This window comes from Erigeron canadensis, chromosome 7 (assembly GCF_010389155.1).
Source record: "Erigeron canadensis isolate Cc75 chromosome 7, C_canadensis_v1, whole genome shotgun sequence".
In the NCBI taxonomy this organism is placed as follows: Eukaryota; Viridiplantae; Streptophyta; class Magnoliopsida; order Asterales; family Asteraceae; genus Erigeron; species Erigeron canadensis.
The window spans coordinates 761,070-816,566 of NC_057767.1; the positions used below are offsets into that span (position 1 = coordinate 761,070).

Genomic DNA, 55,497 nt, shown 5'->3' on the forward strand with positions numbered 1-55,497 from the left:
TAACCACAGAACAGTCAAAAGAGTTGCTCCTTACAGAAGTTGATCGCAGCATATATTGTCATCTTCTATATATTTATACAGATAAAGGGTTGGTTAAAGCGTCACAGTTGTAAACTTCTGCTAATTCAGTCAAAACAGGCCGGGATGTGCATGTTGACCCGCCATACCTTTTGGTTATAGCAATTTAGTAGGCTGTATGGATCTCAAATGAAATTTTTAAAATTAATTTTACCCTGGAAAAACTTGTTAGTAAACGAGTTGAAATATCTTTATACTTTTATCAATAATCAGTTCATGCCGTGATTATGGAAAAGGTAAACAACAAATTCAATTAAAGAATTTTGTTAGTAAAGCGGATTTAGTTGGAAGTAAGGGTCAAAAATACATTATGGGCCGGGAGTTCTTCAACCTGTCTGACTTTCCTTTTCTGATATTATTCTTAATTTGCTTTTACAGATAACCCATTAGAAATATATAAAATAATAACTAATTTAACATTTTCATAAGCAAACGGATCGTTATTATTACACTTGGTAACATCTAATTACTAGTTAGAAAAACAGACAAGGGAAACAAGCTGGCAAACTTTTGATAAAGAGAAGCAAATATTGTACCAGTTTGACATACTTTTGTGTTGAACCAATGAATAGGTGAAGTTAATAAGATCATCTTTATCTTATGGGAAGTGATATCCGTACCACAAGTAATGATAAGTCTACCACATATAAGCATTATCGGCTTATACTGTACGCTGTAAAACTTGTACACTATGATAAATAAATCAAAAATAATGGTACTATTATCATTTCTCTTATCTTATACCCAAACTCAAAATCGAATCCTTCAAAGAAAGCAATCCCATTTTTAGTAGTGATGACCAAATGCACTTTTGAACTATGTTGACACATTTCTTTTTGGTTGATTGTCACATATTGAGTACTCTCATTACATTATAGACATGATAGTATTAGATAAATGATCATTAGGGTGAAATTAAGTTTTCTTTTATTAAACTTTATTCGTCGCGTTGTTTTGTGCAAATATAATGTTAATTAGTTGTATAAATATCGTTATAAAACACGTGTGTAAGCATGCGCTTGCATATATGTGAAAGAGTTCTTTAAAAATGATTTTCATATATGGGTAAGGAACTTTCTACCTTGAAAAGCATTGCATGGTGACAAACCTCCCTTGCTAAGTAAAGTAATTGATAAATATTATATTACGGTATTGGCTATTGCATAGTTGTTTTTAACTTAAAATAGTATCTCATTTCTTTAGAATATTAGTTTAACACACCTTAATTATATTGTAATCTATTTTATTCACACTAAAAAAATGATTTCTAACAATGATTAGTTGTAAAGAAACAAAAGTTTTAACTTTTAAAAAGAGGAGGTAAAATTTAAAAACCACTCTAATAACTTCATAGAATCCAACCCAACCCAACCAAACCAAGATTTTATTATTATTATACAATTTATACTATGTGCCTTGTATATGTGGGAAAGAAACCACCTATTTCCCAACAAGATTGTACCTATAAATAAGCCTCACTACCTCCTCATTTTAACTGCAATTAATCATCAAAAAAAAAAAAGAACTCTATATCATATCTTTCTCTCTCAAACTAATCAAAACCTTATAATTAATTTAGAGAGAAAATGGAACAAAATTTTCCAATAATGGCCAAAAAAGTATGGAACATAATGCGTGTTATATTCTTCTTGTTAAAGAGAGGCATTTCCAAATCTAAATTTTTTGTTGATCTTAACATGATGAAATGTGGCAAAATCGCAGGAAAAGCCTTAAACAATCTTCTTTTTCACCACCATCACAATTGGGCTGCCAATACCTTCCACCATCGCGACTCGAACTCTCACCACCTTTCTTTCCCTAATAGTCCTCCCTCAACCGAATACGATCAGTTTAGTTGCACTACCACCCCTAAATACCCACTCTCCCTCTTTTCGACAAACAAGAAGAAACAAAAACATGTAATAGAGGGCATTGATGATATGGTTCTTGATCTTGAAGTTATTAAGGCATTGGAGATGCTAACAAGTGTGACTTCCTCACCTTTAGTACTCCCCGGATTCCGAAAGAGTCCAATGGTTAGACAATTGAGGATAACGGACTCGCCCTTTCCGTTAAGCAATGGTGATCAAGAAGATGGTAATAAGGTTGATGAGGATGCTGAGAAGTTTATTATTAGGTTCTATAATGGTTTGAGTAGGCAAAACTAGTGGAAGGGCTAGAGTGACATTAGATAATTCTTTAGGGGGTTTCATGAGACTATTTTTATGTTTCCATGTCTTGTATGTCCCTAAAATATTTGTACTCCGTCTTCTACGATAAATAATGTTATTGATAATTGATGATAAATAAATGAATTCGCATCTAAATGTGTTTTTCCCTTTTTATTTTTAGAGTACGTAAGTTTTATTAAGATTTTTATTTTGTCATCCTCTTTAAATGGATTATGCAAGTTCCCTTTCGACGTTTTGTCAATCATTTTGTGGACAAGAATTCTAATGATATGGATTGTATGCATACAATGTCGTCTTGCTTTTATTCCTTTTGCAATTATAATTTTGGTTTGTTTGATACTTTGAATCATTTTAAAGGTAGAAAAACAACTGTTTAAGTATTGACAAATTGATTTTTCTTTTTGTAAATTAAACTAAAAAGAACCATTGTCTTTGAGCTTTAACTCAATAATTGAAAAGATCATTCCTTTTTATATGAGATCTTGTGTTCAAGCTTTAGGGAGGACATATAAATTAAGTCCCTTTATGATATATGGCTTGACTTGAGTATACACAGGTTCAAGTCTGAAAAGGGCAGAGTAACAACCCACAATTTACACACTTATATTTTAATTATCTAGACAAGAAAGTAAAAAACAAGAACAAGAGTAATATTTAAGTACACAAATCTATGCAAGTCTAATCATATGTATCATTGATTAAACAATGAATACACTGTCGATGTTACAACTTGACTTACAAGAAAATACATGAACATACAATTGCTAAGTTTTAGACTAACTAGAAAACTTAAACAATTACAAGAGAAAATAAGTGACACACACTTTATGGTGACAATCACAATGTTTTTGGTGCGGCTGTGTTGCTTAACATAAGGAAGGAATTAAGGCAACACAGCCTTACATTGATAGCGATTGATGGTGGTTGTTGAGATCTCATTCGTTCAAAGTACTTGAATCTAAGAGTCTTTGTCTTCTTTACCAAAACGAGTATGAATGAGAAAACCCTTTTTTTGGTCACAACTCACAACTGTACCTTTGCCATACAAGGTAAATTACAGTTTGAGGAACCACCATCTGACTCTTATCTTCTTTTGATTTGAATTCTTCCCGCTTTGACTTACAATTTGGAAAGGAAACCACCAACTGACAAGAGTCACTGGACTCCCTGATGACTTGCTGACAACATACGTCAGCGACCAAGTCTGGTCAGCGAATCCCTGACTCAACACAGGGTTTACCCCTATTAATCGTCGTGACTTCGGGGGGATTAGTAGGGGGATTTCCCCCATCGGGTATTTGAAATAGATATTTCTAATTCAAGAGAGCTCTCTAGCGCGGACCTGGTTAAGACAATGTATGTTAAACCTCTCGCTATCGAATCGCGACACGAAATTTCCAAAAAATTCACCTTTCAAAAAAAATAAATTTAAAAGATCTACTCGTTGAGACCTACTTAATAATTTACAAATTACACCTTCACAATGTACTCACACTTTTCAAAAAAAAAAAAATTATATTAAAGGAAAGACCAAGTATTATTAATGTAAATATTTGTTTTTATCGAGAGCCTTATGATAAGTTTAATTTCTAAGGGAAGTGATATATTTACAACTACTTGTTGTCATTACAACAATATATGCATTGTATAGTTGTACATTGTATTATAAAATATATATCATTGTTATAGATGGTTAAAAGGTAATGTAGATATATCACTCCCTATTTTCTAATAGTAGTTTTCAATAAATATGTGTTGAACAAGATACGGATCGAATCTAGCTAGTTTAGTTTAAAGAGGAGTTATTGGACAACAGAAAAAGAAAAAAAAAAAAAAAAAAAGAAAAAATGCATAAACCAGTTCCATCGATAAAAAAATTACTAAAAAACTTAGTGTTCATAAAGATTAATGGTTAACAGAAAACCGGTATTTATTTATTGAAAAGTTAATGCTTGAGTATAACATGTTAGTTTTAAGTTTCGATTGATTTATTTCCACTTGGCATCCGTAACACTTTGAAAAGACAATGAAAAAGTTATCGAATTAGCACAATAATAAAACCACGGTTAACTCAATTTTTCAATGCATCAATTACTAAAAAAATTCACATTACAAACGGGATACCACTTTTTTTTTTCTATCTTTAAATAAAAACTAACATAAAGTATCTAACTAATAAAAATTTCACTGATAATAGAATCAAATACACTATAACTAAACAAATAATAATACTTTCAAATATTTTTTGGTCTAAATACGTGGTTTTAGAAATTAAAATAATTACATAGTAAACATATCAGTAGACTAATATACGAAAGATGATGATAACATGAAGATGCTATATCAATGGACAATCTAGGTTCTTTATGTGGTTTTCGAAATCCTGTTGAGCTTCATATATTTAAACGAATTACATATAAAACTCATAGAGCTAAAAAAAAAAAAAAAAGCTTCGTCACTGAACTAATAATTTTCTAAAAATCAGCCTAATAATAACAAATAGGCAAATACATTCATGTTAGATATATTTTCATAAGTAAATTAATAACTTTTTAAAAATTAGCCTAATAATTTTTTGAAAATAATTACAATGACAAATGTAATCTATTGATTCCGTCTCCTAATTTCATCTTTTGATTTTACTAAATGTCATTATTTTAAAAGAATTATTAGTCTAGTTTTTTAGAAGCATGCATCATTTTCTTATTTTATATCTAATGCGCTGATTATACCATGGACTAGTAGTAGATGTTGAATACTTCTTTTTATGGCTCGATGGATCCTTGCTCAAAAAAGTTTAATTAGTTATGTACATTTGAGTTGAAGCTTCTTTAAAGGTTCGTCATGCAACACTAATAATTTATCACATGATTCATGTATGAATTTAAAAAGATAAAGAAAGAAAGCGAATGAAGCCAGAACACTTTTATAAAAGAGAAAGACCAAGAAGTACTGGTTTGACAGATTCTTTTGCTTTCAACCAAAATACTCCGTATCAATTATGTCACATATATAAACCCTTTTCTTTTTGGTACCGTAAAGTCACTCAAAAAGACACCAATTGATATCAAAATAAGCAGACAAACAAACCTATTTTAGTAATGATTACGATATACACTTTTGAAAATTGAGATCGCTTTTTTGTTAAGTTAGAAATTGAGTTGCAAACAGCTGTGTCCTTGCAGCCTGGTGTATAGCTAGTAGCCTTGTACTATAGTAGTATCTTTTTCATTTTTTTATTTACCACAAATTTGAATTGAGATCGATACCCCTGAGGCCCTGATTCTATGGTTAAACTAGGATAGTGAGTTGTTTTAATCCGTTTCTTTTACATTCAACGCTAAATATAGACATTTGAATAAAAAACCAATGGATGAAAGAAGTAATAGAATATTAAATGATAGAGATTAATCACGGGAATATAAATGTATTTTCTTATTTGTACATGGTTGCCCATTATACTTTTTTATTGATGAGGTTTACCCACAAATTTTTTTTTATACACGGTTGACCTATATTACCAGTAATCACCCTTTTTAATGACGTGACAACCACGTAGACGTTTAATAAAGCTGATATGGATTCTCAAGGACAGGTTTAATCACTTGATAACTAATGTATTTTTTCTTTTGTACATGGTTGCTTATTGAACTTATTTTTATTGATGTGTATTACTAACAAACTCTTAAAATTTGTACATGGTTGACCCAAATATTAAAAGCTGGTTCTCTCTCATACTCAAATATTCAAAATTGCTTCTGTCTCTAAAAAGAAAATCCATAAATTTTAATTAAAAAAAAACAAAAGATTTTTCTAAAATAAATTCCAACCGCTAACCGCTCAGTCACCGAAAAATTGTAATTCGTATTTCTGTTGGTTAGGGTTTGTGCGCATTTTAATTTCGAGTGTTTTGGTACAAATTTCGAGTTTCAATTCGAATAAACAAGGAAGAAAATGTCGATTTTGAGTTTTCCGGCGAGATGTTTGAATTCTTACAGGCTAACAAAGGTGAGTGTATAAGATAATTTTTATCTGACTTAGGAATGTGAGTTTGAAATTGATAATGTAAATGCTCAATTAGTCAACTATTCGCTTAGAAAAATCTTTCATTTTTTTATTAAAATTTCTAAGTTTTCTTTTTGGATAGAAAAACAGTTTTAAAGATTTGAGTATGAGAAAGAACCAGTTTTGAAGATTTTGGTCAACCATGTATAAATTTTAAGAGTTTCTTGGTAATTAATACACAACAATTAAAAAAGTTCAATGGCCAACCATGTACAAAAGGAAAAGTACATTAGTCATCCAAATATTAAATCTGTCGTTATGAATCCATGTCAGCTTTGTTAACCGACTATAACCGGTAAACCGATCAACTATGGGTCAACCGTGTACACAAAAAAAAGTTTGTGGGTAAACCTCATCAATAAAAAAGTATAATGGGCAACCGTGTACACGAAAAAAAGTTTGTGGGTAAACCTCATCAATAAAAAAGTATAATGGGCAACCGTGTACACGAAAAAAAGTTTGTGGGTAAACCTCATCAATAAAAAAGTATAATGAGAAACCGTGTACAATTGCGAAAGTACATTTATCTTCCCGTGATTAATCCTTAAATGATATATACAGTATTGAACTAATTGGGTATGGGAAAGAAAATATATGTGTGTTCAGAAAATAGCTATATTGTGAAAATTGAGGGCGGGCGTACGTTAAAATGAGAAAAAGAAAATCAAAAAAGTAGTTGGATGGGTTCGGTCGAGAGGCTTTGCATATCACTAGCTTTCTCCCACCAAATAGTAGTATGGTTGATTGAAGTTACAAATTAACCACTCTTGTTAAGTGTAGTTTGCTAGTCAATGACGGATATAGAAAATTTTCTCACAAGGGGCACCAAACATTAACAATGACAATACTTATACACTTGAATGAATTGTAAAAATATATCAAAATAAACTGTGACACACTATATATAAATTATAAAGTGTTGTGTTAGTGATTTATCTTACATTAAAATCAAACACTAAAAGGTGTAGCAAAAGAAAAGGGGCTAAAGCCGCTAAACCTCTAAAACACCTCAAATTGCATACTTAGAATGGGATGTATTTCATATATACGTGTAAATTTAATGAGAATTGGCCAATTTGGGGAGGTGCCTTGGACCACACTTTGAATCTTAGGTGCCTGATCTATGGATCACAGATGCACCTGAAGCTTTATCGGCCCTTCGTTCTTATTCATTCGGTTCACTTACCACATTTAGTAATTATATATAATCATAATATTAATTAGGTGATAATAAGTAGTTCATTTCATAGAGAATTATACTATGTCGTAACCTTATACTCCGTAATAAAAAATAAATATGCATTGCATAACATATTTAATTTAGTGGCACATGTAAAATCGTCCACCAAGTCTCCATCATAAACTTTTTATTGTTTTGGCAGTCAAACTTGCCTTGTATATATAATTAATGAAAGTGCCTTTTTTCTTTCTCGCGCGGTTCATGTCATGCGTGTTTTTTTTTTTTTCTTTATTTACTTAGTTAGCTTGAATCCATGACCTTTAAGATGGTGTGTATTTTAAGAAAAGTCCAAAAGAAAAAAAAAAATTGATTGAATTGAAACATCAACATTTGTATACATGTAGATCGATTCAGGTTGATCGTAGAAAGTGATCAATAGAAATAGAGAACTCTTTTTGGAGATTTATATCATCTATAATTGTCGATATGATTGCTGGTTTTTCTATTGGCATGTTAATTTCTTGTGTATTTGCTGCATGCTTGTCGGCGTTCCAAAGATCATGTACAACAACAAATTAAACAAGTAGGCCTCATAGTACGTATGTTACGTATTGCTACTCTTACCGATCGGGGCCTTAAAATGTACGCACATTTGATAAATTTTAGGGGCAAAATAGATTTTTTTCTTTATATATCTTTGTAGCACTTATTATTTCCCCTTAATTTTATTTTAAACTCAATGGGTATGAGTGTATGACTAAAGGGCCTTTGAAATATGGGAAATTATTATTAAGGATGATAATGATGCAAGTATTTTTGGAAATCTCAATCTCTATCCTCATATTCGGTTTTCAATTAATGTAATCCCTATATATTTCTGTCCGGGAATTAAATTAAATCCTTGTATCTCTCCCCGTCGAATATCGGGATACCTTTTTTGAATAAACAAAAATTCACCGTAGCAGAAGATAAGTAAAAGAATGTGTAGGTTGACATTTGTTTCTATGTATAAATCAATATCTATGTTATTATGTTAAATTAATAAGTATACATAGTTTTGTCGAGTTTGGGTATGGGATCGGAAATTAATGTTTTTCTATCCTCATCCTTATTCCATCGAATATATTTATATATATTTAGTCCTCCATACGTGAAAGTACCAATACATAATAACATACGTATCATCATAGTTTTTAGACTTTTACGAGTGACGAGTCGACTCTTACGAGTCGAGTCGATTTAGACCGAAAACGAGGCGACTCGTGGTGTGACTCTTTTTTCTCCTGACTCTTACGAGTTGCGGTGTGAATTTGAAATGAGTCACTACGAGTTGTAAACTTATAATTGTTGTAGTTTGATAATATGGTTTATATATTATATATCATATTAATAGTTACATTATTTTGTATGTTATATATGTATTTTTGATCATTTTAATACGAATTTGGAGATAAACCGTAAGATTATGACTTAAAAGTATCGAATATGTGATATTTTGGAAATGTATTAAGATAATCGACTTATACTTTGTTTATAAATACGTCACATATATATAATTATACAATATTATATATGTAGTATATACAAATATCCTGACTCTTACGAGTCGAGTCACGTTTCAAGTCACGAGTCAAAAATCAGATTTTTAAGTTGAGTCAAAAGTTACGAGTCGATAACTGAGGGTAACATTACCTATGTTTTCTCCAAAACTTAATGGGCCCTGCATAGTTATTCATCGTGAACTGTGAACATGTTCAAAGCTATCTTGGCCAATTTTGGGCATTTTGCAAAGGGTGTACGAGTATTTTTTTTATTTGAACGATAAAGTTTATTAAGTGAACAAACATTTGTATTTGTAAGTTGACTGTGGCGAAGTCAGGATTTTCAGTCTGGAGTTGTTGAACAGTTTTAATGATATTAATATGCGTAAAATTAAACTACAGAATTAAATTACATCAGTCCGGGATTGACAATTATCTTTAAAGTAAGTAAATACATAAAAATAGTATTAATAATATAGAGTTTTATAAATATTATGAGGTTTTCATGGCCACCTATGTTCACCACATAGCTCCGCCACCAATTATCAACCCTGAAATATTTATGTCTATGTTTAAAGTTGAGATCTTTAATTAGAACCTCTTAAATTGAGGAGCAAAGCAGTTACGGCACGATTTGAACATGTAAAATAGTCCACCAAGTCTTGATCACGAACTCTAGCTTTAGTTATTTACTTTTAACAAAGCATATATAACTTTTAAAATAGCTAGTGTGTTTTACTTGTATTTACCTTCAACAAAGCATATCTTTTAATTTAGTGTGTTTTACGCGTGACAAGCAAACTTTTAATGGTTGTTTAACTAAGCTTAATCTTAAGGTCTTTATAAATATACATTCATAACCTAACTAATTCAACCTGAGAAAAAAAATTTAATTTTGAAAAATAATTAAAGGTTGCTTAAATTAAAGTTAATGTGATATCTTGTAAACCAAACAATTCTCTTTTCTTTCTTGTAAGCTATCTTTTAAATACTCCTTCCCTCCTCACCCTTTTAACTTCAATCAAACATTTAACATTTCAATAGAATCTATATATCAAGGTAACAAATAGAGAAAGATATGGAGAAAAAATCACCATTAATCACCAAGAGAATATGGAAATTGGTACATGTGATGTTCTTCATGGTGAAAAAAAGAATTGCCAAAACAAACATCTTGGCTGATCTTAACATGATGATTTCAAAGCGTGGCAAGATTGCGGGTAAGGCCTTACAAAACCTTAACAATATGTTCCATCACAATAACCACAATAATGCGAATATTGCTCCATCCGGCGACTATGAGTTCAGCTGTCGCAACACCCCTCCTTATCCGCTTTCTCTCTTTTCAAATCACAAGAAATATCACAGCAAACGCGACCACGACCTTTCTACTACTAGCCCGCCATTGGCTCTAGACGAAGACGATTGTAATGACAATATGGTTATCAATGCCGCGGTTCTTAATGTTCTTAATCATATGCGTACAAACGGCGCCACATCAACACCACCCAGGATAACTGACTCACCATTTCCTGAAACTAATGGTCGCGAAGATAATGGCCGTGTGGATGAGGCTGCTCAGATGTTCATAAACAGATTCTATAATGACCGGAGACGTGAAAGTTGATTGATGGATCGACTAGATTGTTATTTAGTTAATTACTTCACTAGGGGTTATACGAAATTATACTTGATCCCTTTTCTTTGTTTCAAGCTTTTGCATTGTTTGTGACTTGTGTAACCTTAACAATTTTAGAATAATATCTTCATGTCATTTTCATTGAGAATAAGTTTCATCAATAAATTGGTAATATTGATTGTACGTGAAGATACATTTATGATTTTTAAGATGCATTTCTATTTTCTTATCCAACGAACTTTGTAAACCGTGAATGGGCTGAGCTATTAGTCTATTAGTTCAACCTCATGGTTGAATTATTAACTTGAAGATAATTAACAGCTAAAAATTATCATCTACCGTTAAGAAAAAAACTAACTTTGTAAATTACGAAGCAACTCATTACAAAAATCCAATTTTTGTCATCTACAACAAACGTACATATTATACTGCACAGTGTATAACTTTATAAAGCGTGCATTGTCGTGGATGACAAAAACTTGTTGTAGATTTATCACTCCCCATAAACATTATTATTCCTTAATCACAAATCATACCCACGTCGCGCTGCCATCCCATCTATCACCATCACTACTGGCCGATCGCCACCATCGCCCAGTCTATCACCACCACCATTGGCCGCTGACCACCATCCTCCGTTGTATTGTGCAAGCAACTTGTTTCAACTTATCATTTGATTATTAATTTAATTAATTATATAATTTAAAAGTGTAAAATAGATCTAGCCAACTTTAGAAAAGGAGAAGCCGAAATAGTTTCCAATTAATGGCACACTGTTTTGTTTTCTACCCGTCATTACATACCAAAATATCTACTTTACCAAACCTAAAATCGAACGGCCGTCTAAAGTCCATCCGGGTATTTAACTAACATAATTAAGCTGACGAACATACTTTTGTAATCATAACAAACGTTAATAAACGTTAAATGTACCCCAAAGCCACTTGCTTTAATTGCGTCTTTCCATGAACCTTCACCTACTTATTAATATGGGCCCACGCTCACAAACCTCCCCTCCTAAGTAAATAATTTCTGAGGTAAATTATAGCTAGAGCCTAGAGATGATATACTATACGTGGCTTTGTTCAAATTGTTGGTTTCTTATAATATCTGTAGTTACCCTGGTCTTGGTCCAGTACAGCCGTCACCAGTGGTTGTGATTTTCTACTAGCTAGTGATTTATTTGTGGATTATTGAAAATTCATATTCGATCAAATGCAAAGTTGGTGATGGGCCCTTAGCTACATTATACTCATTAAAACTCGAAGAGTAAACCCTTTAGAATGTAGCCAGTATTTGATCCTCAGTTGAGTAAACCAAATTGAAAGTATTAGTCAGTTATCTTTTATCTCTTTTGCGCTTTAAAAAAATATCCATATCTTTTATTAAAATGGACAAGCATATCCAACTTTGGAGTTAAGGTTCCGAAGCTATGCACAAGCTTTAGCTTCAGTCTCGAGCAGTGCCGGCCCCAAAATATTGAGGTTAGGCATATATGAGCCTAAAGTCCCAAAATACAAAGCCTTCATTTTTATATTTTGGATTTAATGTTTTAGATTTTAGACTTTTGTTTCAGATGTTATTATATACAAGGGTAAAAAAAACATACAAGACTGTTCAAAAAAACATATAGGCAAATAAACTTCATGGCCATATGACTAACCTTAAAAAAGAAATAAAACTAACCATTGAGAAACTGAAAAGTTCGACAACCGATTTTCACTTTCAAAAAAATTTTCCCACAACGAGTTAGTGATTAAATCTTGATTATATGAAAGTCTTTCTTCTAAAAATGATAAAAAGAATTTTGTTTCTTGCGTTCTTTTCAAATAGCAACCTAGTATAGCTAGTACAAAAAAAAACTATAGAGACCGGTTATAGAGGTTATAGAGACCGGTTTTACAACTGGTATCTATGCATATTGGTTTGCCACATAGAGACCGGTTAACAAGTGGTCTCTATACTTTACATAGAGACCTATTTTTTAGATACAAGTTGGTCTCTATGTTAACATGTTGAAATAATGCCTCATACCCTTTAGTCTAACCTTTCATTATTTTTGTAATTAACCCAGCGTGCGCGCGCATATTATTGATAAAAAACGAGCATGGTACTCGCCGCATTGCGCGGGGATGGGCACGGTGGTCTAGTGTTATCGGTGACGATATTATTGGTGGTGGTCGCAGTGTCAAATAGTGTAGGTTGGTGTAAAGGTGACGGTGAAATATTTAAAATGATAAAGGTTTAAAGTGTTAATTATTAAAATAAGGGTTTAGGTGTAAATTAATTTTTTAAAGACAAATTTGGTAATTTATAAAAATTCTTTCTATAATAGGTTTTTATTAAGGGCAATTTAATACTTTCGTATGTAACATTTGAGTAACACTTTCTATTTGTAAGGGGTTGGATAATTTTTATAAAGGAGTAAAATATTATAAATTAATAAATAATCTATACGCTCATTATTACCATATGCATACGTACGTACATAATAAGAAACTATGTAAGAAACTATGAACTAAATTAAAAATAGATATTACTTGTAAAAAAAGCATTTCATATTTGCATATGTCTAATAGTTTATATTCAACATGCAAAACGTTCCCTCAATGACCAAACTTTTTGTGGGAGTCAACACTGCTTAATTGCTTTTGTGAAGTGGCTTCTTTTTTGTTTTTTCTCTTTAGTTGCAAACTTAAGTTTTTGGTCTTTAAATACCCCTATTCTCTTCTTTCTTTTTAACTTCATAACACATCAAGTTCAATTCATCCTATCTCTCTAGCTAGCACTTGAACAACAATAAAATTCAATATTGAGCTAGAACTAATGGAGCAAAATTTTGTTGTAATCACCAAGAAAGCATGGAGGTTGGTGCGTGTGATGTTCTTCATGTTAAAGAAAGGAATTGCCAAAAGAAAATTCTTACTTGACCTTAGCATGATGTTGAAGCGTGGCAAGATCACTAGCAAGGCCTCAACGATCCCCAAAGAATACGAGTTTAGTTGCCGCGACACCCCTCCTTACCCACTCTCCCTCTTTTCCTCCCACAAGAAACACGAAAACAAACATAGCCGCCTTGCTAGGTCTAACACACCATTGGTTGTGGATGATTGTGATGATATTATCATAAATCCTGCGGTTTTGAAGGCTCTTGATATGATGACAAGTAGGGCGTCTCCCAAGGATGAGCAACTAATGAGAATGGACTCACCGGCGGCATACAATGAGGATAAAGATGATTGTGTAGACGAGGCTGCTGAAAACTTCATAAGGAGGTTCTATAATGATCGGATACGTACTGAAAACTAAATTAATGAGGGACTACGACTATATATACAATGACTAATTTTCATTAGAGGGTTATATGAAACTACACTTGATACCTTAGATGTTTTCAAGTTTTTCGATTTTGTCATTCGTATAACCTCATCAATTTTGATATTATTTTAGATTGTGTTAACGAAAACAAATAGCAATAAATTTGGGCAGTGGAAACACGAATTTACGTTTTCGACTATTGATTTAATTTAGTTTTATCCTTTATAAATTTAATTACTATACCCAATTGTTCGAAATTTAGCTAGTTACGAACTTGTTTTCGTTATCTTAAATAGCATTTGATTGTATACAATGAAACAGGAATTGAAGCTAGAGTGCTAGCGAGTAAAAAACTACTACTATATAATCACATATATTAGGATGAAGGGCTAAAAAGCCATTTAGCCCAACTAAATGACTTTTTTCGATGATGCCAATACAAGCATACAACCGGCTGAAATATTTATGTTTTATTCATGATGCGAGGACTTGATTTTTGGGGACTTTTGTGAGGTTTAATCTTTGATGTTACTCAGTCTAAGACTAATCCATCTTATTTCAATAAACAGTTACCGTTCTTAAAAAGAAAGAAAAAAGTATGAGTTTCTCATTTACCAATTTTGATGAATTTAAAATTAGGTCTGACTGCCACTTTGAATTTTTCTTCTTTAAATGCAATGGGACTTCACATTTGGTGTACATGTAAGCATATATATTTTTCCTTGTCCTTGGTCATATATGAGGTATTTTGTTAGATGTTATTAGAAAAAGACTCTTAAAAAATTACATGTCGAATAAGTGAATAACATAACAATTGGGACAACGGAACGAATACTCATTTGATGCACTTTTTTTTATATAAATCTTTATTTTAGCACATTCTAAAATTCAACCCTTCAAATTAAAGAAACCCCTAAACCCACCCATTTTAATTTGTAATGATTAGGAAGTGCGATTAATTACAAAAAGCTTGGTAAGTGTGGCGCAGCCTTGAATTCTAATTCATATTGCATTGTTACATTCACCCACCAAAAGCGTCCGTCCTACCAAACCTCTTCTACTAAGTAAACTATAAATGTTGGTTCAAAATAATTATGTAGGTGTTCAAAATGATCACAAACTATTTTACATCACGTAATTATGTAACGAAATTATTAGCCCCTGTCCAGACCGGTAAAGCTTAGTTGGTTCAACCAGCAGGTTAACTAGTCAAACTTGTATATATACATAAAATTCAAAACCAGTCTTTTAAAAATGGTACGATCTACTCATAAATAATATGGGTGTAAAATCTTAATCTTAATCTTATCTTATCTTAATCTTAATATATACTATAAAACAGTTGAACTAATGACTTACTAACCAATCAAATCGCTCAATTTTATCAAATTGATTATCGCTTATGTCATCATTTAGATTCCCTATAAATTAAAAATTCTAATAATAATTATCCAAATATATTATTATATTAGTATTTATTCTAATTTGTAGAAAAAGTCTCATCAATTTACATTATTTTTGTTTTCCATCAATAATTTACACTTTTTAGCTCTGAATACTTAATTAATACTTATTTTTAACCATCAACTTAAGAAGTTTTTTTTTATATTTATTTTTAACTATTAATTTTAGAATATACTTTTTTGTAGAACAACATTTATATACTTAATTTTTTTAAATTACAATTGTCACTCAAATCAAGAAACCTAATTATTATCAAAGAATATGAAAACAATCACAGTTCTTATCTAATTATCATAAGACAAGTGATTGAAAATAAACATATTCGTGTTATGGTCTACATCATGTTTGTTTCTGTTATATGTTAGTCGATGAAAGTTATATCAATGAAAAATATATATATAACTCAATCAATTCATATATGTTCTATCAACTGTTATATAACACAAAAAAAAATATTTACAGTCAAAGTTGAAAGAAAAAGACTCATAAAGTCAAACTAGGACAATTAATATGAGACGGAGGGAGTATTAGATTAGATTTTTATACAACATCCTTATCCTAAACACTTTATGAATCATAAAACATAGGTCCATCACAGAACAAAACACAATTTACAAGAGAGAGTTACTTGAATACTAAATCGAAAACAATATGAACTCCATTCAAGATTCATTTTATCTCTCAATCAAAAAGGTACATAGGATTAACCATTTTTATTTATTAGGTTTGCGTATTAATGTTTAAAGTTACAATTGTTATTCAAATTAAGAGTCTTAATTGTTATCAAAGAATATGAAAAAAAAATCTTAATCTTATCTAATTATCATAAGACAACTGATTGAAAATAAACTTATTCGTGTTATGGTCCGCATCATGATCAAATACATATACTTGAATGTCAAGTACATAATCACAAGTATTTTTATATTTTAATTATTAATTATCTTTCATAATAATATCACATTATGAGTACTACTGGTTTCAAAAAAATTTATAATAAAGAAATTATTGTATCATGTGCCTTGTGCAATGACTACGACAAACAATCCATTAATATGTATTAGCTAATAATGACAGTGACGAACCTGTGATTATCGTACTACAACTTGCAAAGTATAACATTTATAACCGTATATCTTCAAAATTATAAGGTTTTATGAATTAAATGTATGAAGATCTAATATTGATAATATCGTAAACCCCGTGTCCAGTGTTGGACACGGGTCTAAAATCTAGTAGGCTATTAAAAGTGTTACAATCTACTCATAAATAATACTCCCTCCGTCCCACTAGAAGTGTCCTACTTTGAATATTCAAAGTCTTTATTTTTAAACTTTGACCATAAATATATTTTGTTGTGTTATATAAAAGTTGATAAAAGTTATACCCTTAAAAAACACGTCTAGAACACAATCAATTCATATAACTTTTATCAAATATTATGTAACACAAATAAAATTATTTGTGGTCAAAGTTACAAATGTTAGACTTTAAAAATTCAAAACATGACAATTCTAATGGGAGGGGGGAGTATCAAATATATACAATCTATTTAAGTTTTAAGCTTCATAAAACAATTTGAAGAAAATATAAACAATGCAAATTAATCATGAAATGTAATATTAAAAATATATAGAGTTTCATAAAAATCATATAGTTACCGTGATCACTTTTGACCACTATATAGCTCCTCGATCCACCGTATATCCCATCCACTAAACAAGTGAACGTACAATAATAACATATATTCAACTTTAACAATATAAACAAGAAAAGTGACAAGATTAAAAAGGAAAAACTCACTTATCTTTGAATAAGTTTTTACTTATTTTAATTTACTATGTATTTTTTTAAAAAAAAAATTGGTATATTACCGATCCATCTAACCAGTTTAACCCAAAAATACCACTAAAACCAATTAATCCGGTTATTTTCCAGTTATACTAAAAGGCCCTCCAAAGTCTACTCGTACGGCTACGGCTAACGGGGTAACGGTTTAACCGGCTAACCGTCATTTCCGGTCAATCCAATTTAAAAAACATTAATCGTGGTTTCCCAGTACTATTGCTTCCTTAAAAAAAAAAAAGAATTTATCAATTCGGCCGTTTGGCAAATTAGTAAAATAAACACGACAAATATTCAATTAACCATGTGCATTATAAGAAATACGTACAAAAGACTTCTTTCAAAAGGAAATATATATGAACTAATTAAAGGTGATATGGTACAAAAGCATTGCGTTTCTTTTAATTGTTTGTTTTCAACATGAAAAACGCTTCCACAATGACCAAACGTTTTGTGGTAGTCAACACTGCTTGCTTTTGTTAAGTGGCTTCTTTTTAGTTTAATTTGCTTTAGTTACAACTTTTAAATTTTTTTTGTCTTTAAATATCCCTCCCTTGTTCTCCCATTTTAACTACAAACCTCGATCGAGCTCAATATCCTTCGATATCTCTTCGTCCTTGTTCTTCAAAATAATAATAATAAAAAAAAGAGATTGAAAATGGAACAAAATTTACCAATAATCACTAAGAAAGTATGGAGGTTGGTGCGTGTGATGTTCTTCATGTTGAAGAAGGGAATTGCCAAACGAAAATTTTTACTTGACCTTAACACGATGATGAAGCGCGGCAAGATCACTGGCAAGGCCTCAACGATCCCCAGAGAATACGAATTTAGTTGTCGTGACACCCCTCCTTACCCGCTCTCTCTTTTTTCTACTAACAAGAAACACCAAAACAAACGCACCCCCTTTGCTACTTATTGTAATCCACCTTTGGTTGTGGACGATTGTGATGACATAATTATAAATTCTGCTGTACTTAAAGCACTCGGTAGGGAGGCTCCCGTGGTTGATGAACAACTGATGAAAATGGACTCACCAGCAGCATACGATAATGAAGATGATTGTGTAGACGAGGCCGCTGAGAACTTCATTAGGAGGTTCTATAATGATCGGATACGTACTGAAAACTAAATGAGCTAGGGACTATATATATGTATAATTGCTTTAGCTATCATTAGGGGATTATACACTTGATCCATATGTTAATGTGTTTCAAGCATTAGATTTTTTGTTAACTGTGTAACCCCGACAATTTTGATTTATTTTTATAGTTTTAATGAAATATCAATAAACCAGGATTCGAACTCACGTCATATTTTTTTATTTTTATTTTTTTCTAAAGTTAGTTTCGATTCAGACGTGCTGGAGTAAATTTTAACCAACAAATCGCTGGACCTCCAACCCTCTGCTCATGGAAAATACCTTGAGATGAGAAACCCAAGACTCGAACCCAAGACCTTGGGAAAAACTCACCTCCGGAGCCCACATAGTGGATTTAGAATATCCCCTAGCCAACCCACCTATAATATTGTTTTATAGTGAATGAAGTTTAGTAAAAATATCTATTTATTATATTAAATATTAATAAAGAAAGATTGTGGTGACATAAGATTTTTTAAAATTTGTATTAACACACATCCTTTTAATTTAATAATGACATCATCATACTTTTTTTATATAAAATTCAGAATATCTTTTTTTTCAAATATGTATTATTAATGTAGATTTTTATTAAATGTCCATATTATTATGTAAAATTTTAAAGGGATTCATATCCCAACCAAGCTTTTTTGGTATCTATACCACACATACTATTTACAGCGATAGTCGCTGCAAATAGTGCGGACCCCCTGTTTGTAATGGTAAATCTGGAAAAAAAAAATAACGGGCCCCCTATCAGTAATCACTGCAAATAGTTGGATATGGACAAAAACACCACTATTTTAATTACCAAAAAAGTGGTCGGGATACCAGCCGTCAATTTTAATCACCTTCTTTTTTTGTTATAGTAGGCCAAAAACTATGATTTTTTTTTATAACGTTTTTTTTTTTTTTCGCCAACCGAATGTGTTTTATTGTGTATCCACAACTACACAACTTTTGTTTCCGTTTAGTTTTGTTTTTCACATAACAATTTATCACAACTTTTTAACTTATTTAATTAACGCTGTTATTATACATTTTAATATGACAACATATTTTAAAGCTATCGAGTATCATTCAGTTTTTTTGTAAAATGTCTATCAGTTAACCTGGGTTGAACCCGGGTTGATTAGCTAATATACTTATATATTACCGTGTTAGTTACAAGAAGATTAACGAACTTTTTTATAGTAAAGTGAATTATTAAATAAATACAAATGAATAAACTTTATGAATTTAAATTTAAAAAATAGAAGTGAAAAAAATTGTTAATTCAAATGTAAGTAATGTAAATAAGAAATTAAATTAAAATAATGTAATTATGAAACGTACATCATATATTTTATCTCATTCTTTTGTAAATGAAATTTGTTTTAGTATCTTTTTCATCTTTTATCTTTGATATATATGAACACGTTGAAATCTTTGGATCTAATTTGAAAAACTAAAAAAATACAAATGTTCTTGTCAGGTCTCTAATTAGTCAATACTTTAAAATACTGATCAGGTTTAGTTTTGTGTGAAATACATTGATAATTAAATATACATGGGTAATTAATCAATTTTTATATTTTTTTTTAACATTCGGTCGTTTACAACATTAGGAAAATCTCACCGTATAATTATGAAGTATTGCACGTATCCTAGATAATAAAATATTAACTAGGTGTCGTTACAAATATTCATATGGAAACCTTAAGATTTGTCATGCTTATGGAAGAACTTAATTTAAGCGTTTTTATAGGTAAATCACATATATGTTTCATAAAAATAGTTTTTAAGTAAAATAAAACAAATATTAAAGTAAAACAAATGAAACAATAGATTTCTTTTCATTGAAAATCATCGTGCATCATAAAAATCATCGTGCATCAATTTAATCATAATTTAAGGGTAAAGATTTTGTTTTATTTATTTTACTTTAATATTTGCTGTATTTTACAATACCTGACTCTAAAAAAAAATTGTATACCGAAATTATAAACTTTGTTTTATAATTTTGCTTTGGAAGCATAGCTAAGTCCTTCCTCCAGGTTCAGTCTAACCATTAACCAACCTCCCCATATATTTCAATCAAATTTCCCTCTTGCAAATCTCAGGTATCATTCCTCGATGATGTTCTTTTTCTTTTTTTTTTTTTTGGTTTTCTTCAACTAAGGTAAATTTCTTAGTAATATTTATCTTTCTTATCTACCAATAAACTAAAATAGGAGTGAGACATCTTTTGATCGACACATGACGTGTTTCTTAAGCGACACGTGTCAACTTAAATCTTTATTTATATATTTTTTTAGATTTTAGATTTCATATACAACTAAAACTTCTAATTATTTAATTGATATATAGATATAGATTCCTAATAAAATTATGACTTTTATATTCAAAATTATATTTATTCATTATTACCATAAATAAGAGATTTCCATCATCAACCTTATTTTTTGACAATAAATTTAATAATTTAATATATTTATTATTAAACTAAAACATGATTGAAATAATCTTGAAATAATACGTGGCATAATCTTTAATGATATATGTCCTTTTAATTAATTAATTTATATTAAATTAGTTTTTTTAATAGTATATACATTCGATTTCTTTATTAGACTTAGAATTAAACTCTAAATCTTGACATATAGATACAAAACACATTATAAACATATTTGATTCATCGTTTTCTCATTAATAAAATTGTCTCTCTTTCTTTCTTAATTCTTCATCTCCTATCAATTATATTACTTATAATAAGTTATTAGCATAAATACTTCAAAAATTGAAGTTTATGATCCGAAATTACAAGACTATTTGTCGTCATCCACTATATTTACAAGTTCCGATTTTGATGCGATTGTAAAAATTAAATGTAAATCCAAAACTTTAACTAAACATATATTATATTTATCAATACTGTTTATTATAACTTACTTTCGATCATCGGATTATTTTAACCACACTTTATTTCGTACTCACGAATCATGTATGAGGCATATTCATATTTCTTTATGATACAATCTATATAACTACCGTACATCGTACGAGTATTAGGACTAGTATTATACTAAACTAACTCGTATCGACACAGATTGATTACTCTTCGTTTAATATTTCAGGTATCTTCCCATCTTTTTTAAAGTTTTTAATTTTATCATTTTCCATGGTTGATTATAGTTTTTTGATTTTAGGGTTTTCTTTAAAAAAAATTTATATTTGGGGTTTTTTCTTTTTAATTTTTCAATTTTTAAAGGCACTTGCAGGGGAATTTTATACCAACTTAAATGTACTATATCCAAATTCAGTAAAAGATCTTCAAAATTCCTCTTATTCCATAACTATATTCCGAATATTTGTCATTAAATTAAGACTACTTTTACAATCAAATAATTCACTTTTTAAACTACTTGGGTATATCAGATTCTGCAGAGTATGTGTTGCTGATAATTTTTAGACTTTTAGTATGAACTTTTGAAGAGCAATTTGTAGCATTTGCTAACATTTATCTGGATAACTCCTTTAGCTTTTTTTATGTGCTAACAAGAAATGTAGTTGTAAATATATATATATATATATATATATAAAATTAAGATAGGCAATTTTAACAAGTATGACAATGGGTGATTTAGGGTTTTTTTTTGTCATTAAGTGCTGAGTTTATTAACTCGGTTTCAAAAGTATGGAAGTCTTTGATCGATAGCAAGGACATTATCACTGCTCACACCACCCGCCTCATCAGTCAACCCGAAAGTCAACATCATCGTCTACTTGTAAGGTACGGAGATTTAGATGATTCCAAAATCAAATATATTTCATTTGTCGATGATGACAGTTTCCGACATCACCAAAAGATTACCGACTTTCCTCCTAATTCGGTTACCAGATATAGTCTCAAATCACAATTAGCCGATAGCTCTGAGCTCTCATTGTTTGTTCTGCATTTACGACAATAAAACGGCTGTTATTTGGAATCCTTCGATAAAAAAATCTGTTCCTGTTACTTTCCGTAAAGTTAGCCCGTATATGACTCATGTTGGTTTTGGCGTTTGTCCTCACACTCTTGACCCTAAGTTAGTGATGATTAATGATATTTCTTATTGGATGGATTTAGAATATACAAGTTGTCATCAAGTTGAGGTTTTTACATTAAGTTCAGGGTCTTGGAGAAGTCCTTTAAGCACCAATCTTCCTCATAAGTCGATTGATTTTAGAAGTTCTCGGGCAGTTATAGATGGGTTCATTTATTGGGACGCTTCTGTCACAGTTAACTTGTATGGTGAATTCATTACTTGCAATTTTAAAAAGGCGCTCCATCCTGACATTGACTCGCAGCTTTTGAAGTAGGCAAAGCGGCCTTTTAGTGGCAATTAGTTTAAGCTAGTGAGTATGCTTGCAGATTTGACTTTTAAGGTCAACTCTATAATTGTTCTAAAACCTTATGTTAGTAATCAAACATCCTTTTAGTATGGTAAATTTGGTGTTTTTGTGGATTTGCTCTTTAGATATCAATCCATCAACTGTAGCCCGTTTGTTTTCTGCTACAAACAACATGATTTCGTAATTGAATACATTGTGTAGAAACACAAACTTAGTAATTATATATAGCATCTCCGCTATTGATTTGCAAACAAGTGATGTTTGTTATATATTACTCCCTCTAATTAGTATGATCAAGAATGTATTTTAGAATATTATTAGTTCTATTTTATTTTTCAAAAGGTTTTTCAGGATTACCCAAAAAGACGAGCTGATTTATTGTAGCAGTCTAGTCAAATTTGCCTCTTCAGATTTGACTTTTAAGGTCAACTGTATAGTTCTAAATCTAAAACCGATGTTAGTACGGTAAATTTGGTGTTTTTGTGGATTTGGTCTTTAGAAATCATACCATCAACTGTAGTCTGCTGATTTTCTCCTACAAACAAACGTGATTTTGGATACGTTGCGTAGAAAGTAGAAACACATATTTGGTAATGATATATAGCCTCCCCGCTATTGATTTGTAGTACTAGTAAGTAGTAAAATCAAGATTATATTCTAGAATACTTTAATTTTTTTTATTATTATTTTTTTTCAAAACGCTTTTCTTTGATTAAGGATTACCCTGAAAGACGAGCCATTTTTACTCATTGTAGCGGTCTACTCAAATTTTCATGTGGCCGATTCTAGACATTTTCTTAACCACCCTCAAATAAACTAAGGACGGATTTTAAATCTGAGATCTCTTGTAATTAAACTAATTGGCTGAAGGTTAAGATTATATTCGGTTAAACTGCATGCATAATATTTTTATCTAAAACACGTTACAAAGGGAGGGGATTCCTTAAAGTTATCTCAATTTGAGTAGTCAATTTGGAAAAATCTTGACCATTGGATTAAAATTAAGGGTCAAGATTTAAAACATATCTTTAAATCTTTTGACCTTAGTTTTAAATCTTGACCGTTACAAATGGTTAAGAAATTCATATCTTACAAACATAATGGATGTAAACCTAATCAATCAAATCAGAGGTGAAGCTATAGTAGGGTGTTTAACATTTTACAATTGACACAAACCCGTAATGTAGTAGGCTCATCTTAATCGAACAACCGACCCTCTTAATATCAAATCTTAGCTTGGCCAAATATCAAACCCTTTAAGCTAATATAAAACTAAGATAGCCGACCTTCATTTTCCCTATAAATACTCCCCTGCCTCCTTCCTCCCTTAACCACAAAACATCATACACCTTTCCTTCAATTCCCTCTCTAAAACTAAGCAAATCCTTAGAGAGATGGAACAAAACTTAAAAGTAATCTCCAAAAAAATAAGAAGCTTGATGCATGTCATGTTCTTCATGTTAAAAAAAGGCATTTCCAAAACTAAAGTCTTTGTTGATCTTAACATGATGATCATGAAACGTGGCAAAATCGTCGGAAAAGCCTTTAACAACCTTCTTTTTCACCACCACCACAACTGGGCTGCCAATTCCTTCCACCATCACCCACACTGCCTCTCCTCCCCCACACCATCATCCGACGAATACGAGTTTAGTTGCACCACCACTCCTCAATACCCACTTTCTCTTTTTTCCCCAAACAAACAACACAAAAAGAAAAATGACCATGGCGAGTACACCACAAATATTGATATGAATCATCATGATGATATGATTATCAATAATGCTTCTGTAATAAAGGCATTAGAGATGCTAACAAGTACCAATGCATCACCGGCTCTCCCGAAATTTGGGAAGAGTCCGACGGTTAAGCAGTTGAGGATAACGGATTCGCCATTTCCATTAAGTAATGGTGAAGGAGATGGTTATAAAGTGGATGAGGCTGCTGAGAAGTTTATTATGAGGTTCTATAATGATTTGAGACGTCAAAACTAAATGAAGGTGTAGAGTGTAATTAGCTAGCTAATAATTCTTCAAAGGGTTTACACTTGATATATTCTCATTTGTATCTCTTCTCATACATTTTAATAGTATGACATAATAAATCAACACTTTAGGTGGAAATTAACGAATCGAAACATGTTTGAGTCAAAGTAAAGATATATGTGATGTATAAAATGTATCAATTATATAAAATGTATCAATTATATACTTTGGTTTAAACGGTTTAGTTGGTTTCGACCATATCATACATTGCTAATACAGTTGTCTGTGTACTTATAAAGTTTTGAATATTTTACTCAACTTTTGCTGCATATATAGTTGTTTAGGTATTTATTTTAAAATATAATGATTAATGTTTATATTTTTTTAACGGCTATTAATTTTACTCCGACTATAAAGTATAATGATTAATGTTTTCGTTTGGTAGTGGTCACTTTGAAAGCATAAGAATCAAGTCTTTCATCGGGCTAGTGAGAAAACGTGTGTAGGGATAAGAAAGCTATTATATCTTGGCCAATGTGGTCATTGAGTCCGTCTTTTTTTTTATAATTGCATTTACGCCTTTTGTTTTTCTTCGTTTTGGCGTCTTGCCGAAGTATAGTATTAATAAAATCTCAGTCGTTCCAAAAAAAAAAAAAATATCAAAGTTGGAATAACTAATACTCAAGTTTCTATTGAGAAAAATAAAATACTTACTTAATCTTTTTTGTATTTAATTATTTTCTTAGAAACGGTTTTCATGAAATTGAAGTTTAAGTATTTGAAAGGCAATATCATTGAACGGTTTGAGCCCCCAATTTACTGTTAAAAAAAAGGAAGAAAAAAAAAAGAAAGAAAGAAAGAAAAAGGATAAACGTGATGTTCAAGATCTTCGGGGGTTGGTTAGTGGAATTAAAAAGTGGTCTATGAGATATGAAATGAAGACAATAACATAATCAATAATCACTCCAAAATGGTCATTACATTCCTTTTACATAGTGTGTCCTTAATAATTTAGTTAACATATTGTGTTTAGACAATTATAACTTTAATCTGATATTTAGGCACTAAATGATTAAAAATTTGGACAGTAATCAACTAATCATCATGTTCTTTTATTGTTAGTCATCAGAATATTATATTTTAAATTTGGTAAGGGGAAAGTTATAAAGAATTTTTATGAGACAAGTTTCAACCTTTAATAACGTTATAGAACTTAACATTGGTCCCGCCTTTGGAACTTTATGTTGGAGGAAATCGTAGGGGTTTATACATGTTGATTCCTTAGTCATTAAGCATACAAACCTAAAATGAGTTTGAGTCAATGAGACGGCTAATGACGCAAAGGTCAAAATTTGGTGTCAACGTTTTTAACGGGTAACCAAATTGTTGACACCACCTAATCTGTTGCGACAAGGGCATAAGCAAGATTCAAAGTTAACCGTAACACAATTTTTTTAAATCATTAATAGTCTTGTATATTATTGGCGTTAAAAAATGTTAATGACCAGATGGCTACAGTTTTAAACACTTTTTAAGATTTTTTGGTGTGGCTATTTTAGCTGTTATAAATTAAGGTTTTTGTCATTTTGAGAGTTTCTATTTCTCGTTGCACAATACGTCTCTATAAGTTTTATTAGCAAAATCTCTTAAAAGTTTAAACTTTACTACATTGATCAGTATCACACATTACTTTATTGTCACAACAAAATCATATTTCAAAAAATAAATAAACTACATCAATTTAATGAATTCGTAACCTGGGCTACTCCTAATTATATAGTAGGTCTGTCTATGGGTTGCAATCTCCGGCTAAGCACGATACAGTCATGAAGATATGGGAGGGTCCTGTTTTACAATTATAACTAAACTACTGAATATTGATACCATCAATTCCTTTGTTGTGGATACTTATACTTATTCTAGTACTACTCTATAGATTCTAAAAAGTTAAAATAATTACGTCTAAAATGCAAATAAAAACACTTCCAAAATATCGTGACGAAAACAACTTTGTAGTGTTGTCAAGATGCAACACTTTATTAGTGTTATAAAGTACTTAAAAGCGGTAGTCGGCGTCGCGACATTTCAAAGTCAATAAACAATCATTTCTGGAATGTTATTGATTGTCAAAAGAAAATTTGAATTACTTGAGTTGAACTTTTATGAAGAGCAGCATCCTAGCTTGTTCTAAAAATCTTTATGAAGACAATACTATGGGATATTAAAATTTGTAACGTACATTTCACTATCATTAGAACTCAGAAGATGAGTAGATTTTTTTAAAGAAAATCTTACAGATTTGTTAGGAAGTTGAACCCAATACTTACGGGTAAAACCAAAAATACATCAATTAGTTGGTCAATAAAAGTAAATTAATGATAAGTACAATGTTTAGAGATATTAGTTAATAATAATGGTTTAAAGATAATAGTATAATTACTCATGAAGCTAAGGTTAATTTACGAAAATAACGATTAATTGAAACAGTAATTACTGACTCGAAGTTTAAAGATCAATATATAAATCAGTGGTTAGAGCACCAATTTTATATATGCTGGAGGTCTTGTGTTCGATACATGGAAAAGACATTTCAAGGAATTTCACCAAAAAAAGTTTTTCAGTAAAGCAAGTTTGAGTTCTACAGCATGGTTTTATTCCAATTGTACGTCTTGCCTTCGGACGGTTTAGTTGAGGATTTCTCCTCCTACTAACTAGGTATTGGAGGTGAAAGGTCTCTCTAACGCAAACCGGGTAATTAAGACAACGTATGCTAGGCCCTCTGCTGCGAGTAATTAACACTTTTAAACAAAAAATTACGTAAAACTTATAATTGTGAGGTGTTTCTCCATCTTTTTAGAGCATAATATAAAATTATTTTTAATATACAGCTGGAATTTGAAATTTGATATCTTTAAATACAAATTTTAGCCGTGAGACAAAAAGTTGAGCTTTAGGCCAATGTGTATAACAACATGTTGAGAAATATAATTCTATTCTCAAATAACATTATTACTTATTGTATGATTAGCCTATTTTCAGGTTATAAAAAGATCAAGTAAGCATGGATTATGGTTTGAACTTCAAGACTACATCTGCTGAATTATGAGTACAACACATTGCATTTCTGGAGGACTAAAGATGTACAAGAAGGAAAGAAGAGAAGTACAGGGGTAATTTATGACATTAGTTGAAAGTTTCCTTGTATAAATAGATTGTTATAACCCGATTAGGGTTAATAACAAATCTCTCATTTTTGTCTGTATAATTCTATATCACTTTCTCTAATAAGTTTGATTAGATTAAAGAGATTACAATCGAGATTGTAATAATAGTTTCATCTATATAGTTGAGTGATTTACATCTGTTTAGAAGGTGTAGTTCTCTGTATTGTTTAATCAATTTAGATTGATTAGATTCTGGGTGATTGCTGAATTAATTGAAGTTAATTCAGAAATATAAGTTTTTGTTCATGGTATCAGAGCCAGGTTTAGGAGATTAATCAAAATAATTTTGATAAATAATAATTTTTTGGATTCTGGATCTCCGATTAGGGTTTCTTTATTATTTGGGGTTTTTTGTTCTTAAAACTGATATTATTAACGGCGTATGATCCTTTGATCACCGTTATAATTTCCAGATCCGATTATCGCTGAAAACCCTAATTTTTTCGAATTAGGGTTTGGAGTTCTTCTGTTCAAAGAAAATCGATTTAATTCTCCGGCTTCTTCTTGATTCTGTTATTCATCGACTAAGTGAATCGATCGAATAATAGAATTGTCACTTTATTCATCCGATAGCACTGTTTGTCTTCTCTTCCTTATCTCTTTTTATTTGTTGTTTGTAAGAAACTGGTTTTTCATCTTATTCTCATTCAAAACATTGGTGTTAAACTTGACCTACCTTTTGAAAGGCCAGGAATCCTGTCCCTGACACCTCTGGGAGAATAAGTTTTATTTTCAAATATATATATATATATATATATTTTTTACTTTTCTTGCTGTTTAAATTGTCTGTTCTTATTAATTGAGTCTAAGTGTTGCTTCTGGTTATTATTGATTAATTGTTGTGTGTTTTTTATTTGCTTACAATGGATGATGATAATGTGAATCCTAATTTTGAATATGAATATGAGGAATCTGAAATGAGTGATGGTAATATTACTAAAATAAGTAAATTAGACTTGAGTAGTCCTTTACATTTGCATCCTAATGATTCTTCTACTCTCTCTATTGTGTCAATAAAACTTAAAGGTACTGAAAATTATCAAATCTGGAGTTGTGCTATGATTTTGGCTTTAGAAGCAAAAAATAAAATTGGATTTGTTGATGGTACTTGTAGAAGATCTAATACTGATGAGGTGCTAGGTAAACAGTGGGATAGATGTAATGCTGTTGTTTTGTCTTGGATTTTGAATTCTATTAATGAAGAACTGTATTTAGGACAAATTTTTAGTAGAAAAGCTAGTCTTGTTTGGAAAGAATTAAAAGAAACCTATGACAAAGTTGATGGTTCTGTGATTTTTAACTTGCATCATAAAATCAATTCTTTATGTCAAAATGGTATGCCATTGTCTGATTATTATCATAAGTTGAATGCTCTTTGGAAACAGTTTGATGCTTTAGTTCAGTTACCTAGATGTACTTGTCATGTTGCTTCTGATTTTGTTAAACATACTCAATTGATGAAACTGATGCAGTTTTTAATGGGTCTTGATGATATGTATATGAATGTAAGAAGTACAATTTTAACTAAAGAACCAATACCTGATCTTAAAACTGCTTATTCTATTTTGTCTAGAGATGAGTCACATAGAGGTTTAACTTCTAATTCTGGTTCTCAAAAGTCTAATTCTTCTGCATTTATGTCTAAAGTTGGTTCTGGTAATTCTTTTCCTTCTGTGAATAATTTTTCAAAAAATAGAATCAATAATTCTCAAAACTCTTATAGAGGTTCTTCTGTTGTGTGTGAGAACTGTGGTTTTAATGGTCACACAATGGATAAATGTTTTAAGATAATAGGTTATCCTCCTAATTTTGGAAAGAAAAAGTTTAATTCTCAAAGAGGTCAAAAGAAGTTTGCTAATAATGCTTCTACTTCAAATTCTGCAAGTTCTTCTACTAATCTTTCTGATGAGCAGCTAGCTAGAATAATCAATTTGTTAAAAGATAATCCAGATTCTACTCAAGGTGTTAATGCCAATATGGCAGGTGTGTTGTTTAATTCTAGTAAAATTTTTCACAACAATTTTAAGAAATTTTTTTGTTCAAATACAAATTTTAGACCTATTTATTCTAAGAAAGGATGGATTAATGATTCTGGAGGAAATCATCATATTACTTTTTCTGACAAAAACATGGTTGATATAATTGATGTTTCGCATTAAAAATTAAAGTTGGTCACCCTAATGGTACTTATGCTTATGTTCAGAAGATTGGTAATTTACAGTTAACAAGTTATTTGACTTTGTATGATGTCCTAATTGTTCCAGAATACTGTGTTAGTTTACTGTCTGTTCATAAAGTTGCTAAACATAGTAAGTATCTAATTGCTTTTGATGATAATTTTTGTTATGTGATGACCCAGGATTTGAATACAATGAAAATTCTAGGAACTGGTAAACAAATTGGTGGTCTGTATTACATTGTTGAGAATTTGCAAGGTATTGATAGGTTAATTACTTGCAATGTGTCTAAAACTGTTTGGCATAGTAGGTTAGGTCATCCTGCTGAAAATGTGTTAAATAAACTTCAAACTGATTTACATTTTAGAACAGACAACAATCTGAATTGTGAAACTTGTTTATATGCTAAACAAACTAGAGATTCTTTTCCTATAAGCAATCATAAATCTGAATTTTTAGGTCAACTTATACATTTAGATGTATGGGGTCCATATAAAGTTACTGGGAGAGGTGGTTTTAGATATTTTTTAACTATTGTTGATGATTTTACAAGGGCAGTGTGGGTATACTTGTTAAAATCTAAGGATGAAGTTTTAGAAAATGTAATTATGTTCTTTAATTTGATTAAGAATCATTTCAAAACTACCATTAAAACTTTGAGAAGTGATAATGGAACTGAATTTTTGAATTCTAAGTTTAGTACATTTGTTGAAACAAATGGGATTATTCATCAAACTTCAAATGTTTATACACCACAACAAAATGGGGTAGTAGAAAGGAAACATAGACATCTATTAAATGTGGCTAGGTCTCTGTTATTTCAAGGGGGTCTTCCTCTTAATCTGTGGACTGAATGTGTACTAACTGCTTGTTATTTGATTAACAGATTGCCTTCTTCTGTTCTTAATGGAAAGTCACCTTATGAAATGATGTTTAACAAAAAACCTAATCTCTCTCACTTAAGATCCTTTGGGTGCTTATGTTTTTCAAAAAATTTAAATGTCTTTGATAAATTTGCTAAAAGATCTACTAAATGTATTCTTTTAGGTTATTCTAATGTAAAAAAAGGTTATAAATTACTTTCTATTGAAGAAAATAACATTTTCTTTGCCAGAGATGTCAAATTTTTTGAACACATTTTTCCATTAAAAGATAAACATCATACTAAAACTTCTGATCCTCTTATGGTAAGTCTTGAAGATCAGATGAATTTTTTTGATTCTCATGAGTGCCCTTCATCTCCCATTGATGAAGAGAGAGATAGCAGTAGTAATAGTGATGGCAGCACCTCTCACTTAGGCAGTACTTCTAGTTCTACCAGTGATGATGGTGCAGCAACTCATGACTTGAATAATAATGAATCTGAGGGTATTGATCATCTTGATGATCAAGTCAATGAAGAAGTTCTTGTTGAGAATCAATCTTTAAATGAAAATATACCCTCAAATGTTACTGATCAGCCTTTAAAAAGGTCTGAAAGATCATCTGTTTTTCCTTCCAGTAAATATAATGATTATGTGGTTTATAGTAGTAACAAATATGGTTTAGAAAACTATGTTAACTATTCTGCTTTGTCTGCCTACTGCTTATCTTTTGTTACTGAGCTTAATAAAAGTACTGAACCACATTCTTTTATGCAAGCTAGTAAAGAAAAACATTGGTTAGATGCTATGAATAATGAAATGGAGGCTTTGTATAGGAATAACACTTGGGAGGTTACTGATCTTCCTAAAGATAGAAAGTCCATAGGCTGTAAATGGATCTATAAGATAAAATATAAGGCTAATGGGGAGATAGAAAGATACAAGGCTAGACTTGTTGCTAAAGGGTATAGTCAAAAGGCTGGGGTTGATTTTGATGAGACTTTTTCTCCTGTTGTGAAAATTGTTACTATTAGATGCTTAATTTCTTTAGCTATTAACAAAGGATGGACCTTGTATCAACTTGATATTAACAATGCATTCTTATATGGTGATTTAAATGAAACTGTATATATGGATTTACCTGAAGGTTTTTTTGATCCTAATGACAAAAGAGTTTGCAAGTTGAATAAGTCTTTATATGGACTCAAACAAGCTCCTAGGCAATGGAATGCTAAGCTTACTGAAGCTTTAATTTTTGCTGGTTTTATTCAAAGTAAAAGTGATTATTCTCTATTTACTAAAGCTGATCAAAATTACTTTATTGCTTTACTTGTTTATGTTGATGATATAATTGTTACTGGTGATAATGAGGATGAGATTGAGAAGTTTAAAACATATCTGCAAACTCAGTTTATGATAAAAGACTTAGGTATATTGAAATATTTTTTGGGAATTGAAGTTGTTAAAACTGAAACTGGAGTATGTCTCAATCAAAGAAAGTATTGTTTGGATCTTATTTCTGAATTTGGTCTACTTGCTGGTAAGCCTATGTCTGTTCTTCTTGATCCTAATGTTCATCTTTCTAGTGAAGAGACTGATACTGATCATGTTCTTAAAAATATTACTGATTATCAACGGTTAATTGGCAGACTTATTTACCTAACCCATACTAGACCTGACATTGCATATACTGTGCACTGTTTAAGTCAATTTATGCATAAACCTCTTGATTCTCATTTAAAAGTAGCTTTAAGAGTATTGAGATATTTGAAAGCTGCTCCAGGAAAAGGAATTCTTATTAGTAAGTCTTCTAATCTCTCTCTTGAAGCTTTTGTTGATTCTGATTGGGCTAAATGTATTTCTAGTAGAAGAAGTGTTACTGGATATTGTGTTTTCTTTTGTGGTAATCTTGTGTCTTGGAAAAGTAAGAAACAAAACACTGTGTCTAAATCTTCTACTGAAGGTGAATATAGAGCTATGGCTTCTGTTACATGTGAAGTTATTTGGATAGTTAAAATTTTAGAGGATATACTTGTTAAAAATATCCTTCCTGTTACAGTGTTTTGTGATAATAAATCTACAATTAAAATTGCAGCCAACCCTGTTTTCCATGAAAGAACTAAACATTTAGAAATTGATCTCCATTTTGTGAGAGAAAAGATTCTAGCAGGGGTTGTAAAGATTGAGAAAATAGATGCTGCAAATAATATTGCAGACATTCTAACAAAAGGGTTAGACAAAAAATCTCATGAGTTTCTTTGTAACAAGTTAACTCTTTTAAATGTATTTGAGAATAGGATTAAGGGGGGATGTTGAGAAATATAATTCTATTCTCAAATAACATTATTACTTATTGTATGATTAGCCTATTTTCAGGTTATAAGAAGATCAAGTAAGCATGGATTATGGTTTGAACTTCAAGACTACATCTGCTGAATTATGAGTACAACACATTGCATTTCTGGAGGACTAAAGATGTACAAGAAGGAAAGAAGAGAAGTACAGGGGTAATTTATGACATTAGTTGAAAGTTTTCTTGTATAAATAGATTGTTATAACCCGATTAGGGTTAATAACAAATCTCTCATTTTTGTCTGTATAATTCTATATCACTTTCTCTAATAAGTTTGATTAGATTAAAGAGATTACAATCGAGATTGTAATAATAGTTTCATCTATATAGTTGAGTGATTTACATCTGTTTAGAAGGTGTAGTTCTCTGTATTGTTTAATCAATTTAGATTGATTAGATTCTGGGTGATTGCTGAATTAATTGAAGTTAATTCAAAAATATAAGTTTTTGTTCACAACACACGCATGCTAAAGCTAGCTTTGAAAGAACTTTATATTTATGGGTATAACAACACATTCCTAACAATTATACCTAAGTTTTAAAGCTATTTTCATTAGAAAATGATGCCTTTGGGTGATTATAGATACTATAAGATTTATATATGTGGTAATTAAAATTTGTTTTAACATAAAAAAAATAGTCCTTTTGGGCTTTTCGCCAATGTGTTACGTACCTTTTGTGATTTGCGGTATTCCGACAACTTCTGGGCAACGGATTGATTTATTCTTGTTGACACATATTTCTGATCGGTTGGTTTTTTAATTTTAATGGATCATTATGAAACTTAATTATACAGTAAAAGATTCATCTAATTTGTTCGATATGATATAAATATAAACAGAGCCATTCAATTCTCATTCTATAAACTTGCATGGCACCGATCGATTTGATTTTTTGAAGTACATCTATAAAGGTTGAATTTGACAACTCAAAGAAAAAAGGCCATGCTTTTGGTACCATTACGTACGTACACGCATAATCCAACAACTTTTGCTAAAACAAGGTTTCATCTAAATTATTGAGACACAATATATGTAGCTTTTCGATTTTTGATACTATATGTACGTAAGAATATGTAATGTACTCGTAATTTATAAAAAGTCACATATTGACATATTGTAACTTAATTAAGCATATAATATTGTATGTGATTCACAAATTTAATTTAAAGGTTACCCATGAAATTAATCCTTTAAAAAGCTTGACCTCACTTTTTTCCTAACTAGTTTTTATTTATATATTTTTTAAGAATCTGCCAAGATATCATATCAAATATCTTAGAAAAGCAAAGTTATATATATATATATATATATATATATATATAGCTATGTTCAATTTGGACTAATCTGTTACAATGACCACGATGTATTAAGATTATAATAGCGACTCGATATTCAAATGTAAGATTTAAGAGACTGATATGATATTATGAAACATGTGATCACTCGACTTTATAACACTACTAGAAAAGTTGTGTATACCCACGGATTTTCCCACGGCAGGAAATTCGTGGAAAAGTTCTCGGATTACCCACGAAAAGGAGTTGAATTTATATAATCAAGTTATCTTTATATTTTTCTACGGATTTCCCACGGAATACCCACCAAACAAATATCCGTAGGAAATCCAAGGGAAATAAAAAAGTATCCAAAATATTTCTCACGGATTTCCCACGAATACAAAGTCGTGGAAACATTCTCTTATTAATATTTTATAACTTCCGCGTGTAATCCGTGGGTAATATTTCCCACATATTATCCACGGATTACACACGGATATAACATACCCGTGGGTAATCCGTGAGAAATATTTTTCAAGATTATGTTTATGTCATCCGTGGAAAATCCATGGGAACAATTTTTCCACTGATCTCCCACGGATTTTTATGTGTCCATGGGTAATTTGTGGGAATTCCATGGGAAATTTTTTTACAAAAAATGCTTGGATAGTCCGTGAGTAATCCTTGGTAAATATTTCCCACGGATTACCCACGGATTCTATAAGACGGTGGAAAATCCGTGGGAATTTCATGGAAATATTTTTTCAAAAATGAATCCGTGGGTACTTCGTGGGAAATATTTCCACGAATTTCCCACAGATTTCTTTTTTCCGTGAGTAATCGATGGGAAATCCGTGAAAATTTTGGAACAAATTCATACAATTTTCATATTTTTTTTATAAAGTGTATGTATAGATGTACATTGTATGTAAGTATATATATGTAATTCCTAGACATACCCAATTGTAATATTTTTTTTCGTATATAGTGTATGTATCGATGTACATATATGTAATTCCTAGACATACCCGTACATACATATATTGCATTTTATATGTATGTACATATAATACATGTACGTATAATACACATACATGTCATATATAAGTATAGATATCATTAGTACACAAGACATACCTACATCTCATACATACTTATATATACATACAATACCTACATATCTCACATATACATACATACATAGACGATATATAATATTCTATCACCAGTATATTAAAACAGAATTGAAAGAGTTTTATAGTATGTGGCGCAATCTATATAAAGTCACGTGTCGTTTTGATTTTATATTTTTAAAATATATTTATACTCCTTAATTAAATAAAATAAGGACATTAACCCAATTTACCTTTACTTAATTCATTAAGTATAAACATCTAATACACTGAATGAAAAAATTTACAATATAAATCACCAACCCTGCCACACGACCACCAGTACTACCACAAATCACCTCCGCCACGACCGCTGCCACTACCGCCGTCACTGCCATCACCACCACTCGTTGTCCCTATCACCACAACTCGTCTAGTACTTGAAAAAAAAATATTATTGTCATTTTGTTCCTAAACTATATTTAATAGAGTTAGATACCATTTCATTTTTATTTAAGAGTTAATTTCACAAATCGTCCTTGTGGTTTTACCAAAAAATCACGTTTCATCCTTTAAACTTCAAAATGACACTGGCAGTCCTTTATACGTGGATAATGGTAACGTTTCGTCCTTTAATCTAACGGATGATGGTCACGTTTCGTCCTTTAATCAAACGGATGATGGTCACGTTTCGTCCTTTATACGTTCGACTAAAGGACGAAACGTGACTATTATCCGCGTATAAAGGACTACCAGTGTCATTTTGAAGTTTAAAGGATGAAACATGATTTTTTGGTAAAACCACAAGGACCATTTTTGAAATTAACTCTTTATTTAATAAACTTAAAGATTAAAAACTTAATACATTAAGTCAATTTTTATGTTTTTTATGACTTGATAAATAGAAATAATCGTTAATAATCTATTTTTTTTCTTAATACATAAAGATATTATCTATTAATTCAGTCACTTAATACACTAAACTTTTGATAACCATTATGTCCTAAATGAAATAGTTTACACCATTAGTCCATTATATTTTAAAATATTTCTACTACCCTTTAAATTATCGACACCATACCACCACCGCTGCCGCATTGTGCGAGTATCGTGATATATTCATTAAAGATAATAAATTAATAATAGTTTTAAATTATTAATGCTAGTTAATCAAAATATTTTTTACATTCTCACTCATTCTTTACAATTTGGAAAGAATGGGGAGAATGAAATTGATTCTCCTTTTTCATTCTTTTTTTTCAATGTTAACAAACAAGAGAATCTTTCTCATTTGCTTTCTGCTCTTTCCATTTCATTATACCAAACACTTCCTTAAATGATATGAACACTTTTCTATATTATTTGACGAAGAGTGTGCTTAAAGTGATAATGCTAGCAATTGGCTTTCTTATATAAAAACCACTGAGCTTTGAATATACCAGGGACGCTAGGAATCGGCGTGCCTGAATATATAAATTATAAAGTTGTTACTTTTATAAAGTTTCTTTTCTTTCAAATATAACACCGTTTGATAGCAAGTATACATAGATATATTATTGTACGTGTATCTTTATGAATTGCCTTTTTCTATTGACATGAGAATTTAATGAATTTGATCAAATTGTCATAATATAAAATAAGCTTTTATAACGGTCATCTAGTATAGAGAAGCTAAAAATTGTCATTTGTTTAATATATAAATATACCACAAACTTTTTTTTGGCTAATTAATAACATAAAATCTTTTTGTTTAATATAGGTTTTTTTTTTTACTGTATCATGAATGCGTTGAAATACGTTTAAAATAATTTATTACACTTTTATGCCATTAATAATTGATTTTTATCTGATTAATTTAGTAATGATTAACACCTTGTATAAACTACGTACATTTTGGATTCATTGTAAATATGAAGCAAAAAACTAGTGATACCTTAAACCTCCTTACGCTTTCTCTATCTTTTCAACAAAAATGTATAAGTTCTATATATATATATATATATATAGCATAGTAGGTATAGAAATATTGATAATTAAGATAATCATTCTACTTTAATGAATAAAATTACATAATTAGTCTCTTATTTCAATATATCTCAACTACCTTTTTAGATTAATTATCGCTAATTAATCACCATCTATCACTAATCGCCGCCGCCACAATCATCACTTGCCTCATCACCACATCATCGTCGCATTGTGCGAATATCCTTTTAATTATCTTTTAAAACATTTTCGCTACCTTTACATCAGTTATTTTTGCATCGACTTACATTATTCGGCACCGCCACCACCACTAATAATCGCCGTCATCACCAACTGTCGTCGACACCAACATACCGTTGGTGGAACCATCACCGTCGTATAACACGAGTACGGTGTTAGTTTATTATCATCATTTTGTCCACACACTTAAATTTAAACCCAATACGATAACTTCTAAAATCCTTTTAAATTCAAATTTATTATATATATATATATGGCTACCATAGCTAAGAGAAAAAAATAAGTTTAACATGTGATCTTGACCACTCAAAATTAAAATTCAAATTAATCTCAACCTTTTAAATTAAAAGTCAAACATAGATATTTTAAATATAGTAACTCTTTTATGTATTTATTATACATTCTTTAATCATGTTAACTTTTTAAAAAATTATTGTAATGGATATCAATTTGAGAATGGACTTGAATTTAACTACTTCTAATATTAATTGTCAGCTCACGTATTAAGTAACACATTTATAAACTAAACAATATTTAAAATATGAATTAAACAAATATATAAGAAGTTCGGCTTACAAAATTTTTAACAAAAAAACAATATCATTTAATTAGGAGATCACATGTCAAGTAAATAAAATTGTTTGAATCCCATTGTGATAAATAATAATATAGAAGTTTAATTAGGAGTTAATATGTCAAGTTAATATGTTAAAAGTGTTACTTTCTTGAATCTAAGTTTAAAGTCATAAGAAATAACAATTATTTGAGTTTACATTTTAAAATTTTCTTTACAAGTTTTTTGTCTTTTTTTTTTTTTTTTTCCATTTTATGTCATGTTTATACCAAAACAAACATATTAGTTCGGTACTATATGCGGTAACGAGGTAATGGTGACCAGCTTTGTCAATCATCCATTTTGAATTTTGATTGTTATTTACTGGTGGAATGTTTAAAAGATAAATGGTTAAGTTGAATAATTATATATATATATATATACATAATATAAATATTAAAGCTATAAGGTAGAGACTTACTATGGTATAATGGTTATACTTAGCGGTTTAAAACTAAGACAAATCATATACTTTGTAGTAGGCCTATTAATCGGGTTGATTTGCATACGGTTGGCGGATTGAAACTTTATGACCCCAACTTAAGCTAATAAAAGTTTTAAGACAGTAACTTCGACTCGGACCTGAGTAAGGATCTACCTAAGCGATCCAATTAATATGTTGATTTCAGGTGGGTTAGTGGGTTGATTTCATGTCACATGGGTTAATAAAGGTAGGTAGGTAAATGGGTTGGCAGTTTGATCCGGGGTCATGTGTGTTGGTAGGTTGACAAGTTGATTTCAAGTCAAATAGGTTGTGGGATAAAATGAGTTGGTAGGTCGACCTTTAAAAAAACATTATTTAAATTTAAATATTTTTGGGTTGGCAAGTTGAATTATTAACCCAAAAGTCAACCTGGCCCCAACCCAAAAAAATCAAGTTGGCGGGTTACCAGATCGAGATTTCACAATCCTAACCCAATTTTGCGAGTTGGTTTCAAGTCAAAATTCGGGTGAGATCGAGTATTGACAATTTTAATATATATCAAAATCATTAAATTCGAGTAACTCACTAAGGAGGATCTGGTTAGGACAATTAAATTTAAATCTATTTGTAGATTTTACAATGTCATCCTATACCAATGACGATTTTAATTTTAGATTATTTTTTTAAGTTTTTTTATGAGATAAAGTTGATCGTGTTTTGTATACTTATCAATATACTTTATTGTTTCGAACCCGGTCAACGACCAGGTATAGATCTAGTTATTGATGGTTGGCAAATGACTATATGGATTTTGCATGATGTTGATCACTGAAAAGGTTTTAGTTCTATCTAATAGGGGGCAGAAATGTAAATGCATACGTACAGCAATATATTTCCCAAAAGGGAATATAAAGAGATAAAGGGGGTCGATGTGAATGGAAAGGGTGGTGTCAATGGGCAAGTAATTAGTAACTTGTATATTACGACAGCTAATTTGCTCTATTATTAGTATGCGAAAACATAAAAAATTGTTTAAAAAAAAAAAAAAAAATTAACCTCCGAAGAAAATGACAATTAAGGTTTGTTAGATTTTTTTAACCATTAAGTAACTTAATAAATTAAGTGATTGAATAATTAAATAATGTATATCTATATCTCTACTTCCTAATAAAGCAAATCTCTCCCTATTAAATATTTCTGTCTTTGAAATACCTTATTTGCCTTTAGACTTTTTTGTTTTTTTTTTCTTTACGTAACTACTCAAAATCCCTAGTAAAGCAGACCACCTTTCCACTACTGCTGCCGCATTGAGCGGGTACCATGCTTGTATGTATTAAGTTGATATAATGGTTTTTTGGAAAATGATAGATCAACCTAACAAATAAACCTAATAATCAACTTAAAGCCTTCATTACATAACAAGTGTATTCCACTCATTTTCTCTCTCAATTTCTTCCTTTGATGATAACACTTTGGCATAATCATGTTGTTAGGTTGATTATTAGGTTGATTTATTATGATGATTTATCATTTTCCTTGTTTTTTATTTATTAAGTTAAAAGTAAACAATTTTAATTGACTTAATGAGTTAATTACTTTTTTAGTAAGTTTATTAAGTTGTAAACAAAGGGGAACTAAATCTTCTATTCATAATTGTATTGTATCCATAACTTTAAAGATATATAGGGAAATGTTATAATAGGAATTTTAAAAAAAAATTTTAATAACTTTCACGATTCTTTTTTAAATTAAAATTATTACTATATGATTGATTATACATTTTATCATATGACTGTATAACTGCTTAGAAATGTTCATATAATTATTTATATACATTTGATTACCATCTAGATATCTCAACATTTATCTACAAAATACTTATATATATGTAATCGACTTGTATACATATACTCATAACATTATTCATGCACATATGATCATAAAATTTATGTCTCCACATAATTGTATAACGAATAATTTATGTCTCTACATAATTGTAAAGCCTAAAATTAAACCTAACTAGCTCAAAAAACAATCAACCTGTAAAAAATAATCAATAATTGAGCTTGATTTAAAAAGGATCTGTAATTTTTGAAGTTTTTAAAATAACTTTTCACTATGTGTTATACATATATTTAATATTACAAAAAAAGACTCATATGAACACTATTAAAATTGAAAAAACATATAAACCTTCAAATTATAACTTGATGTTTATATGTATATGAACAAATCTATTCATAATACACCTAATATTTTATTTTTTATTTTTTAAATATAAATAAACAGTTTTCACATGAACCTCACTTTATAATTATATGTATATGTATTCATATATTTCACCATCGGAATTGATTTTTTTATTTTTTTCCCACCGTAAGAAGTAAGTATCAGTTACAGTTTAAAAACAAAGATATCTGATTGAGTCTGTATAATAATTCTAACTTTTGAACTTTTTATTTAAGCTTAATGTCATGAGTACCAGGAATATCAAACCAAATTAACATACAAAAAATATATATAATAATATGTGAATAATTAGCTGTCATAACAAATCATATAATATAACAGTTAGATATTTTCGAACATCTTTTAGAGTAAAGTTGTACTCTATAAATTTGCTTTCTTGAATGTACGACTTTACTACAAACATAAAAAAGCATAATTAAGTTCATGCCAATGCTGACTAAGTTTCATACAATCGGTGTTGATACGAAAAGGTCATGTCCAGGCTTTTGAAAATGACATAAAATTGGTGACAAAAGTAAAGCAATTATTTAACAAAAAAAAAAGTATGTTAAAGTGAGGGATGAGTGGATGGATGTGTAAAGAAGTACTACGGCTTATAATAAGGCTTTAGGTTTGTGTTTCTTGAAACTTATATGTAACTTGTCGTTTGCTAATGTATATAAACCAAAGAGGACATTGAATTGATACAAAAAAGAAATAAGTTAAGAATATGCGTGCATTCAAAGTTTTGAATTTTAGTATAAAGACAAGTGTACGAAAATACATCAAAACTTAATTATTATATTACTATTATATGTATTTAGATTCACAACTTTTATTTTATTTTATTTTAATGTTTAAATTACCTTTTCATCATATAGTTAGTGTTTTTATCGAATGTGACTACAAACTAAGTTATGACGTCATCGTAACACATTACACATATATTGATGGTTGAACGTTTAAGGGTCATAGCTCTTCGTTTGTTTTTATTGACGAATGAATCAGGGATTGGAGAGCCTTTTTGTCTTAAATTACAAAATTATACTATAATAATCAATAATAATTCAAACATGATAACCACAAGGGTGATGATTTAGTGGTAAGGTTAAGGAAGCTAAAGTCCCTATATGGAGTTATATTCCGTGGGTAGCTAGGGATGACACGAACAAAGATCCTTGACCCAAACAAAGATCCAAGAGCACCTTCATTGAAGATAACCTTACTAATGTTGAGTAAAAGGTTTTCGCAAAAGTAATCAAGGATCCGTTAATTTTTTGTGAAATCTATCTACTTACTTCAAAATTTACATATATTTTATGTGATTTTTTCTTAAACTAGCACGTATCAACCAATTAGCAAGTCATACTTTTTAATTCCCATTATTAATAGCAAGTCATACTTATAATTTTTTAAAACTAAACATGATTTTGAATGTTAGAGTAACAAACATTTTACAAATTAATTTTTACAAACATAGGTGATATTTGAGGTGGTTCAATCAAGTAAGAGAGAAAAAAAAAAAAGGATACATAAAAATGATTTTATTGGTGGAAATTGTGTTTGTAAAAATTTGTTTGTAAACTTAGAATTACTCATGAAACAATCTATACTCATTTATAAAGCAAACTAGATTTAAGTCATTAAGAACTTGAAAAGACTAAAATGTCCCTCACCGGCCTTAATACATCTTTCTATACCCATCTCTACAGTTGGACTAAACTACCCCCGAATCTATCTCATTCTTAAAACAAAATTCCGCCGCAACGTGCGGGTATTATGCTCGTATTAAACGAATAGGACCAGACTTTGCATTGCTTCTTGTAAGCTTTTACTTTTAAAGTTTTAACTGAATAAGTTGGCCCATTTCAAGTTAATATCTCACATTTCGCCTACGGTCAAGAAGACACACGATTGGGCCCAGTTTGGAGAGCTCTATCACTTATTGTGTTATTGTGCAATGTCTATTTTTACTAGTGCCTAAAACTACCAGCCGACACTAACAAAATAAAAGAAAAACAAGTTAGTACTGTCTTATCACTTAAGATATCCAAAAGATGTGAGCCTAATGCTGGCATGAGTAAAATTAGTGTTCTGTTTTTAAGAAAAACAATAATATTTTGTCTTATGACTTAAGAAAAACAAGTGGGTACTTAAAAACAAGCAATATCGCCTTTTCCTTTGGTTTTGGTTAGAACATGCGAAAACATCAACTACCGACACTTTAATTCAACTATGTAATGAGCCTAACTATTAAGTTTTATTAAATTGGTTATCAACGGAGTATTGTCTTGAAAAGTAGCATTAGAAGTAATTTGGGTGAATAATAGAAAAATTGACAACTCTTCCCTAAAAACATGTGTCATTTGGCAAAACTAGTTCTAGTAACAAACTAAACGTGTCTCTAAATCATAATTTCAAAGACATTTTTTATAAACATTCGGAACACATTCTGCCAGCGTTTTAAAAAGTGTCACTAAATCCAAGTTTAAATGGTACTTTCTAACTAGTGTAGGTATAAACTATTTTAACATTCACTTGCCAAAGGTACGTAAAAGTGGAGTAAGTAAATATCTTTACCCACAGTGAATCCACAAAATATGATACTAATTTTTATAACAACTAGCTAATAAACCCGGTTTTAACCCGGATATTTTAATTAAAATTTTTAAAATGAAATAAATAAAATATAAATATAAATATATACAATTTTTGTTATTTGATATATTATACGTTTTAAGATACTAAATTAACTAACCTAATATAATTTTTATATATAAGTACATATTGCATTTATAAAACATAAAAATATATTTTCAATTTAAAATAAGCATTTAATTAATGGACTATTTATCTTTAAAAATGTTCAATAGTAAATATGACATCATAAATAAATTAAAACCTTTTTGAAAAAAACTATAGACATGCTACATAATATGTTTTCTAAAAATAGTTTTAGAAAGACAATTTTTTTTTATTATATATAAAAATCACATACACAAAAACTGTATGTATAGTGTTCTAATAGATCAGGTTCAATTGTTCAAAGCTGCCTTCAAAGAAAAGGCAAAAGAAAACGCCCACCGTGGGGCTCGAACCCACGACCACAAGGTTAAGAGCCTTGCGCTCTACCAACTGAGCTAGACGGGCTTTTGTTTAGTTCTTGCTTACTGGCTATATAATCAAATAGCACCATCGACATAGCTATATGAAATAAGAAAATGGGGAATGATATATCTACAACAACTATTTGGCATCCACAACAATGTATGTTTTACACAGTTGTAAACTGTGCAGTAAAACATGTACATTTGTTGTAGATGGCTAATAGTTGTTGTAGATTTATCACTTCTTAAAATAGCCAATTTTGTTTGCTCTTTTTAATTGCTTTTTGAAAGCCCAAAGTGTAATAAGGATATATGTGAAACTTAAGTTTCATTCATTATACAGATATAGCCTCGTACCAACATTCTTTAAGTTCATTGAAGCTAAGCTGATAAACACTTAAAGTTACATCTAACATTAACAATGTTATATGAGTAATTATTGGTTCATGTTCACAGAAAAAATTTTCATTTTTATTTCTCTGACTCAAATATTGTGTTATTTGGAATTCCGGTTGATATTCGAGGAATATAAAGATGCTAATTCAATGACTAGTCAGCTCATAGGCTTTCAAAGGGAATTTAAGATAAGGTTATCTTTTTACCTGGTATAGGTTGCAAAATGGGTGGGTTGGGAAATTGGTTGTTCAGAAAACCTTTGCTTCGTTTGACTTCCAACAGCCTGGCCCAATCAGTCAATGTTCATGATCTAATTTGAGCAGTGTATGTAACAAACTTACCTTATAACAATGTATCTATAATTGTATAGAAAACTTATAAATGATGTGTAATCAGATGGATGGTTTGTCATTTCAATGTGATAATGAAGTGAAACATAATAAAACACAGTCCAAACCATGAATTTTCTGAAACGATACAATACAACATGATCACCCATTTCATTTTAGGGCAACAAATATATCACCACTAAGAGTCTAAGACACACCGTTGTAATGCCAAAAGAAGCAGGCTTGCAGGTCGAAAACTTGAATGCAACGGTTTTTCACAACGTGTCCTGCAAAACAAAATTACTCGAAAACTAAAACATATGATTTCTAGATTTCTAGTTATTTAAGAATTACATAAATGGTGAGTTTAGAATTTTACAATTTAGATAGGTCTATGTGCAAACCATCTTTTGATCATATCAGAACCTTCTCTAGGTTTGTCCTCAGAAGCTGTATGCCCTGCCCCCTACACAAGTACAAAATCGTATACTATTTACATTCCATTCTTATGATAATAGTAGTTTTGTACGTATACAAAAATAGCTTGTTATACCTTTAAGGTCGCAAATACTAAAGTATAGTTATCACGGGCAAATGTCGTTTTGTATCCCCCAACTTGACGATTACTATACCAAGCATCCCAATTACTATCAGTCATCGTCAAGTTAAGAGACTTTATCCATTTGAGTGTACCCGAATGTGGAACTCTCAAGTCATGATCTCCACTTTATCACCGGAAAAAGAATAACACTATATAGTAAATAATCTTGCATATTGGGGTTTCCAAAAGTAATAACCAAGTTAGTACCTGAAAATCAAAGCTCTACAGTTTCTTTTAGTTAGATTTTGATGGTAGACGACGCTACTTTGGACATTGAAATCATACAATGGCATTGAAAGTTCACCATAGTTGTACTTCATATCCAAATTACATTTCACAAACTCTTTCACTGTTCCCTACTTACAATATCATGTAACTTAGCCCACAAGAGTATACCGAAATAAATGAAAAAGGCTTCTTTTTTATACTAATTGATTACTAGTTACCATACCTCTCGTACACCAAGTGCTTTCATAACGTCTTTATTATTAGCCCAAGCGGCTGCATAGTCATGAATGTCAACCTGTCAAAAACAAGACATAATGTCGTATAAGTTTATATGCTTATAAGGAAAAAAAGTAATATATACATCAATGTTGAGAATTACATCACAATTAGTATCCTTGAAGGAAGATCGCGCGCTTAACATTCTAATTTGATTTGTAAGGTGAGATTTCTGGTAATTTCCCCTAAATATCGGATTTCCACCTCTAACCAAACTGCCTGGTGGATCGCAATCAACATCCAAAATCCTTTGATCATTGATGCGTTCAATTCGCTGGTATTAAAAAAAATGAAAGCAATATATTAGTGTGGCTAACAAATGAAAGCAATATATTAAAAAAAATGAAAGTAATTAACAGTTATGAGTTTAGTCTTAATTACTTTGTCTACTTCATCAATAGCTGACATACATAGTAGATTGTTAGAATCAGCTTGTGCATATTCTTCAAGGCAATTCTTTCTTGCAGACTGCACATATTAACAAAATGTGTAACAGATTTAGCTCGGCTGTGAAATTCCAAACTGGAAATCTGATTTGGCTTCTAAGATCACGATACGTGGCTAACTAACAGTCTTAGAAAGAATCTATGTATACCTCGTATAACTCTTCTGATATAAGTCCCATGTGATAAGAATACTCGAACCTAGAGTTTATATCGCTGTTTTTGTCAGTCAATGGGTTCCCTGCGACATATCCCTATACACGATTCCCATCATCAAACTCATTAGTATAGTCATGTATATTAGTATATATATGTATAATTTGCTAAAACTAGTTGCGTATGATGTGCTTACTCGAATGTTTAGAGTAGGTTGTAATCCTTCGTCGTTGCCTTAAAATCACGGCAAAAGAAAATGTTAAAATTAGAAAGAAGTGATTCAAAGCTATTAGTACAAAAAACCGAATTGAAGTACTTAAATATCATACCTTTGTATAACTCCTCAGTAACTATCGGAATTATAATTCCTGAATAAGAAATTCCAGTAACATACAATGGATTGTTTGAAAACTTTGGATGATCCCTAATAAACTGCATAATATAAGTACGTAATAATCAATATCTTCGTTTTTTAGTACTTTAGTTTGACTTTTTGAGTGTTTGACCGTTTATATATTCGTTTTTGTTATATAACACTTGATGTAAAATATATCAGTGGATTGCGTTTTAACAGTATTTTAATTAGCATATAACACAAAAAAATATCTATTAGTTCAAAGTTGAAAAACAAATAACTAAAATGTCAAACTAAGACATTTAATATAGGACGCAATTGCATTATTGAATTTCATAAACCTTTACATATACCTTTCTAACGAATTCAGCTGTTTGTGAAGCGGATACTGTATCACTAGAGCGGACGGATTCAGGAGTTTTCGTATATGAAAATCCGGTTAAAGTTGGTGCTTCCACATATAACACATTAACCGTCTACAAAACATCATCAAGGGTTTAATTGCAGGATGATTTGGATAAATATATACAGGCGTTATACCTTTGTCCAGGAATTCGGGTCTAATCGTAGTGCTGGTACGTTATCTATGTATTTCCCGTACATGATTTTCATCGGACCTACAAAGAACACGCACGTAACAAAGATTGATCAAGGACGCATATAGGTACAGGACCCTTTAAATATTAATTTTTTAAAATTTATTTTAATTGAGCTTTTATGTTTGTTATGAGTTAAAATATTAAAATTTGAAATAATAAAAGATTGTATACCTACATATAAAAGTTGCACTTTTTCAGTAACGTTTCCAAGAGCTTTAAATATGTATGGGTCATAATTTCATGGATATGTTTAGCACAAAAGCTTAAAGTTGGGGCTGTAGTTAAGGGCTTGGGGCTGGAGTTTGAGGTTGGAGCTAAGGGCTTGGACTTTTTTTTCAACTCTCTTCTTACGAGCTTTTATTTTAAAGACCTTTTGGGGCTTTTAGGAGTTTTTCAGGGCTGAGACTTTTAATTTCTTATGTATTACCAAACAGGATTATAAATTTCAAAGGAGCTTATTTTTAAAAGCTAAGGGCTTTTAAACCCTTAAAAGCCCCTAAAATCCCCTTGCCAAACAGACCCCATATAGTAAATTAAGATATCTGAATAGAGCTTTTATGTTTTTTATGAATTAAAATATTAAAAACGTGAAAGAATAAGAGATTGTATACCTAAGTTTAGACATATAAAAGTTGCACTTTTTCACTAACGTTCCCAAGAGCTTTAAATATGTATAGAAAGTGATATATTCACAACAAATATTTACCATTTACAACAAATACAGGTATTTACTGCACAATGTACAACCTTCTGAAGCAGACAATCGTTGTAGATGGCAAATTTGAGTTGTGAATATATCATTTCCCAATATGTATGGTTCATATAGTAGAGATCAATAAGTTTATATATATATAGTATATGTATAAAGTTTTTATTTTAGTCCTTGTTTTCTTGTTTAGGAATGTTGAATAATTATGAAGAGTGGAAGTTTAAAAATCTATAATGTGGACTCATGGCTCATAGTGACAAGTTATAAACTTATGATGGTTTATCCTAAGTCGTGATGTGACGGGGAATAGGATGTGTCTGAACACCTCGATCGAACAATAAAGCCTTTCGAGAAGTCGCTTTCGTACTGTTGCATTGCGATCGAGAAGTCCAACTAGCTAAACGTTGTCTCAATGTGTTCACGAGGAACGAGGTGGTTTTTGGTAATTAAGCAACAATGAAGAAATAATTGAATTTTTGATGATGTCCTTGGTTTCTCGTTTTCATTGGTTTTCTTACTGTTAAGTTATCTTGAATAGAGTCGCTGATAAATAAAAATTGATGTTCAAATAACAATATTGTGTCCGTAAAAAAATCATTATGTCCCGTAGCATAAAGTAAGTGCCGTTAGCGAAAACCAACCGCGGTTCATGCCGGTTAGAATACTGTCGTCTGAATGTCCCTTTTACATGTTTAACTACCATGCCGTTCAAAATATTTATATAATATATATATAGTATATAGGGTCCCATATATTATATATACTAGACTTATGCACGAGCAATACGGCGGCGGTAATTATAATGATTGTGAAGGTGGGGGTGACGTAGTAGGGACGGCGATGAAGGCGGCAATGATGTTGAATGTAAAAATAATTGATGTTAAAGGTGGTAATGTATTTATTTTTAGTCTTGAGGGATCTATATTGTAAATTATTTCACTAAGAGTGTTATAGGTATATTAGATGAAGATGTTTAAGTTAGTAAATAAAAGAGGGGGTATTTTTGATTTTTCAAAGGTAGAAAGTTTAAAAGAAATCATGACTGATTTGTTTTATGGGGTTAACATATGTACTGCAATTGTACATATGTTTGGGTATTGCCAAGTACATTATCAGGGGACATTTTTGAATATTTATAATATTTAAGGGTTAAGTTTGTAACTATTTTTTAAAATTACTTTTTTGTTGTACTTATATGGGTACTCTCTTCACAATACCTATCATTTTTCCTTGTTTTATTAGATATTATAAATTAGTTAATGGTTGGATTTCAAGTTGTAAAAACGGTTTTAAACCGAGATTGATTCTGAGCTTCCAACTAGTCATTTATTGTATACACCTTAACTTACGCATGTTTTAAAGGACGTGCTATATGTACCTCCAATATACTATTTAAACACCTATATAATTATTAATAATATCATTAAATACCTCTCTATTCTTCTTAATCATTAGATATCTCCTTAAAAAACCCTCATTTATTAGCTTTTTCTTTTTCTAATCATTACATATTTACATAAAACATTTTTTATAATTTATTTCATTAACACAATATATCTCATAATAAATTTATTTTTCTTAATAATTTATAGATATGTTAATCTTTATATATAGTTGTGTTAGTGATATTATTAATAAAAAAAACCTTACGTTTTTTATAAAAGTCCAAAAATAAAATAAATAAAAATGAAATTATTCAAAAACAATAACATATAATAACATAAATAAAAAAGAAATATTTCAAAAACAATAACAAATATAATGACATTAATTATATAAATGAAGTATTTATTTGAAAAAGAAATATTTCAAAAACAATAACATATATAGTGACATTAAAATATGTAAGTGAAATATATATTTGAAAAGGAAATATTTCAAAAAATTATAACAAATATTTCACTTATATATTTTAATGTCATTATATTTGTTATTATTTTTGAAATATTTTTTTTTTATTTATGTTATTATATGTTATTGTTTTTGAAGTATTTTACTTTTATTTATTTTAATGTCATTACAAAATATGTTACGTGTGTGTAAAACTATGAATTTGTTAAAAAACTTTCATCATCACCTTTACTTTTGTGGGAAAATAAGTATGAATTGGGTGTTTTTAATGGCTTACTTATTTTTAATGGGGTTTAAGGCCTTGAGGAATAAGGCATTATATAGAGAATGGCAATCCTAAAAAGTGTAGATAACGTCCTCGTAAAGTCCCGAAAACGTCCATTACACCGTCCTTGTGGGCGTTAAAGAAAATGGCTTCCTGTCCAAATTCTAACGCCTCTTCACACGTGAGTTTCTAGGCTAACTAGCCGTTGCAACGTCTACTCCCTCCTTTTTTTCTATCTAAACCTTACACTATATATATATTATATATTATATACTTTTTAACAAAAAAGACGTACAAATTCTATCACAAACACACATTTGGGTTCAAGCCGTGGGAAGTACATATGAATTAATTCTTTTTATGAGGATTTGACTTGGGTATTCTCATATTCAAGTCTGAAGGGCAGGGTTTACCCCCTATTAATAGTCATGCCTTCAGGCGGATTAGTAGCGGGTTTTCCTCTCATCAGGTATTTGAAATATACATTTTTACTTTGAGAGCTCTCTAGCACAGACCCGGTTAAAAAATAACATATGATAGTGAAAATTCCGCTGTATAATATCGACACGAAATTAACAGTGTAATTCACCCGTTAAAAAAAAATATATGAAAAGTAGGCCTTTCCCTATCCACCTAACATGGGTGTTCTGCCCCCTGTGGCCCTGTATATTAGTTATTCACAAATGAAATCTTTACACACGTCAATTATACATGTTTCAAATAATTAGTACAACTTAAAGATATCTATATTTATTATTATTAAATTTATTTTGGGAGGAAATGTTAACTTAGAGACTACTATTCGGACACGTGTGGGTTGCGTTATCGCATTCTTGGTCTTCAGATGTGCATTCGGGTGCCAAACTCTAATATATTACCTGTTTGGATATAACTACTATGATTCAAACCATTAACCAACTAACATGTCGTTGTTTTCAAAAAGATTAAAAACCTTCAATATATATTACTGTAAATGATATTAATAAGAAAATAACATATATTATCAACTTTTTTGATATGATCAGCATATCCTCATATCTTCTTTGTGAACCACATAACTCTCATCCACATTTTCGAGACAAACAGTAGAAATTTGATTCTTAAATTTTTATAGACGAGTCACGATTGGTTTTGGCACAAAGGTAAGTAAAAAAAGTATTCAAGGTTTTTCGATGAAATTAGAGTCATCAATTCTTTTAGTGAATATAATCGATCTTTTTACCTGTTTGGATCTTTTTACCTATTAGAGTCATCAAACTCTAATATATTACCTGTTTGGATATAACTACTATGATTCAAACCATTAACCAACTAACATGTCGTTGTTTTCAAAAAGATTAAAAACCTTCAATATATATTACTGTAAATGATATTAATAAGAAAATAACATATATTATCAACTTTTTTGATATGATCAGCATATCCTCATATCTTCTTTGTGAACCACATAACTCTCATCCACATTTTCGAGACAAACAGTAGAAATTTGATTCCTAAATTTTTATAGACGAGTCACGATTGGTTTTGGCACAAAGGTAAGTAAAAAAAGTATTCAAGGTTTTTCGATGAAATTAGAGTCATCAATTCTTTTAGTGAATATAATCGATCTTTTTACCTGTTTGGATCTTTTTACCTATTAGAGTCATCAAACTCTAATATATTACCTGTTTGGATATAACTACTATGATTCAAACCATTAACCAACTAACATGTCGTTGTTTTCAAAAAGATTAAAACCTTCAATATATATTACTGTAAATGATATTAATAAGAAAATAACATATATTATCAACTTTTTTGATATGATCAGCATATCCTCATATCTTCTTTGTGAACCACATAACTCTCATCCACATTTTCGAGACAAACAGTAGAAATTTGATTCCTAAATTTTTATAGACGAGTCACGATTGGTTTTGGCACAAAGGTAAGTAAAAAAAGTATTCAAGGTTTTTCGATGAAATTAGAGTCATCAATTCTTTTAGTGAATATAATCGATCTTTTTAAGAGGTTTAAATCTACGGATTTAAAAGAAAAACAAAGAACCAATTTTCATAAAACGTCTTAATTACTAAGTAGGGCTTAGATGATTTCGAGAGGATCAAAAACAAACGAATCTTAACTTCATAATTCATATAAGAATAAAATTAAGTTTCAATGAAGTACATTTTTCAATGCATGTTGTACAATTTATCAATACATATTTTCGTAATATCTTATAGATATACTATCAAGTTTGTACAACTAGTAAAGGAAACAATTAGCAAAACTAAATAAAACAAACATCAATTTTAACTTATCTATCTATGTCTATATTTATACTACTTATAAATTATAATCTATATCAATATTTATACTACGTATAAAAATTTATCATTTTGTTGTTTGAAATTAAGCTCTAATTAACACATTACATTCATCAATGATCAATGTATGTTGTGTAATTCATATATGATTGTATATATATTTATTATTTGTTACCCGTTATAAAGTATTAGTCACCATTTACAAAAATCTTAATACTAAGTTTATATATAAAAAAAGATAGGGTAGGCGCGATAGTAGGATGGGATGTAGGATCTATCCAAAATTGTGTTTTCATAGCTGGAAAATCACTTTAATTTTTATTCAAACATTTTTTCTAATTATTATGTTTTATAAACATAATAATCAAATAAACAACCTAGAAATCAACATACGATAAGATGGCATTTAGGTTTCAACTATAGTAAATGGTTAGTTTATATTACATTCTTAAATCTAATTATATATTTGAAGATGAATTGTCGATCGAGGTTTATGGATGTACGTATATACCGATTTCAAAAAAGAAGGCATGAAGGGTGGTGCAACCGGGTCCTCCAGAAAGCCATACCATGAGTGGATCCTCTAATGGATTCCCTTCCGACTCCACAAAATAGTAGAATAGTTGCACGGCTTCATCCTCTCCTACTCCAATATATCTGTGTTACAACACTAATTAATCACTTAGACATTTATTTATATATATAAAACGAGAGAAATTATCCCCGACAAGTATATAAAGAGGGTGGACATGATGGAGTTGTGGCGGACATTAGTGTTCCACCACAAATTAATAAAGCAAGATGCAAGGCAACTGCGAGCGTCTTGCTAGTTGGCATTTTTAATAATAATAATAATAATAATAATAATTCTGTCGTTCAAAAAAAATTATATACTTTGTGTGTATACATTATACATACATACCCCGTTTCTAGTTTAAAAGGAAGAGGACCAGGATACCCCGGTAAGGTTTCGACGATTGTTTGGGAAGTGACAAGGGTGAGGGAAGCTAGAAGGAGGAGGATGAGAACCTCCATATCTATGAAAATAATGTTTGTGTGTGCATATTTGATTTGGTGATTCTATTTATATATAGAAAGACAAACTAAAAGTATAGCTGGCCGTGCTCCATCTTATTTTCTAAAGGGAAAGGGATAGAGGAAATTGTTTGCTCCACATTTCAACCGCAAATCTGCATGACATGTATACGTGGAAGATTATAATATCGAATATAATGATAATCATCATAATTATTAACTTTCACAATCTATCACTTATAATCACATAAATAATTATACGATTCCGATTACAATTTTGTGTTTAAAAACTATATTTTATTAGGCAAGTTCAAACCTACTTTTTCAAAATTTGTTTTTAGCTTAATGAAAAACGTGGATAGTCAATTTTTTTTTGTCAGACTCTTTTACTTTATTGAAGTTATACAAACGCAATAATTCATTGTCACATCACCATCTACACAAATCTCTCTTCACCATTAAATACACGTACTTTCACCTGTAGTAGCTATTTTTTAGAAGGAAAAAAACAAAAGGAATTTTAACGGTAAATATGGGCTCAAGTGTAATAGATATATATAGTAGTGTTACTAAATTGTTACATATTAATAAATATATTTTTGAACTAGCACGTTATGTGTGCAGTACGGCAGTGGTCATGACGCTGACAGTATAGTTGTGGGGACGACTGTTGGTGGCGGATCAAGCCGGTGTCAAATGGTGTAAATTATTGATGTAAAAATAATTGATGTAAAGAGTTAATGGAAATATTTTAAAAGATAAAAGATTGATAATTTCTTTTAATTATTAATGTTAATGTGATAATGTATGTGAAAATATTTTAAGGCATACTATGATAATAATTCACAAGTTTTCAACAGTTTAAATATAGAGAGTTATTTCTTTTTAGAGTAAATTGCACTTTTCGTCCCTGAAGTTGACACGTTTTTCACTTTTCGTTCCTTAAGTGAAAAAATTACAATTTTGACCTTAAAATTGGCAGATTTTTTCAAAAATCGTCCATCGCCAAACGTCGTTAAGTTTCAGCCGTTAAGTCGGACACGTGCAACACACGTGAGGGGCTGAAACTGCAAAAAATGACAAGTTCAGGGATGAAAACTGAAATTTACTTTTTTGTTGTCATCGTCTTCATCTTCTCCGGCTGACTTTCATCGGAAAATTCACCAGAAAACTTAAATGCCGATATCTTACTCGTTTCTTCGAATTAGACCACGAAACCACTACCAAACTTCTCAAAATTAATTTCTGTACGAATCATAACCAAAAGCAGCATGGTTGGATCAATGATAAACACCCTTGCCTCTGGAGACAGAGGTCATGGGTTCGATCCTCATCCCATGCAAAGGTTGGAGGGCCTTTTCTACCATATAGGTAGAAACTGGAAGCAGCATCTCTACTTTGGTAGAGGTAATGTCTGCCTACATCTTAACCTCCCCCATACACCGTCGAGGTATTGGGGCTCAAAACCCGCGGAAGGTGGCACCGAGCAGTTACTTACTTACTTCTCTACGAATCATAA

At 30.3% G+C, this 55,497-nt stretch overlaps 6 protein-coding genes and 1 non-coding gene across 7 annotated transcripts; 5 read left to right on the forward strand and 2 right to left on the reverse strand.

Moving 5' to 3' along the window:
* Positions 1-1,685: 1,685 nt before the first annotated feature.
* Positions 1,686-2,246, forward strand: LOC122607082. Its single transcript, XM_043780001.1, has one exon. The coding sequence runs from the start codon at positions 1,686-1,688 to the stop codon at positions 2,244-2,246; it is 561 nt and encodes a 186-aa protein (XP_043635936.1).
* Positions 2,247-10,134: 7,888 nt separating this feature from the next.
* LOC122607083 lies at positions 10,135-10,683 on the forward strand. Its single transcript, XM_043780002.1, has one exon. It carries the CDS (start codon positions 10,135-10,137, stop codon positions 10,681-10,683), a length of 549 nt encoding a protein of 182 aa, XP_043635937.1.
* Positions 10,684-13,453: 2,770 nt separating this feature from the next.
* LOC122608605 lies at positions 13,454-14,196 on the forward strand. Its single transcript, XM_043781701.1, has one exon. The coding sequence runs from the start codon at positions 13,522-13,524 to the stop codon at positions 14,002-14,004; it is 483 nt and encodes a 160-aa protein (XP_043637636.1). The 5' UTR covers positions 13,454-13,521; the 3' UTR covers positions 14,005-14,196.
* A 3,784-nt stretch (positions 14,197-17,980) lies between these two features.
* On the forward strand, positions 17,981-18,454 carry LOC122607084. Its single transcript, XM_043780003.1, has one exon. It carries the CDS (start codon positions 17,981-17,983, stop codon positions 18,452-18,454), a length of 474 nt encoding a protein of 157 aa, XP_043635938.1.
* Positions 18,455-24,342: 5,888 nt separating this feature from the next.
* On the forward strand, positions 24,343-24,831 carry LOC122607086. Its single transcript, XM_043780005.1, has one exon. It carries the CDS (start codon positions 24,343-24,345, stop codon positions 24,829-24,831), a length of 489 nt encoding a protein of 162 aa, XP_043635940.1.
* A 19,568-nt stretch (positions 24,832-44,399) lies between these two features.
* On the reverse strand, positions 44,400-44,472 carry TRNAK-CUU. The gene has a single exon. It is a non-coding gene; the product is annotated as a tRNA-Lys (tRNA).
* A 735-nt stretch (positions 44,473-45,207) lies between these two features.
* On the reverse strand, positions 45,208-54,013 carry LOC122607022 (serine carboxypeptidase-like 18). The gene is made up of 14 exons (XM_043779940.1): positions 53,866-54,013; positions 53,455-53,600; positions 47,754-47,830; positions 47,567-47,689; positions 47,188-47,290; positions 47,055-47,092; positions 46,855-46,956; positions 46,641-46,727; positions 46,363-46,533; positions 46,207-46,278; positions 45,963-46,111; positions 45,708-45,879; positions 45,534-45,620; positions 45,208-45,441 (listed from the first exon to the last, which is right to left on the reverse strand). The coding sequence occupies exons 1-13, from the start codon at positions 53,976-53,978 to the stop codon at positions 45,537-45,539; spliced, it is 1,437 nt and encodes a 478-aa protein (XP_043635875.1). The 5' UTR covers positions 53,979-54,013; the 3' UTR covers positions 45,208-45,441; positions 45,534-45,536.
* Between the last annotated feature and the right edge of the window lie 1,484 nt (positions 54,014-55,497).

Bases quoted from the DNA above. Each gene is read 5' to 3' on its own strand.
- LOC122607084 (XM_043780003.1), top strand. From the start codon at position 17,981: ATGGAACAAAATTTACCAATAATCACTAAGAAAGTATGGAGGTTGGTG.
- LOC122607022 (XM_043779940.1), bottom strand. From the start codon at position 53,978: ATGGAGGTTCTCATCCTCCTCCTTCTAGCTTCCCTCACCCTTGTCACT. The intron at 46,957-47,054 runs GTAAGCACATCA...AATCGTGTATAG, and splicing joins AACCTACTCTAAACATTCGA to GGATATGTCGCAGGGAACCC. The intron at 46,534-46,640 runs GTAATTAAGACT...TTTTAATACCAG, and splicing joins CTATTGATGAAGTAGACAAA to CGAATTGAACGCATCAATGA.
- LOC122607082 (XM_043780001.1), top strand. From the start codon at position 1,686: ATGGCCAAAAAAGTATGGAACATAATGCGTGTTATATTCTTCTTGTTA.
- LOC122607086 (XM_043780005.1), top strand. From the start codon at position 24,343: ATGATGATCATGAAACGTGGCAAAATCGTCGGAAAAGCCTTTAACAAC.
- LOC122607083 (XM_043780002.1), top strand. From the start codon at position 10,135: ATGGAGAAAAAATCACCATTAATCACCAAGAGAATATGGAAATTGGTA.
- LOC122608605 (XM_043781701.1), top strand. From the start codon at position 13,522: ATGGAGCAAAATTTTGTTGTAATCACCAAGAAAGCATGGAGGTTGGTG.